General features: G+C 33.8%; 3 protein-coding genes and 1 long non-coding RNA gene across 7 annotated transcripts; all 4 read right to left on the bottom strand.

The window, feature by feature from the left end:
* Positions 1–12,406: 12,406 nt before the first annotated feature.
* Positions 12,407–15,852, bottom strand: LOC131653151 (RHOMBOID-like protein 3). Of its 3 annotated transcripts, XM_058923229.1 has the most exons (6): positions 15,355–15,852; positions 14,564–14,727; positions 14,232–14,395; positions 13,353–13,548; positions 12,960–13,014; positions 12,407–12,698 (listed from the first exon to the last, which is right to left on the bottom strand). In XM_058923229.1, exons 1-6 carry the CDS (start codon positions 15,636–15,638, stop codon positions 12,584–12,586), a joined length of 978 nt encoding a protein of 325 aa, XP_058779212.1. In that variant the 5' UTR covers positions 15,639–15,852; the 3' UTR covers positions 12,407–12,583. The 3 variants fall into 3 exon arrangements, 2 of the variants coding, with proteins under 2 accessions (XP_058779212.1, XP_058779213.1); XR_009298968.1 differs by lacking the exon at positions 12,960–13,014 and having other exon boundaries at positions 13,092–13,548; positions 15,355–15,849; XM_058923230.1 differs by lacking the exon at positions 12,960–13,014 and having other exon boundaries at positions 12,597–12,698; positions 13,303–13,548; positions 15,355–15,850.
* A 13,000-nt stretch (positions 15,853–28,852) lies between these two features.
* LOC131650779 (uncharacterized) lies at positions 28,853–29,296 on the bottom strand. The gene has a single exon (XM_058920488.1). It carries the CDS (start codon positions 29,294–29,296, stop codon positions 28,853–28,855), a length of 444 nt encoding a protein of 147 aa, XP_058776471.1.
* A 1,534-nt stretch (positions 29,297–30,830) lies between these two features.
* LOC131653150 (uncharacterized) lies at positions 30,831–32,723 on the bottom strand. Of its 2 annotated transcripts, none has more exons than XM_058923227.1 (2): positions 31,707–32,723; positions 30,831–31,501 (listed from the first exon to the last, which is right to left on the bottom strand). In XM_058923227.1, the coding sequence occupies exon 1, from the start codon at positions 32,721–32,723 to the stop codon at positions 31,848–31,850; it is 876 nt and encodes a 291-aa protein (XP_058779210.1). In that variant the 3' UTR covers positions 30,831–31,501; positions 31,707–31,847. The 2 variants fall into 2 exon arrangements, with proteins under 2 accessions (XP_058779210.1, XP_058779211.1); XM_058923228.1 differs by having other exon boundaries at positions 30,831–31,419.
* A 33,840-nt stretch (positions 32,724–66,563) lies between these two features.
* On the bottom strand, positions 66,564–68,663 carry LOC131647580 (uncharacterized). The gene is made up of 3 exons (XR_009297870.1): positions 68,608–68,663; positions 68,350–68,494; positions 66,564–66,736 (listed from the first exon to the last, which is right to left on the bottom strand). It is a non-coding gene; the product is annotated as an uncharacterized LOC131647580 (long non-coding RNA).
* Positions 68,664–72,089: the final 3,426 nt, after the last annotated feature.

The raw sequence follows: 72,089 nt of genomic DNA, 5'->3' as shown, positions 1-72,089 counted from the left end.
ACCACGAGCGACGTGAGGCAGAAGCGAACTTCCTTCAGACCTCCGCTCAGCGGAACACTAGCAACCTCGGACAAAAGATAACTAGGTTGGGACCTCCGCTCAGCGGACCCCCTCCGCTTAGCGGACCTGCGATTTCACAAATTCTCAGGTCTGCGACAGACCTGCAATTTCACACCTTCAAGCCCCAAAATCGACTCTAAACACCAGTTACAGTCATACAATCACAAACTACATCATTATACATCATCATACATCGAAATAACACATTATTAATCCAACAATTCATACAATTTCATCAATTATAACATCCCTAACCTAACATACAATCCAATTGACTCAAACGACATCCCTAATCAATACTATCATCTAAGAATACGATAATAGATGCTAACCGGAGAGTCCCCCCTTACCTTAGCCAAGAGTTCTTGATTGGTCTCTCCCTCTTCTGTTCCTCTTTACGTTCTTCGTGTTCCAAACCTTCAGCTCTTCTTTCACGTTCTACTCTTTCTTCCCAATTTCCTATTATTTTATGAAAAATAATATTTTAATTTAGTAAAGGGCTTTACTACACAACACCCCCTTGCTTACTAACTCCTTCCATGGCCCAATGCTATAAACCATCCTTCTCCACTTATTTTCATAAAACTCATAATAACTCCAATTATTAATTCAACTTCTGAATTAAATTAAAATTAAAATTATTACAGGTGTTACAGATAACACAGTATCCAGTCACTGATTTTCTAGTATCTGGACACCTTGCCCAGTCAGAATCAGCAAAGCCACAAAGCTTCAATGGGCTGGATGCAGAAAAGAAGATGCCTTTTGCTGGGACTGCCTTTAAGTATCTAAGAATTCTGGTGGCAGCTTGGTAGTGAGGCAGAAGAGGTTTGGAAACAAACTGGCTCAAGTGTTGCACTGCATAAGAAATGCCTGGCCTGGAGTTAGTCAAATAAATCAACCTACCAATGAGCCTTCTATAAGAAGAAGGATCTTCTAAAGGTTGGCCATCACTAGTAGTGAGTTTGAGATTTGGATCAAAGGGAACAGAAGAAGGCTTGGAAGCCAAGTAACCAGTATCTTCTAAGAGTTCAAGTGTGTACTTTCTCTGGTTAAGAAAGATACCAGATTGTGATCTAGCAATATCAAAGCCAAGAAAAAATCTTAAATGTCCAAGATCTTTAATCTTGAACTGCTTATCCAGGATGTGTTTGACACTATGGATTTGATGAAGGGAATTTCCTGCTAAGACAATGTCATCAACATACAATAGTAGGGCAGTAAAATTATGTTGATCAGATTTGACATACAAAGAATGATCAGCCTGAGACTGAGTATATCCAAGAAAATCAGAAAGGAAGAGAGTTTGTTGTACCACTGCCTACTAGCTTGTTTAAGGCCATAGAGGGATTTATGAAGCTTACAAACTTTAGAAGGATCAGAATGTTGCAGACCTGGTGGCATGACCATGTATACTTCCTCATGTAATTATCCATGGAGGAAGGCATTGTTAACATCCAATTGTTCAAGATGCCAGCCTTTAATTGCTGCAAGAGAGAGCAGGACCCTAACTGTAGTAATTTTATCTACAGGGGAAAAAGTGTAAAAATAGTCTATACCTTCCATCTGAGTATAGCCTTTTGCCACCAAGCGTGCCTTATATCTTTCCTCAGAACCATCAGCCCTATATTTCACTTTATACACCCATCTACAACCAATTGGAGACTTACCTGCAGGTAAATCAACAATAGCCCATGGCATGCTTCCAACAGTCATGTTTGATGGCTTGTTGGTAAGTTTTTGGTTCAATGTTAGAAGAAATAGCAAAGTAAAAATGTTTATATGAAGGAGAGAAATTATCATATGAAATTACAGATGAAAGAGGATATGAGACATGAGATGTAGAGGAATGCAATGTAGATGCAGTATCAATATTATAACAATGATAGTCTGCAAGGTAGCTAGGAGGGTTAGAGGCACGAGAGGATTGTCTTAGAGGCGTATTAGTACTGTTATTTAATGGTGCAGTAACCAATGATTCAGAAGAAAGCTCAAGTAAAGGACTGGAATCATGTGAAGGACTATTAGATAAAGGAGAAGATTGAGTATTAGGAGAAAGAGAAGGTACAGAAGGAGGACTTAAAGTACCTTCAGATTGAAGGATGGGAGCAGGACTCTAAGCATTGATGGGGACAAGACTAGCTACAACAGAGGAGGGGTGAAGTTGAATTTGTCCTTGAGGACCCGAATTCATGGAAATAGGTGAGTCTAAAGAGCTAGTGTTGTCACTAAGAGAACATGAAAAGTCAGTAGAGGTGGGTGAGAAGGAAGATCTATAGGATCATCAAGAGGAGGATAGTAGTTAGGTGTGACTGTGGGATTAGGAGTGTCAGTCTTAGGGTGGAAGGGAGAAGAAGTTTCATAGAATATAACATTTCTTGAAACAAATAGAGTATGACTTCGCAAGTCATAGAGAATGTAGCCTTTAGTGCCATCCTTAAATCCAAGAAATATAGACTTTCGGGCTCTAGGTTGAAACTTAGTTCTATGTGACTGCAGGGTAGTGGCAAAACTAAGGCAACCAAAGACTTTTAAATGAATTAAAGAGGGAGGTTAAAGGTAAAGTAACTCATAAGGGCTTTTGTTTTTAAGAAGAGGGGTAGGCAACCTATTGATGAGATGGATAGCATGTTGAATACAGAAATTCCACATGGTAAGAGGAATAGAGGATTGAAAATACAAGGTTCTAGCTATGTTCAAAATGTGCTGGTGTTTCCTCTCTACCACCCCATTCTGCTCGGGTGTTTCAACACAAGACCTATGATGTAAAATGCCTTTAGATAAAAGGAAATTAGACAAAGCAAGGAATTCACTACCATTATCAGATCTTAAACATTTCAAAGAAGTATTGAACTGATTCTCAATATAAGCTACAAACTGTATTAAACTGTTTTTAGCTTGATCCTTAGTTTTAAGAAAAATCACCCAAGTATACCTTGAATAATCATCAACTAATGTGAGAAAATATTTGTGTCCAAGAATTGATAAAGTAGAAAAAGGGCCCCAAATGTCAGCATGTAAAATCTGAGGCAGTATATTGAGTAACACTATTTGGGAATGGTAATTTCTTTTGTTTGCCAAGATGACAAGAATCACAAGGAACATTAATATTTTTGTAAGGAATAAAAGGAAAAAGTTTTGATACATTTTGTAAACCTATATCAGATATGTGTCCAAGTCTAAGATGCCAAAGATTGGAAGGAGACTGACTTACTGAACGACGGGCAGAAGGATCCTTTGAAGAGTCAAGAACATACAATCCCCTTTGAAGACTAGCTATACCAATCATTTTCTTGGAATGATTCTGCAGAATTTCACATGTATTAGTATTAAAATGCACATGAAAGTTATTGCTACACACCAGTTTGGCAATGGAAATTAAATTGACATGAAAGCTAGGTATGTATAAGACATTGTGCAATACTAAGGATGATGACAATTCTACACTACCATAAATAGTAGCAGTGATTTGAGATCCATTTGGCAGACATGGACAAGAATGATATTTTTATGAGAGATGAATGATGCTATATTAAAACAAATATGATCAGTGGCACCTATATCTAGGATCCACAAGAGAGAATTCTTACCATTGTTGTTGGAAGAATGGGAGTTTAAAACATTTTAGTCTGCCTAGCAAAAGGAATAATTATTTTTTGGTTTCAGGTGATTTGGGACAAACATTTAATTCTCTTTTCACTCTTGAGCACTATGGAGAGTAAAGCACAAATTTTTCTATTTTTTTTTAGATATGTCTTATGCTAATAGGTATAAGTACAATGATTTGGTTTACGGTGGGATACATGGGACCGATTCTTTGAAACGAGTGACATAATCTAATAATTGAAATATTTTATCAGTGGAATAATTTCTCAAATTTTTGTAATTTGACCAGACAACCAACAGAACCAATTATAGAGTATTAATAGGCTGCAAGTATACGGCAATTGTTAGAGTAGTAAAAATTATCGAACCTTATAGACTAATTGTGGATTACCGAATTCTATCCTATCGATATAAAGCTAGAGCAATCGAGTGGTGGAAAAGAGACAAACTTAAGTGAAAAGTACTTAAGTCAAAATAGTTTATTTAAAATTTTTTTTTTTTGAAAAACAACTTAAATTAAATAACTTGAGATTGAATCAACACAAATAGGATTTAGGGTCACAATTATTTACTCTAACATTTATGTATGTTCGATTTACTTCTACTACAAGAAATCTTGCTCGGATTATATTAAAATTGGTTTTATAGACAACAGCTACTTTCGCCAGCTTGTTGTTCTATTTTTGATGAATAATTCGTCAACTTTCGCTTATTCATTTTATTAATCGAAAACTCATTAATATTGCGCAGCTATTAAGATGAAACATTTCCCAACTTCGTTCGAGCACTTTCGCGTCATCGAACTTAATTGTTTAAAAATCTGTTGTCTGGTGTTGATACAAGACCTTTCAGATCATTATCAATACCTGAGAACTCTTTTACTTTCATAACAAGAGTTGGTAGAAATCTCAGGTTTTAAAATAAACTTTCTTTGAATTCTTGTAATTGATTAAAACAACCATACAGAGAGTTATGAGTTAGGTCTCATGATCCTTAATCCCTAAAGAACTACTCACTCATGGTGAGAGACAAAGAAATCAATTGGATTATAGCAATTGCATACATGATTGATTCAACTGTAAAGAAAACAATATTAAAAATAAGAACCTGACAAAATGAAATACTTGAATATATGAAAACTTCATATGGAAATACTTGCAGAGATAAAATGTACGATAAAATAGAAAATACAATAATACCAAAAATATCCTGGACTTCAAGCCTAATCAGATCCTTTTTCTTACAAAATGTTCAGATTAAATAGAAAATACAATAGACCAAATACATCCTGGACTTCAAGCCTAATCAAATCAGATCCTGAAATGCCAAAAGTTCTAAAACAACTGAAAATCACGACAAAAAAGAAAACAGTTGAAGTTTGGTGCGCCTGCCTGTTACGGTCCATAACAACTACTATGGGTGGCCGTAACAGGCCTCTGGAAATTGGCCTGGAAGCTTTGAACAAGGGGCATGCTGACATCATGTTGTTCCAGCCCGCAATGGCCATTGCGGGTGGCCGTAACAGCTCCCTGACTTTTGTATGAGAATTTTCGATCTTTCGCACTTTTTCTGTGTTTCTTCCAATTTTTGCCCTTTTATAGTCCGGAATGCTTATTAAGGCCTGAAAACAACAAAAGCAAAATACCAAAGAATAAAGCATAGCAAAATGAAGGAAAAGCGAATAAAAGCGATGAAATAGCAAAGCAAACAACAGATAAAAACGATATAAAACCACTTATCAAATTCCCCCAAGCTTAGATTATTGTTTGTCCTCAAGCAACAAAGCTTGCAAAGCACGTATTTGGATCAAGAAAACCAACAAATAAAAAGAGCTCATGAAAGATAAAGCATGCCGGTACTCATACGTGAGTTTTTGCTCAATATGGTTGAGAGTTAGTTCTTCCGATATTCATATGACGCCAAGAGTTTTTGTGAGAACACTAACCTCAATGACTACGGGCCTAAGCTTCCCTTTTTGGATACCACTCTAACTATGTTTTATACTTACGTCTCATCTTCAATTTTCCTCCTTTTTCATTCGGACAATCAATTTAAAGCAATGAGAATTATGATAATCCAATGTGCTTATATCTTAAATCATCAGACTTTAAAGTTTAAGCATATTAGATTATATTGGGATATTAGAGTTATGTTTGTTGCTGTTTTAGTTAAGCATGTAATTAACAAAGTTTAGGACATCCTCAATACAAATATTAGTGTATTAGAAGACTTCTTTATTTCCGGCCCATCAAATTCAATCGATATATGTGATTAACTTTTCTATGATTGTTTTTATCTTTCATTTCTATCGATGTAGTGCATGTTTGAATACACGTTTGCATAGTTAGACGTATGTTTTGAAGAGTTTCCACCGTAAAAAAAGAGAAGCTACAAAGTGTATCTTCTAGCCAGACGCACGTTTGTGGCTTAGACGCAAATTTTTACCGCGTATCCAAACATACTAGTAGATAGCATGATATGATTAAAAAAAAACATATTATGATAAAAAAAAATTAACGACTTGTCCTAAAACATGTAATTAGTAGAGGAAAAAATTGTAATATTATATGATATTTAAAAATCTTAAATAAAAAATAACGTTTTCAAAAAATAAAAATTAAAGTAAAATAACTAATCTATTGAAATTTTAACGTAATTAAAATTATTATAAAAATTTCAAAAATTTGAATGAAGTAACTTATAGGAATAGACTTTATGAAAGTTTGGTGTACCAATAATTTTAGAAAATTTCTTTAGCCACCTTCCTATGGGGGTCACCCCAGCGAAAATCCCAAAATACCCCTGCTTCGGAAATGAACTTCCGAAGCGCTTTTTTTTAAAAAAGATTTCCACAATTCGGAAGTGCATCTCCGAAAACACCTCATGGGGGGTGTCTTCGGAGATGAACTTCCGAAAACACCTCATGGGGATGAATTCGGAAATGAACTTCCGAATTATGCATAAACTGTGTTTTTTTTTATGTTTTTTCTTAAACTGTCTCGCATTTTAATTAAACGCAAACGCCAAATAAAAATAAGCAACAGATAAAATGAAAATACTAAGATGATAAATCCAATCCAAAAACACTGTGCGAAAGATGCAATCCGAAATCAAAATAAAACAAAACAAAACACGTCAAACAAAACAAAAACACGTTATTCTGCCCGACGAGCGTTACAAAATACACATCAAACAAAACAAAAACACGTTATTCTGCCCGACGAGCGAACTCCTCCGAATGAAGATAATTATACCAATCCTCATCCCACTCAGTCTCAGAACCATCAGCGTTGATCATGACTCTCACGCCTGAAGACTGAGCCTGCACGTTCGAGCCATGGACCCCCAGGGGACGAGAAGCAGAACCAGTCAAAACCTTCTTCTTCTCCTTCACCTCCTTCACTCCGCGAGAGCACGAGGTTGAAGAACCCTTTCTTCCCTTAGCGCCACTCATTCCTGCGTAAAAATGAAGAAAGAAAGGTCCATGAGACCTCCTTTTATAAAAGAAGAAAGGGGACAAAAACGCTTGGGAAACAGACAAGTCATTAAAGAACAAGGACGTTGGAAACCAGCGACACGCCGTCAAAGAAGTTAGAACGCATGCACACAAACTTCAAAGAAACAGACACAATAAACAAAGGCGTTAAAAATAAAGTACTTGCAAATTAAAACGGACATTCCCTACCCTCTCTAGCCGACGCAGTCTGGGTCTCCCTACCCTGTCTGATGCGTGCTGGTTGGTTGTCTGACATGTTCCTGTAAACAATTGAAATCGATTAATATGCGAGACAAAATTAAAAACTAAAAAATTTGAACTTCTGATACAATTCGGAAGTTCATTCCCGAAAACTGGGATGGAGGTGTTTTCGGAAATGAACTTCCGAAACATCCCTGCGATGGAGTTTTCTGCAACTTCCATGGCAGACCCCAAAATCAAACATAAAACCAATTCAAAAAGCTTCTAAACAACCTAAATACTACTAACAACCAGTCCATATATCATTTATGCAATTGAAACCCTAAATAACATGCATCTGAATAATGAATCTAACAAATTTAAAACTTACAAATTGAGTGATTTGTGGGCTTTTGAATGTTGTATAGCAATGTGATTGGAGCCTTGATGCAGCCTTGGAAGTTTGTTTGCACAAATTTTCGCCTTTGCTTGTTTTTGATTTGAGTTAGGGTAAATGAATGGGGGAGGGGGAGTGTTTTGATAAATCTGCATAACGCGCAGCATTTCGGAAATGAACTTCCGAAATACTGTTTTCGAAATGAACTTCCGAAATAAGACAATTTTTTCAAGAAAAAAGGCGTTTTCGGAGATGCATCTCCGAAAACACCTTTTTCTTGCATTTTCGGAAATGCATTTCCGAAGTCAGGGGTAGTATGGGGTTTTCACCAGAGGTGGACTAGAAGGTAGGGAGGTTGGCAAAGAAATTTTCTAATTTTAACCATTAAATTAAATAATTTTTCATCTCATCTTCCTCCATATCATCTTCTTCCTTCTAACAACATCCAACCTTCACTCATTATCATCACTATAAAACCTTTCCCACAATCCTCATACCTTTCATCTCAAACTGAAAATTTTCATTCAACACTCTGCTCCAAATTCACCATCATCCCCTTCATTCTACAAATTTGAGGAGAAACACAAAATAGAAAACCACTTCACCCTAATAAAAAAAACTATTTTTAAGTCCTTTATTTATTTATAATAACACATAATAATCAGAAGAAAAGAAATAACATAATCTAACATTCATATTTGCAAAATTAACTAAATGTTTTCCGTTGAGTACAACAGATGTAAGAGATGCTAATATTTCCCTCGCATAATCAGTTCTCAAACCCGAATTTAGTTGTGACGATCATTTCCTTTTTATTTTTAAGGTTTTATCGATATTTTCCTTTTCCTTTTGTAATAAAAGAACTTCGGTGGTGACTCAGTTGTATTTCGAGCGTTCGTGCACTTGGGTATTTTTTGCGCCTCGACAGTTGGCGACTCTGCTGGGCACATGAATCTAGAGAGTCAAGCCTAGTTTATTTAGCTTTGCGATGAATGTTAGCTTTATTTTTCTTGTGTTTTTATTGTTTTCCTATTATCTCGCATGATTACTATTCTTTATCTATTTTTGTATATATTCATCTGTGGAATTGAGAAATGTTATTTGAGTGAAGCTTTTCATTCGAGTTTTGAGAAAAAACCTCAAGTTTAGGATCGATAGATGCGTAGTATTAATCCCCAAGGTGTACACCTTGTATGGCTAACATGAAGACTCCACCTAGAGTAGATCTTCTTCGTGAAGTTATTCATAAAACGGCTAGCATGTTGCATGTCAAAATTCCAATTAAGGTTAGTGACTCTGGAAACTCTTTTAGAACTATTCTTGACCATGGTGGTTGTGTAGTTTTAATCCTCGAGGTGACACTTTGTATAGTTAACATGAAGACCCCGCATAAAGTAGATCTCTTTCGAACATTTTTTCATAAAATGGTTAGCCTGTTGCATGACGAATCTTCAATTGAGATTCGTGACTCTAGGAACCTTTTGTCAAAAACCCTAGAGCTAACCTTGTGAAGGGTTTGGGTAAAAAACTTAGAAACTATCCTATCATAAGGAGCCTCCCTAAATAGTTTAATTAGCTAGAATAATTCGAATAACGCGACATGGAGTGACTATAGTGTCATACCAGCAGCCATGGACCACTCCTTATTCAAATCAGCAAGCCTAGGGCCAAGAATATTAGAATTAGCATCAAAACCAGCATAGGCCTGGAAATAATCTGGAAGGAAGGAATGCTCCCCTTGACCCAATTCCTATGACATACAGTCAACTTCTGCGACAATTGATTCAAAGCTTGCTAGTGGTTCCTAGATGTCATAAGCCGGTACCATAACCATTCCTATCTGGGTATGATTTTGATGTGCAATTTGAATATCATGTCAGATCAGTGGGGCACTCGGCCGAGTACTGCAGAGCTTTCAAAGCTAAAGTATAATAGTTGATCGATAACAAGTACTTAACCTTTAAAGAAGGAAACTTGTTTGTGAACGCTAACCTCTCTCCCTAATGAGTGTAAAGACTTCAGGAAGCATCTCCTCAAAGCCGGTGAATCAGACAGGAAAGCTCATCCTTGAATCTGATGATCATTAGGCCATTTATATCATTTGCATTTGTGATTTATTTGTTTTCCAAGTAGTATTTTCTTTTAACATTATTGTTTCTTAATGGTAATATTTATGAAATAGGCATATTACTCCTTTCGTGTTTACTCATTCTTTTATCGCACAAAAACAAAAACATCAATATCTCTCCATTTCACTTTTCTCTATCAAACTTTTGTTTAAGCAAATATGGGAAGGAGAATGATGAAAAATACCCAAAATTACTGACGGTATATTTTTGAATAAAACTTTGTTGATGATGTAAGATATTGTTTTAATTCCTAAACACCAAGGAGTAAGGAGTTAATCCCTAGTCAACCCTTTTGAGTTTAGAAGTTGGTGTTTCTTTTGATGCAAAAATGAACTCTCACGCTTAACCAGGGACAAGGTAGTTTTTCGGTTAATTTGGCTTTGCATTTAAATTTCAAGAGAATCTTTCCAAACACTTGCTAATAAGAGGTTCAACCACATCTTTTTCCTCAAACATATCATGAAGTGTCGAAGAAGTTGAAAAAAAACAAAAAGTTTTGTTCTTCACCAACCATTAACATGGCAGTTACAACTTTTTCCACAAACCAATCGAATAAATTATTCAAAAATTGCTCTCAAAAATAGAAAAAAGAATTCGTTAAGTCGAGAATTTGAAAAAATGATATAGGAAAAAATAGGGCATCCCGTGAGACTAAAAATTTAAAAAATGGTCCAGACAAAAAATTAGGAATTAAAAAAAAAAAGCGTCACCATAATCCTTAACTAAAACAAAATAACAAGATCATATGCTATCGTATCAAAAACAAAAACCAAAAAATAGGTGATCGTCACTTCAAAAAAAAATCTCATTGGTTTTCTAACCATTACATCTTCACCTTCAAAATTTCTTTGAAAATTGAATACATCTGTCGAATTAACTAAATATAGGGCCACAAATTATCAAGAAGAATGAGTTTATCAAACATGTTTCGAATAGTTAGAGGGATATTATGGTCATAATCGAATTGTCTCAAGATTTGTTGATTGACTAGCTATTTTTTATAGGGTTATGCTAACGAGGACACTCTTTAAGGATACTATATAAAGAAAATATTCTTTATAAAAATTAACATTTCAATTTTCAATGCATTTTCAATATATTGAGTGCATACATTTTTAAAAATATTTACCATTTTAATTACTTAAAGAATGCCTCGAAGACACTAGTTAGCATTTTCCTTTTTTTATATTAAATGAATGAGTCACCCACCATGATATCTAATGAGTCAAAGTCTGACTACATGTTTCAATGTTATAGGAAAAGAGTATGGCATCTCTCAAAGAGAAGATGAAGTTATAAATATGTAACTCAAAAATTAGTTTAAGTTATGGTTTATTCACAAATAAAAAATTTAAAGATCTCTTAACTTATCGAAGACAATGTCACTTCTATTATACTCACCACAAACACAAGGCTTTTTTTTTAACCCCTCTACCTACATACTCACGTTTGAGGATCCCAAACATACAACCAAACATGCACTGAATGGACAAACATAAAGAAGATGTATTGAAATATTCTCTAGTTTTATTTAAAAGAAAAAAAATTTAAATACATTAAATAATTAATGGTAGTAAGTGGCCTCTATACTCCTTTCACTCCCTGGTTGCTACAATTTTTGTGTTAGGTTTTGAAACTCAATTCTCATGGTTGATAGGTGAGGCGGTCTTATTATTTTCCGTCTTTTTCTTGTATTCGGGTTAAGCACCCATTATTTTCCGTCTTTTTCTTGTATTCGGGTTAAGCACCCATTGTGCTTATTATTTTCCGTCTTTTTCTTGTATTCGGGTTAAGCACCCCTTGTGCTTGTGAAATATACCTTTAGCTTATAAATAAAAAATAAAAAAATTCTCATGTATGATTGAGTTTATTTGATTTAATTTTGTAAAATTATTTTTTTTAATTTTTATATTTGATTTAATTTGTAAAATTTAAAATAATAAATTTATTTCGATTATCTAATTTTACAAAAAAAAAATGCTAAACAACTAAAATAAATTTTAGATGTTTTGATTTTTTACTTTTAAAAATTTGAAAGAAAAAAAAACAAAGAAAAATAATATAATTTTTTTGAATAAAAAATTTATAATAATGTGTAACTTTAAAAGGTAGAAAGAAAATGCGTCAATGAAACAAAATTTTCAAGTTTTTTCTTTAAAACAATTCTTAAAATATGATTTGCAAATAAAATATGATTTAAAAACTAAAAAAACAAAACTCTTTCAAATATGCCCTAATTTTTTCTGTCAATTTCACTGATAATTTTTATTTGATTTTATAAGGCAAGACAGAACTAAGAACACTTAAAGCATTAGTTAAAATGTATGAATATATGAATATCATTATTTATCGTTGAATGATAAATGAATATCTGTATTACATGTAATAGATTCAAATGTATATGTGTTGGCTAAAGATTATAAATCGGCAACAACAATGTCGCTATTGTCAAATAATAATGGCGACATTGTTTGTTTTTTTGTTAATGCGAAATAAACAAGTAAATACACAATATTTCATTCTTGTGCAACAAGAAACTCAGCTAGAATATATATTATTGAAATAGAAACTTCATGTACAAATAAATTCCTTTATATATGTATGTTTATATGCCCACATAAATCCAAACACAAACTAATAGCTGATTCTTATAAGGAATTAACCAAAAAAATAATCTGTAAAAGTCATAGCTATACATAAAAGAACAAGAAAAGTTTAACCGTCACTGCATTTCCATTTTGAAGTTGGAACGCATGTTAGGTAGTGACACCAATGGCAGTGATCGTATCCGTTTTCGCCCCGCAATAGCATTAGTAAACCAATGAATAACCTACCATTCAATTCAACAAATGAATACAGAGATTAGATATAAGATATAACGACCACTTTGTGATTACTAGAGAAATGCACGAGTTAATGACAGATTGTAAATTCAGCAAGAAAATTGGTTTTGATATCAGTTAGTAATAGCAATTTAGTACAGCTTGGTTCACAAAGAATCGGTTCGGTTCGGTTCAAAAAGTCACAATTCAGTTTTCTGTAAAGGTAGTTCTTGTTTGGTTACTAATGAGGAATCGAGAAAGGAACTTACCCGGCAATCACTAGAATAAGAGAGAGAATCCATAGAACATATTGGTAAACCTTGTTATTAGGAAGATCCTAAAGTCCCACATTGGCTAGAGATAGAGCTTTCAAAGAATATATATAGAGGGACACTCCTCACCTTACCAACCGGTTTTGTAAGGATGAGTTAGGTCAAACTCTAATATGGTATCAGAGCCTATCGATCGGACCATGGGCCGCCCACCATTAATATCCACGCACCAAGCCCAAAAGAGTGCTGGGCGTGAGGGGGTGTATTAGGAAGATCCTAAAGTCCCACATTGGCTAGAGATAGAGCTTTCAAAGAATATATATAGAGGGACACTCCTCACCTTACCAACCGGTTTTGTAAGGATGAGTTAGGTCAAACTCTAATACTTGTATTTGGACTTGAGACGAGCACCGGGAGGAACATGTCTCTGTGCTAACCACCCAAATTGAGGACGGGGAAGGAAAACAAAACCAAGGAGAAATCCTGTCAAGAATCCCCCAATATGAGCAAAATTGTCGACATGTGGCAACATTCCAATCGCAAGATTGATGACAACAATAAACAAAAGTGTGACCAAAGCAGCTACCTGCAAGGAACATGAAAATGGTGTTAAAAATGAAATTTAGTCTTACTATAGTATATAGGAAAAAACTACGAAGCACAGACACAAACAGGGACACCGGACACGACACCGAAACGTTAACACTGGTAATAATTTGAAAAAAATGAATAAATCGAATGTAATACAAGTTTCCGTGCCGTGTTGGTGTGGCACACCTTTTTTCAGAGATGTCGGTGTTACAGAGAAGAAATAAAATTACTACAAAGATATAAGAGGTCTAATCTACTTGAAAAGTTTAACCAAACTCGTATAGCATAAGCCTTATCATGCAAGTGCTTTTGTAAAAGCTATTTCTAGAGCAAAAGGTAAAATAGTCAAATTGTTTCCATATAAGCTATATCTTAGAGAGCTTGCGAAAATAAGCTTAAAACAGCTTATGGAAATGTCGTAAGACGTTTCTATAAGCTTAAAACAGCTTATGGAAATGTCGTAAGACGTTTCTATAAGCTCTTCCAAACAATCTTACAAGTGTTTATGTCAGTATATAACATCAAATAAGTCAATCCAAACAAATTTGTAATGCAAAAGTGGCAACTTTGAGTATCATACCTCATAAGTGCTTTTCAATTTTCATATTATCGAAATAAAAGCATCCAGAATGCATAAATAGGATATGGAACAAATTATCAATCGTTAACTACACTCACTTTATTGGTATAAATAGTCCAGTTTGTGATAAGTTCTGAAAGCATTGCTCCAAGAAGTCCAAAAAGAGCGCCAGAAGCACCAACGGAGATGTTGTTTCTAATGAATAGAGAAGATAGGATACTCCCACCGAATCCAGATATAAGGTAAATGATTCCTATCCTCACTGCAAATATTTCGATAAAATGTCCAGTCATAACCCTTTATAATGCAGAACTTGAACACATAAACTCGTCAAGTAAATAAGCTTGCAGATAGATATAAAACTGTTAAGTTTAATATTCTTCGTTGAACAAACTGCTTAAATGAATGGATGATAAAAATAGAGACGTACCAAACCCAAATTGTTGTTCAAGGCGAATGCCAATGAAGACTAGACTTAACATGTTTGCTGCCAAATGAATAATTCCAGCATGTAACCATATGCATGTGATAAGTCTCCATCCTTGGTGCTGATTCACAACAGCATCCCACTTAAGAGCTCCCATCTTCGTTAATCTTCAAAAAATCAACCAAAAAAAATTGATAAATAAATCAAATGTTCTTCAAAATCTATAGTACCATCCCGCATAAGAGTTCAGGCAAAGAACTCTAGCTCAAACCAGGACTCTCTAGGATTGGCTTAAAGGGTGTGTAAAATGAGCTACCGTGCAGAGCCTCAAATTTGTCACGGTTAAATTGTGGCAAAATAGGACATCATAATAAGTTAAGTTTGTCAGAGTTAAATCATGACTATATAAGGCCCCTAGTTATTTTGTTACGGTTGAACTATAGTTAATCTACTCAGAACATCCAAAAATTTAAGACGGCCCTAGCTCAAACAATCACAAAATTACTAAGAAAAGAAATATTTAAGGATGTTTGTGCAATTTTGATGCATTAAGGGACTATAACAACAATGTCTCAACAAACTAATGGAAATGTGAAATAATAAACCCATAAATCAGATCAAGCTATAATCAGAAACAAGAAACCCCCAAATCAAATTCACTAAACCAAACAAATTTCCATCTAAAAACCCCTAAACCTAAAATAAATTCAAAATCAAAGCCACTTAGTACATGCAAATCTAATCAAGAGTATCGAAGAAACCAAAAAAAAAAAAAACAGTAATTGAAGTCTTACGTTAAAGAAGAAGGACCAAACAAAGGATTCTCTCTGGTAGGCTGAAAAGAGAATCTACCAAGGAACTTAAAGACACAATCACCTTCAACCGCATGAGGTTTACGAGGACAATCATTAATATACATGGCTAGAATGAAAATAACAAGATTAGCGACAACAAACATAGGAACAAGCCATGATGTCCAGCTAGTTTCTGGATCATAAACACGCGAAGGAGGAGGAGGAGGAACAGAAGAAGAATAGCTCTTGTTTGCCCCTTCTCTCTCTAGATCTCTACCAGCCATTTTCTCTCTCTCTCTCTAGATAGAACCCAGAGAGACAAGTTTCGAAATTTATGGACAAGAATTGGGTTGTGGAGAAGATGGAAGGTGGGTTTGGTGAGAGTGGGTTTCAATAAGAAAAGAAAAAGACAGGATCAGCAAGTAGTGGAAGAAGACATCTTTCAGGTTTGTAGAATGTAACTGTCACCTTAATTGCAAACTTGGAGTAGATGGTAAGTTCCACAAATAATAGAAATACAAATAATAAATAAATTGAATCATGATTCTTATTGTAAAAGTAATGTTAATTATTTTTAGTATAGTCAACAAACTCAATAAAGTGTCTGTATAATAAAAATTATAATATCTTCTTCAATTAAATATAACCTTCCTCTATATATATATATATATATATATATATATATATATATATATATATATATATATATATATATATATATATATATATATATATATATATATATATATATATATATATATATATATATATATATATATATATATATATATATATATATATAACAAGAACAAACTCAACAACTTTTATTCATCAAAGAAAATTCAATACAAGGAGGTATCAAATTAAGGAAACTACGCCTAGACCAAGAATTGGCCGCCTTAGTTAAAGTATGAGCAACCAAATTCGCTTGGCGCTTAATGAACTTTACCTCAAAGTTCGGAAATAAACATAACAAATTCTGAATAGATTTAATGGTAAGGCTAAATTCAGAGGGACCAACATGTTTGGCTTTAAGAGAATTAACTACCAATTGACAATCACTTTCAAAGATAACATGAGAGAAGTGAGATGAGATGGCGTGGTGGATTGCTTCCTTCAAAGCCATAGCTTCAGCTTCATGAACCGAAAAAAGACCCACATCCCAAGAAACATCTGCTCTGATGAACCTCCCAAATGGTCTCTAAAGCACCACCCACTATTAGTGGTACTGCAAACATTATTAAATCCTGCATCTGTTAGAACAAGATTTGTTCTGATCAATATTCTTAGTTTTGATGATAACAAGGATATGAATTTTGTGTGAGATAATGTGGTACTCTAATACATTGCAATTTCCATTTCAGGAAATATATAAAGAGTATGCACAAATCAGCGCTCAGAAGCTTTGTCTCAGAAGGTTCAGCATGCAACATCAGAACATGGTCTGGCAAGACATCAGAAGATGGTCAAGGCAGAATCAGAACATGGGTCTATGAAAGCATCAGAAGAACTTGAGGTCAGAAGCAGAAGCACTGAAGTTCTCATGGTATCACGCTCAGAAGCACTTCAAGGTCAGAAGACAAGAAGATGCTATGCACCAAGCTGTTTGACTCTGATGATATTCAAATATTTTATTCACAAACATCAGATCAGAAGAAAGTACAGGTGGCAGGCTACGCTGACTGACAAAAGGAACGTTGGAAGCTATTAAAGGTAACGTCAGTAGACACAGCGTGAACAAGGCTCGAGGTAGTTGACAAAAGCGTGAAACATTAAATGCAAAACTGTACGGAACACGCAAAGCATTAAATGCGTTCAACGGTCATCTTCTCAAATGCCTATAAATATGAAGTTCTGATGAGAAGCAAGGTGGACGATTTGCTAACAATTAACTTGCTGAAACGCTGCTCAAACTCAAAGCTCAGAAACTTCATCTTCATCAAAGCTCACTACATTGCTGTTGTAATATATTAGTGAGATTAAGCTTAAACGTTAAGAGAAATATCACTGTTGTGATTATAGCTTTTAAGAAGCATTGTAAAACTCTTATTTGATTACATTAAGTTGTAAGGAACTAGAGTGATCAAGTGTTGATCAGGATACTCTAGAAAGTCTTAGCTTGTGTCTAAGCAGTTGTAATTAGAGTGATCACGTGGTGGTCAGGATACTCTAAGAAAGTCTTAGCTTGTGTCTAAGCAGTTGTTCCTGGAGTGATCAGGTTGTGATCAGGAAACTCTGGAAGACTTAGTCGCGGACTAAGTGGAAAACCATTGTAATCTGTTGCGATTAGTGGATTAAATCCTCAGGTGAGGTAAATCACTCCGTGGGGGTGGACTGGAGTAGTTTAGTTAACAACGAACCAGGATAAAAATAACTGTGCAATTTATTTTTATCGTTCAAGTTTTTAAGACTACACTTATTCAAATCCCCCCTTTCTAAGTGTTTTTCTATCCTTCAATTGGCATCAGAGCGCCGGTTCTAAGGTGCAAGCACTTAACCGTGTTTAGAAAAGATTCAGGAAGAGAAAAACGCTTCAGTAAAAGATGGCTGGTGAAATTCCAACAAATTCAACTCCATCTACATCTGGCTCTGCTGAGCAATACAATGGTAACAATGGTTATACTAGACCACCAATATTCGATGGTGAAAACTTTGAATATTGGAAAGACAAACTGGAAAGTTACTTTCTTGGTCTAGATGCTGATCTATGGGATCTTCTGTTGGATGGTTACAAACATCCTGTTAAAGCTACTGGTGTAAGGCTCACGAGAAGCGAAATGAATGATGATCAAAAGAAAGATTTCAAGAATCATCACAAATGCAGGACTGTTTTGCTGAATGCTATCTCTCATGCTGAGTATGAGAAGATATCTAACAGGGAAACGGCCCATGACATATATGAGTCCTTGAAAATGACTCATGAAGGAAATGCTCAAGTCAAGGAGACTAAAGCTCTTGCACTAATCCAGAAGTATGAAGCCTTCAAGATGGAGGATGATGAAGACATTGAAAAGATGTTTTCAAGATTTCAAACTCTGACTGCTGGATTGAGAGTTCTCGACAAAGGCTACACCAAGGCTGATCATGTGAAGAAGATCATCAGAAGTTTGCCCAGAAGATGGGGCCCAATGGTGACTGCATTCAAGATTGCGAAGAATCTGAATGAAGTCTCTTTGGAAGAGCTGATCAGTGCCCTGAGGAGTCATGAGATTGAACTTGACGCTAATGAACCTCAGAAGAAAGGTAAGTCTGTTGCATTAAAATCTAATATTAAAAAATGCACTAACGCTTTTCAGGCTAGAGAAGAAGATCCTGAAGAATCAGAATCTGAAGAAGAAGATGAATTGTCCATGATCTCCAGAAGGGTAAACCAACTCTGGAAGAGCAAACAAAGGAAGTTCAGAAGCTTCAGAAGTTAAAAGAAATTTGAACATGGAGAATCTTCTGGTGACAGAAGATCTGACAAGAAAAAGGTTGTCTGCTATGAGTGCAATGAGCCTGGACATTACAAGAATGAGTGTCCGAAACTTCAGAATGAGAATCCCAAGAAGAAGTTTCATAAGAAGAAAGGTCTTATGGCAACATGGGATGATTCTGAATCAGAATCAGGATCAGACTCTGAAGGAGAGCAGGCAAACTTTGCGCTGATGGCGACAGAAGATGATGGATCAGAATCTACATCAGAATCAGATTCTGAAGAGGTATTTTCTGAACTATCTAGAGAAGAGTTAGTTTCCAGTCTAACAGAGCTTCTTGAATTAAAAGCTCATCTTAGTATCAAATACAAAAAGCTGAAAAAGCAATTTGAATTTGAAACTAAGAAGCTTGAGTTGGAAAATTCTGAATTAAAAGAAAAAGTTTTAAAATTATCCAATAATGTTGGATCTCCTTCTGATTCAGAAAAATCCACTCCCAGTCTGAATCATATTCTGAAAGAATATGATTTAAGTTTCAGGAAGTTCTTATCTAGAAGTATTGGCAGAAGTCAGCTAGCTTCTATGATATATGCTGTGTCTGGAAACAAGAGAGTTGGCATTGGTTATGAGGGTGAAATCCCATACAAGCTTGAATCTGTGGATGATATGAAAATATCATACAAGCCTCTGTATAACCAATTTAAATTTGGCCACTCCCATGATATTAAGCACACATCACATGCACAAAGTTTTCACATAACACACACCAAGAAGCATGTGACACAACCTAAGAAATATCATGGAACTCAGAATAAGAAATATCATGCTGTTCCTCCTGTTAAATATTTTGCTAAACCCAAGTTCAATCAGAACTTGAGGAGAACTAACAAGTAAGGACCCAAGAAGTTGTGGGTACCTAAGGAAAAGATTATTCCTATTGCAGATATCCTTGGCGGAAAAGAGGACAAAAAGCAAAATGTCATGGTACTTGGACTCTGGGTGCTCGCGACACATGACGGGAAGAAGGTCTACATTCCAAGACCTGGTGCTTAAACCAGGTGGAGAAGTCAAGTTTGGAGGAGATCAGAAGGGCAAAATCATTGGCTCTGGAACCATAAGTCTTGGTAACTCTCCTTCCATAACTAATGTACTTCTTGTTGAAGGATTAACGCATAACTTATTGTCCATAAGTCAATTAAGTGACAATGGTTATGATATAATCTTCAATCAAAAGTCTTGCAAGGCTGTAAGTCAGAAGGATGGCTCAATCCTATTTACAGGCAAGAGGAAGAACAACATTTATAAGATTGATCTTTCTGATCTTGAGAAGCAGAAGGTGACTTGTCTTATGTCTGTTTCTGAAGAGCAATGGGTCTGGCACAGAAGATTAGGTCATGCTAAGTTTGAGAAAGATTTCTCAGATTAACAAACTAAATCTGGTCAGAGGACTCCCAAATCTGAAATACAAATCAGATGCTCTTTGTGAAGCATGTCAGAAGGGCAAGTTCTCCAGACCTGCATTCAAGTCTAAGAATGTTGTTTCTACCTCAAGGCCGTTAGAACTCTTGCACATTGATCTGTTTGGCCCAGTCAAAACAGCATCTGTCAGAGGGAAGAAGTATGGATTAGTCATCGTTGATGATTATAGCCGCTGGACATGGGTAAAGTTCTTGAAACACAAGGATGAGTCTCATTCAGTGTTCCTTGAATTCTGCACTCAGATTCAATCTGAGAAAGAGTGCAAGATCATAAAGGTCAGAAGTGATCATGGTGGTGAATTTGAGAACAGATTCTTTGAAGAGTTCTTCAAAGAAAATGGTATTGCCCATGATTTCTCTTGTCCTAGAACTCCACAGCAAAATGGAGTTGTAGAGCGAAAGAATAGGACTCTACAAGAAATGGCCAGAACCATGATCAATGAAACCAATATGGCTAAGCATTTCTGGGCAGAAGCAATAAACACTGCGTGTTATATTCAGAATAGAATCTCTATCAGACCTATTCTAAATAAGACTCCTTATGAATTGTGGAAGAATAGAAAGCCCAACATTTCATATTTCCATCCTTTTGGATGTGTATTTTTATTCTGAATACTAAAGATCATCTTGGTAAGTTTGATTCTAAAGCACAAAAGTGTTTCCTTCTTGGATATTCTGAACGCTCTAAAGGCTACAGAGTATACAATACTGAAACATTGATTGTAGAAGAATCAATCAATATCAGATTTGATGATAAGCTTGGTCTTGAAAAACCAAAGCAGTTTGAGAATTTTGCAGATTTTGATATTGATATATCAGAAGTTGAAGAACCAAGAAGCAAAGCTGCAGAAGCTGGCAGTCTCAGAAGCAATGGATCAGAAGATCAAGTTGCTGCATCCTTAGAGAATCTGAGAATCTCTGAAGAACCTACAGTCAGAAGATCACCTAGACTTGCTTCAGCTCACTCAGAAGATGTGATCCTTGGGAAGAAAGATGATCCCATCAGAACAAGGGCATTCCTTAAGAACAATGCAGAATGTCAATTAGGTCTTGTTTCTTTGATCGAGCCAACTTCTGTTGATCAAGCTCTAGAAGATCCAGACTGGATAATTGCCATGCAAGAAGAACTAAATCAGTTTACAAGGAATGATGTATGGGACTTGGTTCCTAGACCAAAAGGATTTAACATCATCGGTACTAAGTGGGTTTTCAGAAACAAGCTAAGTGAGAAAGGAGAAGTGGTAAGAAACAAAGCCAGACTGGTTGCTCAAGGTTATAGTCAGCAAGAAGGAATTGACTACACAGAAACCTTTGCACCAGTGGCCAGGTTAGAATCTATTCGTCTATTAATTTCTTTTGCCACTCAACACAACATCGCTCTTTATCAGATGGATGTCAAGAGTGCCTTCTTAAATGGTTACATAGATGAAGAAGTTTATGTCCATCAACCTCCTGGTTTTGAAGACTCCATGTCTCCAAATCATGTTTTTAAATTAAAGAAATCATTATACGGATTGAAACAAGCTCCCAGAGCTTGGTATGAACATTTGAGTTCTTTCCTTCTGGAAAATGGTTTCACTAGAGGAAAAGTGGACACTACTCTCTTTTGTAAAACATTTAAAAAGGATATTTTAATTTGTCAAATATATGTTGATGATATTATCTTTGGAACATCTAATGCTACACTTGGAAATGAGTTTGCTAAGTCTATGCAGGCTGAATTTGAAATGAGCATGATGGGAGAACTCAAGTATTTCCTTGGGATTCAAATTAACCAAACTTCCGATGGAACCTATGTTCATCAAACGAAGTATGTGAAAGAACTTCTGAAGAAGTTTAATCTTTCTGAAAGCAAAGAAGCCAAAACTCCTATGCATCCAACATGTGTACTGGGTAAGGATGAGGTAAGTAAGAAGGTAGATCAGAAGTTGTACAGAGGTATGATTGGATCTCTTCTATATCTAACTGCTTCTAGACCTGACATTCTCTTTAGTGTTTGTTTATGTGCTCGATTCCAACCAGATCCAAGAGAATCTCATTTAACTGCGGTTAAGAGAATTCTAAGGTATCTGAAAGGTACTACTAATGTTGGTTTAGTTTACAGAAGATCTAAAGATTACAACTTAGTAGGATTCTGTGATGCTGACTATGCTGGAGATAGAATAGAAAGAAAGAGCACTTCTGGAAGTTGTCAATTTCTTGGAAGTCATCTGATCTCATGGTACAGCAAGAAGCAAGCTACTATTGCCCTCTCAACAACAGAAGCAGAATATGTTGTTGCTGCTGGTTGTAGCACACAAATGCTCTGGATGAGAAGTCAGCTGGAAGATTACCAGATATATGAGAGTAACATTCCTATTTTCTGTGATAATACTTCTGCTATATGTTTATCTAAGAATCCTATTTTACATTCAAAAGCTAAACATATGGAGATTAAACATCATTTCATAAGGGACTATGTTCAGAAGGGTGTTATATCCTTAAACTTTGTGGATACAGACCATCAATGGGCTGATATCTTTACAAAACCCCTTGCTGAAGATAGGTTTAAGTTCATTCTAAAGAATATCAGTATGGATTTATGCCCAGAATGAGAAGATGAGAAGATCTTATGTATGAGTATCTTCTGAAATGAAATTGGATTTTTTGTTTATAAGAAGTTCTGATTGAAATCAATTAGAAATTGTGATTCAGTTATTACTAACGTTTCATTGTCTAAGTTGATTCAGAATCTCTTTAAAAGCAAAACAGCTGTAACTGGCTATCCAGATGGTAAACACGTGTTCACTATTTCTGGACAAGCGTGCGTGCAGTTGAGGGGACGTCTACTTAGGTAACTGTGCAAATCACGTCTTTTGTCATTATTATCTCTCCTCACGTCACGCAACATTAAATGCTATTCATCATTTCTTTTATTGTCCTTCTTTTCTTTTTTATATTCCTCGAACGATTCCCTCTTCTTTTTCCCTCTATTTATTCCTTCATTTCGTTGCATTTTTTCAATAAGTCTTGGCTCTCTTTCTCTTTCTTTTTCTCTTGTCCAACAAAGTTTTCCTTGGCATAAACCCTAGTTCATTCATCTTCAACCTAGCGTTCTTCATGAATCCTTTCAACTCAATAAGAACAGATGGAAGGGTTAATCAGTTACAGGATGTGAAGCATATCTTGGGATGGCTCTCCAAGTCTCCTTCAAGACAGATCTCTTCTTCAATGCTGTTATCAACATTTATCCAAAGGAAGAAGACCTTCTTGAGTGCCTGGAGCCCGTTTGCAACATTAGCTCTCTGTCTGTGAACTGTCCCTCACTTCCTCTTTGGTCTCTTGGATCTCTCCTACAGTGGAGGTTCTAGTCTGGACAGGCATGAAGAGCTTTCAAGCTTCCATGGCTGAACAAACTGAAGACCAGAGGGTTCTTGAGTTGTTTGCGCAGTCTTTGCGTAGGATAGAGTCTTAGGCTAGGGTTGTAGCTCTTAAGTCTTTGTAGTTTTCTTTCCTTGTTGCATCTGTTTTCCTGCATTCCTCTTTTGTAATCTTTCTTGTTGAAATCAATGAAAAGCTATTTTTTTCTTTCCTTTTGTCTCTTGCTTTACATCTGAATCTTTTATGCTTTTTGATGTTATGACAAAAAGGGGGAGAAAATATATGATAAATGATCTGATTAATATTATCAGTTACCGAGTAAAAAGACCCCACATTTACTAACAGAAGCTGCAAGCTTCATATGTTTCTAAGTTGTGTTGTTGCAGGAATCAAAGATTCAAGACCAACATGAGGAACAACAAGATGAATCAAGTTCTTGGATTCTTGAAGCAAGCTGAGTGCTATGAAGCTTCAGAATCAGAAGCAAGAAGAAATGATCAGAGATAGCTCCTGGATTCTTGAAGCAAGCTGAGTGCTAGGAAACTTCAGAATCAGAAGCAAGAATGATCAGAAATTCTGATAGTAGAACATGATCCAAATCATTGTCTATTTGCTCTAATACATTGTCTATTAGATCTGATATAGTCTATATGGCTTATATGGCTCTGATACATATTTTGTGTTCTGATACACATCTTATGTTCTAACTCATTCATGCTGACTTTTGTCGTTTAGTTTTGTTCTGTAACATTTCAGGATGTAGAGATGCTTTGATGATGCTCTGGTACATTCAACAATGTTCTGATACAATCTAGCATGAAGTGATGAAAGAAGAAATTCAAAGCTCTGAAGCTATCCGAGGGAAGCAGAAATCAGAAGCTGTGAATGTTCTAAAAGATCCAGAAAACTCAAGTTCTGAAGCTGTCCTAAATGGAAGCATGAATCAGAAGCTGTGAATGTTCTGAAGATTAAAGAAATTCAAGTTCTGAAGCTGTCCTAAATGGAAGCAGGAATCAGAAGTTGTGAATGTTCTGAAGATCAAAGAAATTCAAGTTCTGAAGCTGTCCTAAATAGAAGCAGGAATCAGAAGCTGTGAGTGTTCTAGGGATCTAAAGAAATTCAAGTTCTGAAGCTGTCCAATGGAAGCAGAAGTCAGAAGCTATGAATTATCAGAAGCAAGAAGCTTATGTGATCGTCTCTACCGAAATAATCAGGGAAGTCTTTTATCATTAAAGTTCTTCGAGTATTTATTTCAGGGGGAGATTATTCATCTCAGGGGGAGATTGTTAATCTCAGGGGGGAGACATATTCACATGCTTATGCTATAGCTGTGTAATTTGTCTTTAGCCGTCTGCTCTTTCTGATCGCAAATTCATATCATTTATATATGTTTTTTGTCATCATCAAAAAGGGGGAGATTGTTAGAACAAGATTTGTTCTGATCAATATTCTTAGTTTTGATGATAACAAGGATATGAATTTTGTGTGAGATAATGTGGTACTCTAATACATTGCAATTTCCATTTCAGGAAATATATAAAGAGTATGCACAAATCAGCGCTCAGAAGCTTTGTCTCAGAAGGTTCAGCATGCAACATCAGAACATGGTCTGGCAAGACATCAGAAGATGGTCAAGGCAGAATCAGAACATGGGTCTATGAAAGCATCAGAAGAACTTGAGGTCAGAAGCAGAAGCACTGAAGTTCTCATGGTATCACGCTCAGAAGCACTTCAAGGTCAGAAGACAAGAAGATGCTATGCACCAAGCTGTTTGACTCTGATGATATTCAAATATTTTATTCACAAACATCAGATCAGAAGAAAGTACAGGTGGCAGGCTACGCTGACTGACAAAAGGAACGTTGGAAGCTATTAAAGGCAACGTCAGTAGACACAGCGTGAACAAGGCTCGAGGTAGTTGACAAAAGCGTGAAACATTAAATGCAAAGCTGTACGGAACACGCAAAGCATTAAATGCGTTCAACGGTCATCTTCTCAAACGCCTATAAATATGAAGTTCTGATGAGAAGCAAGGTGGACGATTTGCTAACAATTAACTTGCTGAAACGCTGCTCAAACTCAAAGCTCAGAAACTTCATCTTCATCAAAGCTCACTACATTGCTGTTGTAATATATTAGTGAGATTAAGCTTAAACGTTAAGAGAAATATCACTGTTGTGATTATAGCTTTTAAGAAGCATTGTAAAACTCTTATTTGATTACATTAAGTTGTAAGGAACTAGAGTGATCAAGTGTTGATCAGGATACTCTAGAAAGTCTTAGCTTGTGTCTAAGCAGTTGTAATTAGAGTGATCACGTGGTGGTCAGGATACTCTAAGAAAGTCTTAGCTTGTGTCTAAGCAGTTGTTCCTGGAGTGATCAGGAAACTCTGGAAGACTTAGTCGCGGACTAAGTGGAAAAACATTGTAATCTGTTGCGATTAGTGGATTAAATCCTCAGGTGAGGTAAATCACTCCGTGGGGGTGGACTGGAGTAGTTTAGTTAACAACGAACCAGGATAAAAATAACTGTGCAATTTATTTTTATCGTTCAAGTTTTTAAGACTACACTTATTCAAACCCCCCCTTTCTAAGTGTTTTTCTATCCTTCAGCATCAACATTACACTTCACCTGATTAATCATAGGCGGACTCCAAACCACTGAATGATTATTAGAAGCATCCCTTATTTGTTCCTCTCTAGCTAAAAACCAATCATACCAGGTGTGATAAGCTTGTAATCCAATCCTTATAGCATCTTGACGATCATCTTGCCAAACCACATTATTTCGACTACGCCACAGAACCTCAAGCATAACAGAAAATCTACCCGCATCCCTACGATCTTCTCGACTACACACGTCAAAAATGAGAGACTTAGCGTCATGAAAAGAAAGTACTCGATGGTTGAGAAGTAGAAATGCAACCGAAAAAAACATGCCAATCATCTTCATCTTGTAAACCGCACCAAGGACAAAGAGATGGACAAAGCACATGATGTTGTTGCAACTTATAACGAGTTGGAAGGCAGCCCCGACAAATTCTCCATAACAAATGCTTAGCTCGAGAAGGCGCGGAGATGTTCCACAAACTTTTCCAATTACCCCCAATAACATAGTGTGGAGTACTACTTTGCACCCCTCTCCATAGTCGATACCCCGATTTCACACTATAAACACCGTTCTTCTCCTCGTGCCAAACCAACCTATCCTCCACTACATCCTCCACCAACGGCACTCTAAGAATGCTATTCGCCCCCACATGATCAAAGAGAGACTTCACCTTTCCCACATCCCATTGTTTGACATTAGGTTGCAAAAGGTCTTTAACGAAGAGATCATACACTCCTTGAGCTTGTAGACCACTAACCCAACAACTACCTTTCTCACGGAGCCAAGGCTCCCACATAACTTTAATTTTGTCCCCTTCACTTATACTCCATCTACTTCCAAGCTTAAGAATAACCTTAGCTTTCCATAAACTTCGCCACACAAAACTCGGGTTATTACCAATCTTAGAATAAAAAAAGGAAGAGTTAAGAAAGTACCTAGCTTTAAAAATTCTAGCCACAAGCGATTTTGGGTTCGCCATAATATTCCATCCTTGTTTTGCTACCATAGCCTTATTGAAAGCTTTGAAATCCCTGAATCCCATACCTCCTTCACTCTCTTGAATAGTCATCCTATCCCAAGCCAACCACCTTATGCCTTTATTATTCCGACTTCCCCCCCACCAAAACGAGTTAAGCATTTTCTCAATATCATTCACCACCCCATCCAGAATCAAATAGACACTCATAATATAGGAGGGAATGGAATGAAGCACTGATTTAATCATCACCTCTTTCCCCGCTTTAGACAAGTGTCTCCCACTCCAAGAATTAATCCTTTTCCATATACGATCCTTGATGAACGAGAACACCGCCTTCTTGCTTCTACCAATCATGGAAGGTAATCCCAAATATTTCCCTGTCCCTATCACACGTCTCACTCCCATCACATTGGCTAGATCCTCTTGAGCCGGCACACTCAAATTATGACTGAAGAAAACTTCGGACTTAGAAAGGTTGATCACTTGTCCCGACGCTTCAGCATAAGTGTTAAGGATTACCATAAGATTAGACGCCTCCGCGATAGTGGCCCTGTAAAAAAGAAAACAGTCGTCAACAAAAAGCAAGTGGGACACACTGGGTGCCCCCTGCAAATCTGAGCTCTGTGGATATCTCCTCGGGAAACACCTCTCTTAATAAGAGCAGAAAGGCCTTCAGACACAAGGATGAACAAGTAAGGTGACAAAGGGTCTCCTTGTCTCAGCCCTCTTCCTGGAAAGATGGGTCCGACTCTGTCCGAATTAACAAGTACAGAATAATGCACCGAAGTAACACACATCATCAACCAATGAGTCCATCTCTCATCAAATCCCAGCCGAAGCAACATACCTCTAAGAAAACCCCAATCGACTCTGTCATAGGCTTTATAAATATCAATCTTCAAAGCCAGATTAGCCTTGTTACCACTAGTCTTCCTTTTCAAAGCATGAATAATTTCCGTAGCCACCATTGCATTATCGAGAATGGACCTTCCTTCAACAAAAGCCGATTGCTCTTCCGAAACACATTTATCCAAGACCACTTTTAAACGGTTAGCAAGCAGTTTGGCAACAAGTTTGTAGACAACATTGCATAGAGAGATTGGTCGAAGATCCTTCATTTCTTTTGGATTGACACATTTGGGAATGAGACAAATGTTTGTCTCATTAAGCTCTGAAGGAAAATAACCTCTGGACAGCCACAAAGAAGCAGCCTGGAAAATATCATCCCCACATAAGTTCCAGAAATGCTGGTAAAAAGCCGGGTTGAAATCGTCCGGGCCCGGAGACTTATCCGGGTGCATTTGAATCAAGGCCTCATACAGTTCAGCTTTGGTTATCTGGGATAGAAGGCGATAGTTATCCTCTGGTGTTACAATCGGAAGAATGTAAGACAAAACAGGCTCATACTCTCCATGGTTCACCGCAAACAGTTCCTTAAAATAGGTACTTGCAACACGACATAACCCCTCTTGATCTCTAGCCACCGCCCCTGTATCATCAACAAGCATATCTATCTTTTTGAAATTCTTCCTTACTGTTGCCGATTTATGGAAAAATTTTGAGTTCGAATCGCCGTGTCGTAGCCAATGCATTTTGGCTCTTTGCTTCCAGAAGATTTCCTCCCGAATCAGAATTTTGTTGTACTCCTTCTGCGCCTAAAAAAATCTCCCGGCTGCACCCTCATCATTAGCCATTCTTGCAGCTTCCATGGCTGCCATATGTAAAGCAAGATTGTGGCTCTTCTCCTTATAATTTACTTTATTCCAAATAGAAAGCTCTTTTGCACAGTTACTGATACGATGCAGCACCTCCCCATTATCTACAGCATTCCAACTCTGGTTCACAACATCAATTAACTCATCTTCTTTAAGCCATACATTCTCAAACCGAAAGCGATAGCTCTTATGGCTAATACGGTGGGTCGGATCGCATTGAAGCAGGATAGGGCTGTGGTCTGAACAAGAAGCGAGTAAGTTGGTAAGTTTAGCATCCGGAAAGTTGTCCCACCACTCATGCGAGACGAGAGCTCGATCAAGTCGTTCTTCAATAGCATGTGCAGTACCTCTACTTTTTACCCAGGTGAAAGGATGCCCTTCCATTGGAATATCTAATAAATTACAGTCTGTGACAGCCTCACGAAAACCGGCACACAACTAGTTTGGATGTTGATGAATTCCGACTTTATCACGTTGCGAGAGCAAATCGTTAAAATCTCCAATAACACACCAAGGTGCGCTAGACAACTCGCTAAGGTCACGAAGCATATCCCACGCCTCTCGTCTTCGACTTCTCTCCGTATAACCGTAATAACACGTAAGCCGCCAAGTCCCTTTCTCCTCGTCTTCAACTAATAAGTTCACAAAGTTCCTTGAAAAATTCAAAATTCTGCAGTTAGCAGAATCCTTCCACAAAACCGCTAAGCCGCCGCTTCTACCAACGACATCAACCGACAAGCATGAATCAAACTTCAACAACACACGAACACTCTCGAGCTTTTGCTTCTTCGACAAAGTTTCTGAAATAAATAACACATCTAGACGATACTTCTAAGCAAGTTGACGCAGGTTCGGAATTGCGCGCGGGTTGCTCAGTCCCCGGCAATTCCAGCTACGAATTTTCATTGGTCCCGGCAGTCCTGGTTGCCAGGACCTGCCGATAAAAAAGTCTGAGATGCTTCTACGATCACTGATGAACTCAAGGAAATTATTGGCACCTGTTCTCTGCGTCTTTTACGTTCAATTTGGCCATCACCATCGTCGCCTTCGGTATTTGCGTTACCGGCAGATTGCAGGGAAAAGGTCGTAGGAAACTTTACTTGCTGAGTAGTATGGGAGCTGTGTGAAACTTGGTGGTTACTGCTAATATGTTTTGAAGTGGTGGATTTTGGTTTAAATTTGTGGGGTTTGGTGTTTAACGTGGAGTTTTTTTGCATGGGTGGTAAGTTATTATTTTTTGGCTTAGTAGTGTGGTTGGGTTGAGAAAAGACTTTTTGGTACAACAAATGAAAGGGAATAAGAAAATACTGAATTTCAGATAAATATTCATATTTATTCATTGCATTGTTTATATTAGGGGTGTTCATAGTTCATGAACTGCACTGAACCAAACCATATTTATGGTTCGGTAGTTTGTAATAACCACTTCAATAAAAATTAAGTTAATTATTAAAATGATTTCAATTCAATTTAAAACTACTTTAGAACCAGTTTATAGTTATACACTGGTTTATAATCAGTTTTGTAATTTTAAACTATTTTTATATTTTGAACTCTTTTAAAATCAAAATTTTTTATTTTTAAAAAAAATTGAATTTTTTATATTAAAAAAAATCACAAAAAAAAAATTTTAGAAAGAAATTTTTTTTTTTTATTTTCAGAAAAAATAAATTCTGATTTTTTTTTAAATTTAAAAAAAATATTTTCAGAAAAAATAAATTCTGATTTTTTTTTAAATTTAAAAAAAAATATTTTCAGATTTCTCATATGTTAATATCATCGAGGCAAATGGATGATTTTTAAATTGGATCTCACTTGAATTAGTATGGTTTATTTGTTTTATTTAATTTTGTTTAAATACATAAAACAAATAAACCATATTGGGCCTTATGGGCTTTTAATCCAAAACAAAATTAAATAAAACAAATAAAATAGAAATTGCTTAAATATTAAAACTAAAATTGCTTAAATATTAAAATGCTTTTCGACGTTCGATTTCTTCTTTGATACGCACAATCCTCCTACATCATTACACATCTTTTGGATATGTATTGAATTAATATTGTCAATAAAAAATTGAAGACATTAGTTTTCATTATAATATTTTTAACTCTTTTATTAATAGATAGATAAATGAAACTTAAATACTATCATATATGTAGCGGTGTTGGTGTCTTACGTTTTTGATATTATCGGTGTTGGAATGTGTGTCCTGTCGCAGTGTCCGTGTCAAAGTCCGTACTTCATAGTTAATAACAATAATTACCAATTAATAATAATAATGACACCGCGTACCACTAATTTCGAAGAAGGCGACGGAACTGCAATGTCAGTAATAGGATCCGCAGGAGCGGAGATTCTCTCATCAACATTGCTCATATCTGGAGGAGGAGTCCATTCGTCAACAGCAAGAGCGGAGATTCTCTCATCAACATGGCTCATATCTGGAGGAGGAGTCCATTCGTCAACAGCAGGGGCGGAGATTCTCTCATCAACGTGGCTCATATCTGGAGAGGGAGTCCATTCATCAAAACACAGACGGAGCACTTCACGCAAGGGCTTGATGATAGGAAGCTAATCCTACTAAGACTATCAATTTAGGGTTCAACAATAAAAAGAGACATTAAAATAAATTAAGGAAATAGAGATAAAAATAAACTTTGATTTCTTTGATTGATTCCCAATGGTCTCTATGAGACTACATTATATAATACTCTTAATGGATAATAAACTTCAAAGCCCAACAACTATTAAAAGCCCAATAACCATACTAATAATAAAAGTCATAAAATACCCTTCTATCATTGCTGCGGGGTTCACTTGAACCTTGTCCTCAAGGTTCTAAAATTACTCCCGGATTCGCCAATAGAGGCTCTTAAGTAAATCCTCAAAGGCATGAATGCCACTAGTATCAATATCAATAACAGGCGACATTTCACCAGAGATACTGTATACTAGGGAATTCACTTGATGTTCTTTGAATATCTTCATCTGCCAAAATGTTAGCACCAACAATGAAACCAATAGCGAATGGAGCAATTGTTCCAAGACTACCATTCTTTGGATCTATTGCAGTTGCATACACTGTGTAAACCAAACCAAAAGTCATCACAATCTCAAATACAAGTGCATTTGTTGCTCCTACTCCAGAAGATAATGAGAATGCGGACGTTTCCCATCCACCAATGGCAATATTAAGGAGCAAACAAGCAACAACAGAACCAAGCAACTGAGCAATCCAATACAGAAGACCTCTAACAAGTGTAATATGTCCATCAGAGATATTAGCACCAGCAGAAACAGCAACAAAAAGAGCAAAAGCATGTGACAGTGAAGCAGCTACCAACCCAGCTGGTGTTGCAGCACCATTATCCGTAAAATGCCCAAAAGGAAGAGTAGGTTGCGAGTAGGGATGCACAGCAATTCGTTGAGGAAGTGAGGTCCAGTGGCAATACCAGGGCAAAGCATGTTGACTGGGTTGAGCTTGAGGCATAGAAATGTTGTTTGCCCTTAAAGCCTCTGACATGTTCATATTAGGACCACCAATTGATGAAGCCATGTTACTATATTTTGCAAGCATTGATTGTGTAACAAGGAAGGGTGAATATGGGATATCCTCCCATGCTGTTTGAACCGTTGAAGCCAACAATGCATTGGGCAAAGAATTTTTATATGCCATTTGATTCATACCATTCGGGCCAAGAGAAGTCTGAGTAATGTTAGAAAGTGGTTTGCAAGCATCAATGTTCCTGAGAATAACTTCGGCGAGACTAGAAAGGTGTTTGTGACCTCCCATCAACATTAATTGCATTCCATAGGAACCCAACTTTTTGTCAATAAATTTAATAAAATGGACTGCTAATAGTATCACAACTTGACAAAAAGTAGCACAACTATCAAAGAGTAAAAGTAGCACAAGTTGCGTGTACTGTTGGTGGAAAACAATTACCGGAGAGACAATCAATTTTGATGAGTGGAAAGTGATAAGTGTGTCATTGTAGTTGTTCAAGGTAAATACAATCTCTGGGACTGTTGCAAGTGATACAGATAATGGACTGGAAACCAAAATGAATATTAAACGGAATTGTAAAGGAGGAAAACGTTAACACCGAGAACGAAAGTGCTATGACTGAAGCTTCAGAACAGAGCCTTACTTTTGGATGTGTGTGGGAAGTGATTGAAACATACAAATTAATTGGTGACATGTGTTCGGTGACTATGGGTTCAAAATCCCTCACATAGATTATCAATATTTTACATGAACGAGATCTATTCACTGCATAATCAAACGGAAGACAAAAGATCTCAAAAAATATAAAAAAAATCAAATTTTGTGCTTACTCTTAATGGATTAAATGGAAATTGAATTGCACGGGAGGAAAACTCTAAAACTCTTACTGCTTGTGAGCTATCAAAAGAAAATCCAGCCAAGCCAGAAACTGTATCTGAATGTCCTTCAAAAGTGTGTAAACAAGTTTTTCCCTTCCAAATATTTGAAGTAGTGTCACTTGAACCTGTAACAAGCTCTTTTGTGGGTAGCTTTATCACTGCTTGAATCGTTGACTTGTGAGCCTCCCATGTCTCAACGCATTGATCATTCCTCCACTGTTTCAAAGTGCAATCACTGGAAGACGAAACAAGATCTCCATCATCAAACGCAATATCCGTGACCTGATACGGATGACCTTGAAAAGTGACCATCTCAAAATGCATTCTAACAGTCAATTCTTTGTTAACCTCAGAAATGAATCCAACTTTCCCTCCAGGAAAAACAAGCCTTCTTAATGGCCGTCGGCTTTCCACTGGTCGCGGCAATTTATTAGTCGTATCTTTGGAATCTGACGGTTTTGGTGGAATCGCAATGTCGACCTTATTGTGAAACTCGATGTCGTTGAAGGGAGCTTCGATGTTGAGCAGTAATGAAGAATTGAAATATGGTTGTTGGGTTTTGTTAGCAGATCTTGGCGAAGAAAGGTATGGTGAATTTGTTGTTGTGTAGTGGTGTGAAGTTACGAAGAGATCGGTACCAGTAAAATTGAAGGTTGCAAGATGTTGTGTGGGTAGGAAATTATGAATCTGAGATGAATCATGAGAAGGAACATACAATTTCTCTTGAAGATGCATTAGCATTGTTGATTGCTGTGATTTCGACTCTTCTAATTTATCCCAAATTGCAAGCTTGTTGTTCATACCAGAAGCGTGTTCCTCTTCCTGGTGTTCCGCCTGTAAGAGTTGAAGTTTCAGTTGTGACTCTTCTTCTCCATCATGTTTCATCGTCAGATTTACTTGTTGCAACTGTGTTTGGTACATCTTTGGTGACTCTTCTAGGTCATCCTCTTTAGGCTTTAATGATTCATCTTCGGCAACAAAATCTTGGAGAAATTAACTTTTTTTAATTGATTTCACTGATTTCAGATTTAGCTCCACATCTTCTTCCTCTTTGCCATCTTCTATGAAATGATTTTGTTTGTGGTTAACTTCAATAGTAGAAGTTGGTTCGATGAGCAGATCTGGCTCCTCCTCCTCTTCTATTTCCTCATCTAAATCCATGAAAAAATGTCTCCATTTGGGTTTAAAATGCCAAAAAAATATTTCTGTGAAAGTATTCCAAGACATCGATGGATGAGATCGAATCCTCCATAGCCACCATTTAAGAGCACAACCTCTCATTGCCATTGCAACTACCTTCATTTTCTCCTCATCCTCCACAATGTTGTTGACTCTAAAATATTTTTCAATTGAAAATATCCACCATGATGATTCTTCTACTCCATAAAAATTACTCCAGAACCCCATTTAGCAGGAATGAGATCGAAATGAGAGCACCAATTGATAGGAAACTAATCCTACTAAGACTATCAATTTAGGGTTCAACAATAAAAAGAGACATTAAAATAAACTAAGGAAATAGAGATAAAAATAAACTTTGATTTCTTTTATTGATTCCCAATTGTCTCTATGAGACTACATTATATAATACTCTTAATGGATAATAAACTTAAAAGCCCAACAACTATTAAAAGCCCAATAACCATACTAATAATATAAGTCATAAAATACCCTTCTATCACTTGATCTCATCGATTTCATGCGTGAAGGAATCCTCGCCTAAATCAAATTTATATTTCAAGGGCATCGGTAGAAGACTGTGACGATTTAGTCCGGGCAGATCGTTGGACAAATCCTCCACGTAAGCCTCTGTAGAAAACGGCGGCGGGGGCGGCGGAGTTCTACCACCGTTATGTTTCCGTTTGGGATTTAGTTCGGGAAAGTAGGGTTTCTCGCCTAGCATTGTTGTTGTTAGACCATTTACAATCCACATGTTGAAAAATATATTAAGCAGTTGAATGGGTGTAATGGGGTGTTGAATTGGATGTTGAAAATGAGGCGGATTAAATTGTGTCGAATAAATTCAACATGTTGAATAAGAGAAAGTGGGGACCACAAAAAACAGTTTGCAAAATATTATTGGTTGTTGTAAGTTATTATATTTTTATTTTATCATAATCATTTGGGGTCAATTATTTTATAGTAAATTATTCTTTTTAATTTTTTTATTTCTACCAAAATTCATCATTTTTTTCCTCTATAAATAGAGACTAGTTTCATTAGATTTGGACACAGAAAAAAATCCACTTTCTTCTCTCTAATTTTCCTATATTTCGTATTTATTACTTGCAAGAAAAAAATTAATTAAGAATATAAAATTAGAAAAATAAAATTAAAATAAGTTATTAAATTAAAATAAATTATTTAACTCTTAATTATTTTAATTTAATTTCAATTGATAATTGTTATTAATATATAATCACAAAATAAAAACATAAAAGAAAATAATAATATGAAATAAAAGTGGTGGGGTAGGGTGTTGAATTTTATTAAACAAAATCATTGTAGTAAGTAAAAATTGAATGTGTGTTGAATTATTAGGTGTAAGAGAGATGATGATATGGAGTGTAAAAAGTGAAAAAGTAGGGTGTTGAATTTAGAAAATGATAGCCTTAGTTGTTGAGAAATGAGAATGCCACAATGGAGAAATGCACATAAAACATTTTTCTTAAGCTAAGTTTTTAATTTTATTTAATTAAAAATTAATTTTATTTAATTAAAAATTGAAAAATAAAATAGAGGTTAATGTGTAATATAATTTTACACTCTATCCAATGATCCGTCCATGTCATATAAGACCGTTTACAATGGACATGTTGAATAATTATTAAGTATTTGAATGGGTTTAATGGGGCGTTGAATTGGGTGTTGAAAATGAGTTGGATTAAATTGTGTGGAATAAATTCAAACATGTTGAATAAGAGAAAGTGGGGGCCACAAAAAACAGACAAAATATTATCGGTTGTTGTAAACTATTATATTTTTATTTTATTATAATCATTAGGGTCAATTATTTAATAATAAATTATTTTTTTTACTTTTTTATTTTTACCAAAATTCATTATTTTTTCTCTCTATAAACAGATACTAGTTTCATTAGATTTGGACACAGAAAAAAAATCAACTTTCTACTCGCTAATTACTTGCAAGGAAAAAAATTAATTAAGAATATAAAATTAGAAAAATAAAATTAAAATAAGTTATTAAATTAAAATAAATTAAAATAAATTATATAACTCTTAATTATTTTAATTTAATTTCAATTGATAATTGTTATTAATATATAATCACAAAAATAAAAACATAAAAGAAAATAATAATATGAAATAAAAGTGGTGGGGTAGGGTGTTGAATTTTATTAAACAAAATCATTGTAGTAAGTAAAAATTGAATAGGTGTTGAATTATTAGGTGGAAGAGAAAGATGGTGATGTGGAGTGTAAAAAGTGAAAAAGTAGGGTGTTGAATTTAGAAACCATTGTTGATAGCCTAATAAATTTAAAAATAATAGTATGATGTGGTGGGATATTTGCTGGTGATCGGTTAATAGTGTAAAAATATTTTATATAAAACCAGACACTATGAAATATTTTAATATTGACCATTAACATGATTCAGAAAATTTACTACTTCGTTTTGTTGAAGAAGATGGAGATGGTGACTTTGAGGAAGTGAACTTTCACCGTCAGGTTGAAGGTTTTGATGATAAAATATTGGATTTTGAAAATAAACTTGAAGGTGTTGCTAATGAGATGCTTAACTCTAGACATGAGGTTGAAGATGAGCTAAAGATTCAAAACAATGAAGAAACTAAAATAGAGGTTGATGATATGCTACAAATTTACATAGGAGTAGATTTTTAATGGTAGTGTGTGTTTGAATATGAAAGCAATTCTACAATTTAGTTAGTAGTACTACTAGTAATATTTCATCATATTTTGCAATATTCATCTATTTTTATAATCTACGTGCTATGTTATGTTATTAGCATCAAGATAATTTACAAGAAACTACAGTATTTTCTTGTGAACTTACGTAAGTACATCCATCTTCAATTTACATGTACATGACATGCCTATATTAAGCTAATTACTATTAGCACGATTGGTTTGTGTATACCTAGCCAAAATCCATTTACTAATAGTATTAAGCTAATGTATGTGACATACCTTTAAGGTAGACTAGACTCGAGAACAAATAATAAATAAAATAGTTTTGAAAACTTTAAAACATTACAATTTCATAAAAATGCCTTACTACAATATTTATAAAACTCAAATATTACAAAAACAAATACTATTAATTTTGTAAGCATGAAATAATTTCCTCAACTAATTTTCTATCACAAATTAGTTGGGTTGGCAAAATGTCTAATCATCACATTTTTTTCATATGAGGAATTTTGTAATTATTTGATCCCCGAGCTTTCATTATTTCAATCATACATAATTGAAGTGTGAGAAATATTTTGTTTGACTCCACACTAGAGAAAGCATCATAAGAACTTTGCACAACTTGAATAAGTTCATCAACCGTCTTCGTCACATTCTTTTGTTGAAATGCTTGAATGACTGCAAAATATCCTAAATCTATAATATTTAAATCAGGAGAATTAGATGGTTGACATATAAACGGATGTCAAATCCACCTTCAAAAGCCACAGCTAGAAATTCTCCATCGTTTATAGAAACATGATCTTGTTGTGTGTAAATTATTTCCGATGCATGTTCTCATGGTCAATTTTCTTTAATGGTTGGTAAAACTTTGTTTATTAAAAACATTCGACTAACTTCTTTAGTGATAGAAGTAATCGATTTTGTTTCAAGTGTCCATTATGGTCTATTAACACTTGATCTTTTTTGACCCCTAAGATCACACCTCATTTGCATTGAATCTCAAAGGATGTGATTATCATTATCATCCTCATCATCATATAAAATAATTCATGCACCATTTGCTAACCAAATATATACAAAAAGACTGTGCTTGCTTGTTGCTTGTTTCACAAGGTAGGTGACTCATCAAGAAGCTCAAGCAAATTAGGGTTTTGAGGCTCACAAAGAACTCAAACCCTATCATATGCTCTAGTGATTTCCCTCATCAATATCCAACCTCAAGTGTGGTTCAATTCAAAATCAACAATTTCCAATTACATCAGATACACAATTAGGGTTTTGACCTAATTGATTGAGGAAATTCACTTTTCGTCATAATATTGACTTGTGGCTCAAGACATGAGTCAAGGGCCTCAAATTCCTCATCGTAGTCCACTCATATAATTCATTTTGTTAGAAGAGTTTGATTCAATTAGTACTTGAAGAATTGCATTTTAACTGAAAAAAGTCAATTGTTCAAAGATTGGGGTTTTGGTTCAATACATTGATCAACAACTAGTGGCTTGACCTAATGGCTTGAAGCATGATTCAAGGGACTCAAATATAATCTCTTGACCTAATTTTATGGCTCAAAACATGTTCAAGATATCAAGTGATGAATAATTAGATCAATTGATAAAAAGTCAACTGCACAGTCAACCCTTTGACTTTTTGATTTTTTTGGTCAATTTTGGAAAGTCAAAGTCAAAACTTCATGGAAATAAGTTTGAAATATGGAATTGATCAAGAAAAGTCAAGAAAAGGAGTTCGCTTGTAAAAGAAGAAATCTTTCATATTTTTCTAAGTTATAAAGATTTTTCATGTTGAAATACCTAACTTTTCAAGTGCATAACTTCTTCACCAAGCCACCATTTTTTGTGATCCAAAGCTCAAATTGAAGAGCACATTTGATGCTTCAACTTTGTAAGAGGAATGAATAGAATATCTCTCAAGGATTGAAAGATATGAGGTGCCAAAGATAGGGTCACAAAGTTGCAAAACACTTTGTGAGATTTTACAAAATGCTGGTAGAATTTTTATCAGTGTTCATGGCCAATTTCCATTAAGATCCGTTGAGAATTTGAGAAAACTTAAAACATGAAAGTTGTAGAGTATGTTTAGGGCTTTCCAAAATGTATAATAACTCCTCCATGTCATTTTTGAGCAAGGAGAATCGAAGAGATGAAGTTAGGGTCCTAAACTTGGATTATAGGTCCATTTCATGAAGAACCAAGTTCCAACTAGAAGCAAATCTCGAAGATCCTTTCTTTACAGATCCAATAACTTGTAAATCTCCCTATAATATGAAGATTACACACACTTTTGAGCCATTATCCAAGTGTTTTTATCATTAACCAATGAATCATTCCATTTCAAGACTAAAGGCACCATTTCCATTTTCATAAAGAAGCTTTAATCATACAAAGTTAGTCTTGAGCCTCTACTGCAACACACACTTATTTAATTATATATTTTCGGGTTATTTATTGATGGATTTCAGAATGTTTGTGAATTATTGGCGTTTAAGTATTTTAATCGGAATTAATTAATTAATAAGTGAAGGAGAAAGAATAAAGTGATTGTCTGATTGGATTTGTTGTGGTGGTGGACAATAGCATTATTGGGGGTGTGAATATTAGGCCCAAAGAGAATAAGGAAATAATAGTGTTATTTGGTTAAGTGGAATTGTAAGAAAAATAAGAAGTATTAGTAAGGGTGGAGTTCTAACTCTATAATCGGGAATATGATGGATGATATGTGGGGTTTTGGGTTGTTAAAATTTACACTGCGATTGGTATTGTTGTTGTCTATGTTGGTGGTGTTATTGCTTGTGTTATTGTTGCTGTTGTGATGTTTTTTTTTTGGAAATCGATAAGAACCTGGTTCTGTTAATTAAATGTTGTAGCAACACAAAATTGTTCTGCGTCGATTTAGCACCAATTGAAGTTTTTGTATTGTAATACTGGGTTCGATGGAATTAGGATGAAAGGAATTCTAGAGATTAGTAGGAGAAGAAGAAAATGGTGGAAGAAGAAAAGAATTGGGGCGGGGGGCACACCAGTAAGGGGTGGGCGCCCCATAGACCAAGGGAGCGTGGCGGGGCCACCAAGTGAAGGGGTGGGCGCCCCAGAGAGAAATAAGGGATGTGCCACTCAGTTTTATTCCTTTTCTTAAACTTTTTAGCCAATATGAAAAATAGATAGCATAATATAATATATTAATATAATATATTAGTATGAATTGGAAATGAAATATTGTGTAATAGTATAATTGTTTTAGTCTAATACGAAAATATAGATCACAAAAGAGTAACATAGCAGACGGTTGATGAAACTACCGATAACAGACATTAATTAGCCGAAAGGCATAGTAGTAATCAATATAGTGATGTATAATGGAAACCAGAAATTAAATAATGGGCCTTAATGCACTAGCATTAAATGGAAGAAATTGACAATAATAGTGCAGAGTAGAAATTATCAGTAGCCTGTAGCAGAGAGACTAATTGTCAGATAATTGATTAGTAGCAGAATTACCTTGTGACAGTAGGAATGATGACATGTGTAATACGGTGAACTGACTTTTTCGGAATGTTGCGGTAAGTAAGAGTCGCCACCGACTTTTATTTTATCCAAATAATTAGAAAGGCTAAAAGAACAGGAAAAAACCTTTTTGAGAAAAATAGGGTTCGGGGGGTAATTATGCAAAGGGAAGGTGTAAGGCACCCTTTGCATCCATGGTTTTCCATGGGCTCTTAATTGCTTTGCTCTTTTGAAGGAAAAAAGTGTAGAAAAGAAATAAGACTTTAGCTTGTAAATAAGCGTAGCTTTTTGAAGATTTATGAGAAAGAATATGAAAAGATTTTTAGAGCAAGGCAAAGCAATTAGGGGCAATTACCTTATAGTTTAAAAACGTTCTTTTAGCCTTTCAGGGTGAAAGGGTCTATCCATGCCATAAGAGGGCAGAAAGCCTTTCATTTGGAGGTTGAAGGGTCGTCGCAATGTCGTTCGCCATAAGACTGTCCCATGCCATAGAGAGGCAGGTAGTCTAAGGGAAGGACCAGAATAGCCTTTCGTAGGCAGCCAGAGGATACCTCAGCCTTTCGTAGGCAACTTCCGAGGGTCGAGGTCATATTGGTGTATCGAAGGCAGCATCATTAGGGTCGTATGACCTTTGCATAATCGAGGCAACATGTCTGAGGTATCCTCGTATTCGAGGGACTATGGCTATTCTGCAAAAACATAAGGCAACAGGCAACAAGGCAACAAGCAACAGGCAGCAAAGAGGTTACCCCAAAAGTGTGCGTGTGTGCACCAATCACGTGATTTGATTCAGAAATTTATCTTATAATTAGTTATTCTATGTTAATTACAGGCTTGCACTCCCTAGAATTACTAACCACAACAATTAACATTAACAATTAAAATAATAATGGGGAAAGGGAAAATGAAACCAGCGGGGGGAAGGGAAATTGAAACCAGCGGGATAATAATGCTGTAGGTCTAACACAAGTAATAATTAAGATCAGGGTTTAGGGTTACCGACTATTCGAAGCTTTGGCATTTGGCAAACCCTGAAAGGTGGGAAAAATAAGAAGTAATAGTAGGGTGAGTGCATTATCGGTTCAGAGGCAAACATAACTAACCCTAATCAAAAATAAAAGGATAAAAGAAATTAAAATAAATAACTAGACACTTAGCTTTGAATTTGATCTGATATGGTTGACAGTCGGAGGTAGCCTCGAGGTTAACCCTGAAGAATGGCAAAGGCAGAGGCAGAAAATAGATGTGAGTGTATGCGGAGTTCATATTTAAAGGGTAAACTCTAAAATAAAAGGAAACAAAATAGACTTAAAAATTAAATTTAATACTTAGCTTCGGATCTTGATAGGCGCGTAGTCGGAAAGCGTCTAAAAAGTCAACCCTGAAAAGGCACAGAAAAGAAATATTCTTAGTGTAGGGTTAATTCTCGTAAATCCTAATTCGGGCGTAAATTGAGTAAAGTAACACAATCGATTTAATTAATTATTGGTTTCGCAACCTAATTAATTAAATCGAAGAAAGGGAATAAAATCAGGTAAAAACATTTTTTATGATTTTTATGAATAAAAATAAAATAAAATAAATAGGAATTATTAATGATATTTAAATAAAATTATCTAAATTAAAACATATTAAGAAAATAATCAAATTAAATAATGTAAAAGAAAATAAATAATAAATATAATATAAATAAATAAATAAATATTATTATTATATGTATAAAATAAAAGGATTTATGAAAATTATATTTATTAGTAAAAAAAAATAAAACAAATATATATATATAAATAAAAATAAATAAGAGATGTAACTAAAAATAAAAAAAATTGCAAAACACTCAGCTGGATCTAGTGTGGCATGCGCATGATGACCATGGTAGACCTGCATGACCTGAGGCGTTGGATGAAGCATTAACGAGATCTGAGGGCTAATGGAGTGAAGGTGCACGCTAACGCGTGTTTCATGTTGCACGTGATCCATCTGCAAACAAAACCAAAACGCGCGCGAACCCAATTTGAATCAGCCAATCCAGAGACGACACCTCGTCGTCTTCTTCCTCTCGCCTCTACTTTTAACAGCGTTTTTTTACCAAAAGCGTTGTAATACATCTTCTTCATCCCTGCAAAATAACGAATAGGGGAAAACCTATACAAAAATATTTCGCGACATGTCCATTCGAATCGTCCAGATCCCCTGAATTCGAATATGCCACTTGTTTGTCCTAATTTTGGCTTGAACAAAAAGCCCTAAATTAAGCTCATGAACCCTAATATGGTAGATCAGGATTCTCACGTTCAAAACTCACCAAACTTTCCAGAAACATTGATATCAATATAAGAAACATGAATACGCATATAATTTTGATCAATGATGCATGAATGAATGGATTCGAGCCAGAATAGGAATCGACTAAAATTGACTTACAGTGCTTGATTCTTGATGCTTTAAGGCCTAAGAATGATTGAGAAAGATCCCTTGGAGGTCCAGGAGTGAGTTAGGATCGACCAAACACTTTGAAACACCTTGTAACAAAGAATTGAAGTTTGAGGTTTTCTTCAATTTTTTGGCTCGGACCTAGGGTTCTTGCAGCAATTTTTCTGAACCCTTGTACTCTGGATTGATCATATACTTATAGAGGAATGATTAGGGCAACATAATATGAACAAATCTCATTGAATCTTTGATTTGTCAATTGGAAATTTTGATTTGTGAATATTGCTAATTATGGCCAAATTGATCCAATATCCTTTTAATTAGCATGTGCACGAATTTGATTTATTTAGGGGAATATATTGATTAATTCCTTGACCTAAAATTGAAGTAAAAATCAAATCCTTCATTATTTTCATATTTTATATGATTAAATCATGATTTAAATGAATTAAAATCATAAAATAATTAATAAAAATTGTAAAAATAAAAGTCTTTGTTTTTAGCACATGGATGGGCCTATAATGAGGGTAGAACAAAAAGAATGCAAGCCCATTTAGAAATATTTTGAGTTTTAGGCTTTTTTCCTTTTGTACATCCTTAAAAATAGGTGAACTTGTACACCATGCCGTTTCTTCATGTCTCAATATTTTTTCAAGCTTGTGGACTTTTTAGAAACCTTGGAGAGTCCCCTAACCAGTGTCTTTGGTCTCATATCAAAATTATTTTCCATGCCCCTTGAGTGTCCTTTTGAAAAAAAATGTCTTTTGGTTGACTTTTGAAAAGGACCTATAATGTTTTGGTCCATATCTCACAAATGAAGCATTTTTAGATTTGGCATGTGAGAGACAAAGTTGTAGAGAATTCAATTTCCTTCAAAGTGAGCTTTGGATGGGAAATTTTTGATGTTCCATATGAAAGTTATTGCTGGTCAAAGTTCAGTTGACTTTCTTCTGTACAAACCCTAATTTAGAAACTTTTTGATTTGTTGATTTTTGATCTTTCCTTGATGAACCGTGATCAATACTTGATCAAATGGTGAATGATACTTCAATATTAGGATCTTGACAAAAAATTAGGAGTTTTGACTGTACTTTGACCACAGTTGACTTTTAGGTCAACTCAGTCGACTGTTGACTTTCTGAACAATTGAGTGGTCAATCTTTTGAATTGAGACCTGAAATTTGTCATGGAGGTAGTGTGGGGTATCATAGACCATATGAGATGCCTTGGAGCCTTTGGTTCATTGATTTTTCCTTAGAACAACAAAACCCTAATTCTCTGAGCCTTGTTTAATGAGGGTGTCTTTGAGCTTTGTACCTCGATTTGATTTTGAACTAGAGAAATAGTATGGGCGAATTTTGGGGTATGACAACATGTAACAGATTTTGAAGCAGAAACAACTTCTAATAACAGGAACTAGTATTAATAATAAGAATTGACGAAACAGTACCGAATAGGAGTATTAGTGATTTTAATCGATAAATGAATTAACCGGTTTTAATCGAAAATTGTCCGAATAATTACGGAATGCGTGTAGGTTGTTTTGATAGTATTAGTATGTTGAATAATTGTTGGAGGCTTGTAAACTTGCAGGAGATGTGAATTTGGTTGAATTAGCCAATGTTGATTTGTCGTTGAATTAATTGTGTTGCTTTATTGACTTGCGGTTGAGTTAGTGATGTTATTATACTGTGTTGTTATTGTGACGATGTTATGACAAAGATGAAAGAGTTTATAATGATAAACCTGCGGATATGTGATGTTGATAATTTACCTCTATTTATTAGTAAAAACAGTGATATAGGTGTATGCCTCGCGACGAGTTTTGTTGTTGTTGAGTGTAACATCCCGATTTTTATTAGCTATTTATTTAATTGGCTTATTTGGTAATTTATTGATTATTTGTTATATTTTGGTTAATTGGTGTTTTAAATATTATTTGATTCTAATTAATTATTATGTGATATAATTGTTATTTGAATATATGTGTATTTGTGTTATTTAGTTACTAGAGCTATTAATGAGAGGACATGTTATTGGGCCGAATTAGTTAAATAAGGTTGGGTAATACTTGAGTTAAGCCCAAATTAGAGAAAATAGATAGTAAGAGTTAGGTCGTTTCATTTCTCATAACTTTAGCTTTGGAGAATAGAGAGAAGAGAAGAGAAGAGGATTGTAGAATCTTGAAGAGGGTGGATTAAAATCAAGAGGTAAGGGTTAGAATCCAAGTTCTTATAGGTTTATATGATTGGGTAATGTTGTGTATGCTTTCTATTATTCAATTTCATGAATCTAGAAAATTTTAGAGTTTATGTGAAATCAATTGGATTTTGTGATTTGTTCATGTTCAATATGTTATATGGATGACCCATGGTTAGAAACATGTTTAGGAACCTTATATGTGTGCTAAATTGTTGTCAATTGATGTATAAATTGCATGAGTGTTAGTGGTTGTTGTATGAGGTGAATGGGGAAGGAAAATGGTGATTTTTGGATTTTTACACAGCATGAGTCGACCTATACAGAAGCCAGGGTCAACCTGAGCAAACCCGCAAGGGCAGAAATCTCTTTTCTTTCAGCATGCGTCGACCTGAGGAATGTTTGCGCCGACCTATAGAACCAGCATGAGTCGACTCATGGTCGACCTAAGTGAACCCGAGGGGGACAAACTCAGCTATGTGTCAACCTTAGAAAAGCTTGCATCGACATGAGCAGGTCATCCAATTTATGACAGATTTTGTAAAAACCATAACTTTTGATCCGTAACTCCGTTTCATGTGTCGTTCGAAGTGTTAGGAAGCTAATTTGATATTCTATATGATGTGATAGGATTTATTAGTACTTGATGAACTAATTATGGTGTTGTTATGATAAAACCATGTAATTATCTTTATGTGTGTTATGATTTGATAAACAATGAATGAAATTGTGTCTAATATTCATGGATGTACTAAGTGATATGATAACCATGATATATGTGATTGAATTTCTATGTGCTAATTGATGCTTGAGATGTTGGTTTGGAATTCATGTTGTGTATATGTGTGGCAACATTGGGAAGATGTGATTGTGTAATTTAAGAGGTAGAGATCATCTTAAATGCATGAGTCTTGTTTTGCTGCACACTTACACTAGCATGAGTCTTTGAAAGAGGCAATGTCGGGTAATCTCGTGGAGATTATTCGCTTGTCCCAAACCTAACGAGTATGGGGTTTAAAAGCTTAACGAGTATGGGGCTTTTGAGGTGGTTATCTAGTCTGTGGAGAATGACAATCGGCTTGCCGAAAATGATAACGGAGGGATCCACATGCATATCGCATAGAGTCACACTTGAGTCGCACGTGTCGGTGTGAAATATTGTTGTGCGTTATTATGTGATGTGAATTTGTGGATGTGAATTTTATTGATATGCATATATGTGGAATGATGAATCATTTGATGTGATTTGAGGAATGTGTTGTGAATGTGATATATGTGATTGATACATATTTGATGTGGAATGTGAAATATATATATATGGATGATATATGCATATATGTAAATCATTGATATATGATGTTGTGAACTTGATTGTGATTCATAATTGTATTACAATTGTTGGCTTAGTAATTGGATATAACTACTTGAAGCTTGGAACCTTGTTGAGTGAGTTAAACATGTTAAGTTAAAATGAAGTATATAAATGCATGTTTTGAGAAGAGTGGTGAATTGTGAAATGTATTCTTATTATGTTGTGCATTTCCCACATGATATTTATATATAATAACTTGAATTCTCACCCTTTGTTTGAATGTTATCCTTTGTTGGTAACGTGCAAGTTCCGACGAGTAGAGAGTTATCCGAGGATATAGCCGAAGAGCTTTTGTTTATCTTTTGTTAGGTATTGAGTCAATGCTCTGATCATGTAACACGGGGGGTATTTGAACTCATGTTTTGTTTATTTGGATGTTGTCATCTTTTGTATTTGGATTGACTTTGGATATGATGTTTAAAGGCTATGTTGCCTAGATTATTGAGATTTCATTAACATGAATGAGTATGTTACATTGAATTGGTAGATGAATATAATATGGGATGTATTCATTGAAATTGTTGAATTGTATTTCTTCTGTGTGTGTTATGCATAGTTTGGGAAAACATGAAGATTCATTTGGTGTTACGATATGATCTGATGCATGTTGGTGTAATTGTTTTAGGTTTTCATTGTGATGAAAATGACATTTGACACCCTTTTATTTATGTATGCTTACTCTGTGAATAATTCTTTGTTACTTGGGGATTAGAAAAGGGGTGTCACATTGAGTACGTGATGTTGCATTCATCGAGTCATGTACATTTGCATATTTTGTGACGACCTGGATTGGCAAACTATGACGAAGGCTTATGCCTTGTTTGATGCCTCTATTAATTGGCAATTGGCGATGGGGGCTGAAGCCCTGGGTACCACATGCATGTGCATTGTTAGTGTCTCATTCTAAATTGCATGAGTATGAATTATGTGAAGTGCTGTGACTTGAATCCTGAATTGAATTGTTTGCTAAATATAATGATACGAAGTGACTTGTGATGATAATACCGCGATGTGGTAATTTTATATGATCTAATTCCAATATATTATTTATCATAATCTCAATTATATTGGTAGATATTTCACCCCTTCTATTTGAATGTTACCTTATGTTGGTAACGTGCAGGTTAAGAAGATTAGTGTGTTTTCGGAGTGGCTTGGAAGATGTTAATCTTCCACTGTTTACGTCAAGTCAGGTCATGCTCTGATATGTAACACTCGGGAAGGAATGAACGTTTGGTTGTTATGATTGGATGTAAAATGTTTTGATAACATGAATATGAATATTTTCCGCTGTGTATTAAAATGCGAAGTTGATATCTATGAAGTTTATTTGGTTCATTCGAATATAAGTGTTATGTATCAACTTGTTTAAGTTGAGCATGTTTTGATGTTTCAAAGAAAAATGTGACATCCTATTCTTATGTTTTAATTATTATACTTTGATTATTTAATTAATTACCGAGGATAGAAATGAGGTGTTACATCTACAATGTTTGTTCTGCACACAAAAGCATCTCAAACCCAACAAGCAACCATCTAATGTTTAGAATAGCCACCCTAATGTCTTGATTAAAGTTTGCCTAATCTATGGGAATCATAACTTCCACTTTTCTTCACAAAGAAGCAAGCAAACACAATTTGGATTTGGCACAACCAATTGCTCTGATTTTTCCCCCACAAACCACAAATCTTGCCTATAAATATGAGTCCTTGCTTATGAAGTCCAACACACCATAAATCTCCAAGTTATCCCCTCACTCAAAATCTCCAAAATTCCACTTTGCACAAACATGGGAATTTTGAATTCCATTCAAGTTCTTTGCAACCTAAGCATTCAAACACCTTATATACATCACACATAAGTTGTCCAAACCCTCACTTGGCATCTGTAACAGCTCAAACATTATCCTCTATTATCAACTTCAAGCTTTGCAACTTGATTCGAGTAGAGCAATGCAGGCTATCTCAAAGTGATCCAAGCATGCAGTTAACTTTAAGAAAGTCCCATGATGCTATCTAAATCATCAAAACACTTATGGAAGTGCTCTAATCCATCTGTCGATTCCTAGTTATAGAGGTAAACCTCTCAAACTTGAACTCTGTCATTTGTGCATCTTTTTGGAAAAAAACTCTATACCATTTTGTTCAGCATCAGGTGAGGATCAAAAGCCCTTAATTGGTTGTCATTTATGTTTGCTATATGTCATTTAATTTTTTTTTTGAAGTTTTAGGGTTCTTCATGATTTCTGAGAAATTTGTGAGATATTGTTTGAATTAGTTAATGTTTGATACATATCTGGATTCGTCTTGAAAAATAGAACAATTTTTATGTTTACACCTTTTGAATTGGTTGCGTTTTGAGAAAGATACGATTTCCCAAAATTGGTTGTCTTGAGGTTGAAGATGAAGTTCATTTCTGAATTCATGAGTTGTCTTAAAATATAATTAATTGAATGTGTTTTATTTAACGGATGTATCACCTCCCCAGTGGTTAAAACTCTCGCTATAAGGCTCTTTCATGCCCAAGGGTGCGGGTTTGAACCCCACCTTTTGCCATTTTGTGGTTTTTTCTTGATTTTAACTTGTTTTACTATTTTATTTGTTGAATGCGCCTAATGATCAGTCCAAGCGCCTGCCCTGTTGGCTAAGGTTGTAAGCTATTAACATTGAGGGTGTGAGTTCAAACCTTTATTTTTATCACTCTTTCTTTTATAAACTTCACCAATTTATTTAACTCATCAAATTAACTTATTTTCACTTGATTTTTTGCATACTCTTCATTTATGTGGTATATTTTATGAATATATTTTAAAATCCCAAAAAAAAAATATTTAATCACTTTTTAATTAAGTCAAAAGTAGTATTTTTTATGCTTTTGAAAAAGACTTTTTTCCAAATATTTTCAATTGATTCCTTGGCCAAATGAATTGTTTATACTTGTGTGATCCCCCTAGGGTTGAGTTTAGCTTCTTTGGAAGATGATAACATGATCCCAATTAATTTTCACTTAGGGTTTGTTTTTTTTCAAATGAATAAACTTTGCTTATACATTAAAACCCTAATTTGTGATCCATGATCTTTTCTTTTAATTATGATACAACACCTTGTTAATATTAATTTGTTCACCAATACCATGATCCCTTAGTTATAGACTTATGATTTCTTCAATTTTAAAAGTTGATTAGGTTAGTACACACGCTAAAACCCTAATCTCAAGATCTTTTGATCTTTCCCCTTTGTCTTAGGTGCAACATCGTGTTAATATCAACTTGTTACCATGATCTTTCTTTGTTTATCCACTCGTGTACATGTTTGTTAATTTACATCTTTTATACTTTATGCCTTGGTTATGTTATCATCTTTGTACATATATACATTATTTCCTAACCCCATATGCATGAGATATTCATCCCTCATCACATCATATTCATACATACATGATATGATCTTGAGGTATGTCATCCCTTTTACTCATTATCCTTTTATACTTGAGTTTATACATTGGTATCCTTTAACTCAGTTTTGATTGTATCCATGGTATACATAGCATGTCTCACACACCACTTGAGATACTCACCCTTAATGCTCGCTTGAGATTTTTAATTCCTCATTATTGCTAAAAATCCAAAGGAATGGAAATGATATTGACTAAAATTGTCAAGGTACTCACTCTCTTTTCCTCTCTCTTTTACTTTGTGCTTAATATTGTTAAAGCTTAGAACTTTCCTCCTATTTTAAAATGGTGTTGTATTGTTAAAGCTCAACCTCTTTTAAATAAACCTTGATTTTGTATTGTTAAAGCTCAAGCACTACTCTTTTAAATCACCCTTGACTTGTATTGTTAAAGCTTGTCACCTTTTAAAAACTTGTTAAGTATTGTTAAAACTTAACATTTTAAAAACCTATTGAGTATTGTTAAAGTTCAACACCCAAAAAGATTTTGCCACTTGGCTCTTTATTTTCCTTTCAAGGGGAACTACAAATGCTCTCATTTTCCTATTGCACTTAAGGGGTATGTAGGCACAAGATGTGATGTCTTGCCGAGCACACTTTTATTTTCTTTTCTCATCATCCCACTTTATGTCACATTTCACATAAGCAATAATAGTAACAAATATATTTTTAATGAGGTTCATGTAGAGTACTATAGATGCGAGGGGTGCTAATACCTTTCCCTTGCATAACTAACCCCCGAACTTATAACTTTGGTATCTTTTTAAAAGTTTTTATATACAGAAAACTTCTTTGGATTTTATTCGCTCTTTACCCCAATCATTTGGAAATAAATAAAGCGCGGTGGCGACTCTTGCTTTGAGATAAGTCAACTAATGGCTCTATCTTCAATTTTTCACTGCTACACTAACACCAAAAAACATTAACAAATATTAGTAAGTATTCCTGTTTTTTTCTTTAGTGAGACACATTACATCATGCTTAACATATTATTGATACAGTGAGAAAAAAGAAAATATTGACACATCATACATTAAAGTAAAAGAATGATAAAGCATTAACATATTGTTACTCCATTAACACGATCCAATACTTGCATGCAATTGGAAATGAAAAGAATGACACATCATTATGAAAAAGAAATGACACATTATAAAAGCAAAACACAAAACCCAAAAGTCACAGAACGTTACCCTATTTTATGAACCTGTGTTCTTTCTAATTCTCAAATCTCAATATAATTATAATCTCTCCATCTCTCTAAAAAGCCTAAGTGTCGAGTGTCAATTCAATAAAAAAAATTGGAAAAGTATAACTGCCTACTGTAAATGCCAAACAATCAATAAAACAAAAAGCATAAGAGATTAAGGGTGTGTCAACATCAAAGTAGGTATAGGTGCCAACAAATGATTTACTTTGTTTACTAAGTAGTCATATATATATATATATATATATATATATATATATATATATATATATATATATATATATATATATATATATATATATATATATATATATATATATATATATATATATATATATATATATCCGTTATTATTCTAATGGAGAAGAGCAAGATAGGATTTGACTTGTTTATTCAAAATAATTGGATAGAGTTTTGTGTTTTTGCTTTAAGTTATTCGGTACAAGTTATAGAATAAATCGCTTAGCAAATGAAGGTTTTAATGAATGGAAACATATTTATGAAAGGCTTAAAGAACATGAATCAAGCGGTGCACACATGTCTCTCATGAGTAAATGGATTGACTTACAAATTAGGTTTAAGAAAAATATAACAATTGATAAACATCTTCAAGAGCTTATAAGAAATAAAAGAAGGCATTTGAAGGATGTCTTACTTAGGATAGTTTCTGTTACTAGATATCTAGTTGAGCAAAATTTATCATTTCGTGGAAAAAAATGAGAGGATTAAAGTGAAAAACAATGAAAACTTTCTTTCTCTTGTTGAAATGATTGCTAAATGGGATCCTGTCATGCAAAAACATTTTGAACGTATTAAGAATAATGAAATTCATTATCATTATCTTAGTCATAAGATTGAAAATGAATTGATTAACATGTTAGGTAATGAAGTCAAAAGTATAATAGTAAAAAAAAATCCAAGAAGCAAAATATTTTTCTGTGATTTTTTATTGTACTCCTGATGTAAGTCATCAAGAATAAATGACTCTCATTATACGTTGTGTGGGTGTTTCTACAAGTCCAATAATTTGGAAAACTGGACCAGACTGCAATTTCACCTCTAATTTTTCTTTGAAATGTGAAAAACCTGATCTTATGTATATTCTAAACCTGGATAAAATTGGTATTACAAAAAGAAAAATCGAACTTATCACAGTCGAACCAGATACAAATTTAGGAGGTGTCGTTATTTAGTATGGCATGTCACGTGAAAGGGCAAGATTTTCATGCATGCTATTTGACCACCCTAGCCTACCACCATACACATAACCTTTCATGCATGTAGAACAAGGACACGTCACCTTGAATGGCGCATCAATGAAAAAAAGAAAGCATGTGCCACACTAGGTGGCGCCGCAATCTAAATAGCCATGCAGAAGTTACTTTCATTATTCCCTAATGCTTCCTATGAATACCTACCATTTCTTCATAGTATTCATATCATACATACTACTTCTTATATCATCAATAGCCACACAAGAATACTCATAAAAAATTGTCTCTCTTGACCATGTGTGAACTACATATAGGTACTCCCAACAACATTGAGAAATTTATAAGTTATTAAGTTTCTTTAACGATAATTTATTGATTTATAAATTATGATACCTTCATATGTTTCCTAATTAACTTTTTATAGGAACCTAAGAGATTTCGTTGTCAAGTGCACGAATATGTCCCACACGACGAACATATAGAAACGTATATGCAAGTTGTCGGTTTTGGTCATGTAATCAGCATAAAGACTTACCATGTTGATTATAAATGTATTCTCGCATTGTTTGAAAGATGGACATCCAAAACACACACGTTTCATCTTCCATGCAGTGAATGTACCGTCACCCTAGAGGACGTGTACATGTGATTTGATCTACATATCGATGGTAAGGCTGTTAATGGCTGAGTCAACCAAGACAACACCATATGCGAGGAACTTTTGGGTGCCCATTTATTTGAAGAAGGAGCTAGGGGCCAGTGTATTTTAATCAAGAACCTTAAACAACTTTATTCAGGAATTATATTAATAGAAATTTATACACACCAAGAGAAATCACGAAAGCTAGGTGTTATATTATGATATTATTTGGCCACTTTTTATTTCCTGATACAACTGGTAATATGGTAAATATTATGTATTTACCTTTGTTAAGAGATTTTGATAAGATAAATACATATAGTCGGAGTTCACCTGTTTTGGCCCATCTATATAGTTCTTTGTGTAAAAACGCAATGAATGATACTTGTTCGTTTTATTCATGCACTTTTTCCTTAATACATGGGGTTGGTCGAGAATGCCGACACTCACCCCCCCGCAACGAGAAGCCCTTCAGATTCCTCTACGCCACCAAGTTTACAACATTATTCTAATGACTTAATTTATACTATAAACAACGGTAATTAATTCATGTTTACTATTTTCGATATAGGTGGTCCGTTCTAGAGATGAACTACAACAAAACTCCTAGAAATGCTATTGTAGTTTATCGAAATATTCAGGATCATATTGGACCCAATGGGGTATTACAACTAGACACCTTATTTATTTAGTTTAATATTACCATTAGATTAACTTATTTTTCCTCTATAATTTGTATGGAGGTTTTATCTGGGTCTCGACCATGAGATTAACCCTGAGGATGCTGAGGTTTGAACTGCAAAAATAGAAATCATTAGGTTCACTACTCTGGAGATGCACTAGAGTGATCGTGTGAAACTGGAGTTCGGCATGCAACAAGGTATCTTAGATCCTTCTGTGTGTTTTGGACAATGGCATCAATTAAGAGTAGATGGCCAATGGAGATATCAGGATTTGAGACAATTCGCCAGAGAGGAATATCGTCAATGGAGGCACTGATATGAACTGCTCATAAACGAACCAATCTATAATGGTGATGCTAGACCAACTTGCCATTATATGAATTGGTATACATCGATTTTAACAATTTTTTTATGTCTCCATCGATATATTTGATCACTCACGCCAAAGAGCTTCATCATTTATCCAACAATCAACCCTGTAACAACCAACCCTAGAACAATACCAACCCTAACAACATTGTCAACCCACCCAAACCCAACAACCTTACATCATCAAATCCACTCAAACACGATAACAATTCATGCCACAAACACAAACACAAAACCAAGAACATGATCTGGACCGCCACCAACGATATGTTGGCACCTCATCTTACCACAACTTTGATGACCCATATGATACCACCCCATCATACCATAGCACCCAAGCAATGTACATCAAAACATCAAACCACTCAAGCACCCAACATTCACATGTCTTTCCACGTAATATTGTGTAATATCTTTTTCCACGTAATATTATCATAATATATTTTTATTTATATTTATTATTATTTTGTTAAAAAATAAAAAATGGCAAATACACTGATGCGCCAAACAACATGGCATGTCCTAAGTGCATGGACAATGCAGTGTGGCGCCACCTCCTAAAAATGCATGCACCACATAGAATGGCGTCTCCTCTGTGTGACGAATCTTTTTTGTTTGAAAAATGGTTACTTTGGTAATATGTGTGAAAGAGTAGTTATTTAGGGATTTTTTTTGAAAAAATTGATTATTAAAAAATGTTCTAATTTTTAAATACATTTTTTTGTCTATTTATAAATTTTGATTATTTGTTTGTTTTTAACATTGTTTTAAATTTTGTTCATATTAATAAGAAAATTAAATGCAGGAAACAATATATGAAACTAAATTTTTAGACTTAAAGAATTAAGACCGTGTTTATGTATAAATAAAAGGAAGAAAGGTTGACAAAAAATCTAGCTAGCTAAGTGGTAGCAACTACACGTGAATTTTATTTTTAATTAACCAAGTATTTCAAAAAAAATTACATAAATAATTAACATTTCAAAATATTTATAAAAATGGCCATTTTTGAGAATTTCTTTACCCACCTTCTAACCTTCTTAGTCATCTTTGGTGAAATTACCCAAATACCCCTTGTTTCGGAAATACATTTCCGAAAACGTGTTTTTGTTGAAAAAAAAGGTGTTTTCGGAAATGTATCTCCGAAAACGTGTTTTTTTATGAAAAACATTGATTTCGGAAATGCATCTCCGAAATAAAGTTGTTTTCCAGAAAATTGGCGTATTCGGAAGTTCATCTCCGAAAACACCCCCCTTGGAAGAATTCGGAAATGCACTTCCGAAATAAGGTCTGGACAGAAGAAAAATAACAAACAACAATCATTCGCTTTATTTAATCGGATGAAGATTACATCGATCACATTACATAAGATTAAAGTTACATATTATTGAACACGGGTAGGTGAGGATGAGTCAACATTTTGATAACATCGTCCCCCGATCTTTGAATTTTCGCGTCCAACTCGATCGGGCCCTTTGAAGAAAATCGGTCAAAAGCTGTCCACAAAACCGCCAAATCTTCGTTGTTCTTGATCTCAAAAGGTGTGAACTCAACGTCTCCGTCGTTGTTAAGCGATGGCGAGCGGTAACTCGAGCTTGACAACCTTTTGATTTTCCAGATAATGCAATAGCGTGTTAAGCGACGTTATCAACTCCACAAACGGCGTGTCGCGCGAGAAGCGGAATTGGAACGGCATCGAATAGCCAGTGGTGAAGTAGACGAATGCTAGGTGGGGGTAGGTTTGTGTCATTTGTGTTTTCTGGTGTGAAGTGGATGAAGAAGAGTGTGTTGTATTTATAGACTTATTGGAGCAATGATGGCCCAACAAACCTTATCCTGCTCAGAGGTCTTTCAGAAATGAACTTCCGAAAATTGGCTGAAAATAAGTATATTTCGGAAGTTCATTTCCGAATTATGCAGAAACAGATGTGAATTTTGCATTTTGTTGATTGCTTAGTGTTTTGTGTAAAAAATACCAAAAGCATTCAAAATAGACATAAATTAGTGTTTTGTGTAAACAATGATGACATAAAACATACTTATATTATATATGTATTGAATCGGTCCGATTTTATATGATAAACGATAATACATACAAAAATGGTCCTTACAAACAAAAAACGGTCCGGTACAAACTAAAATAAACCGTACCAATCGGTGGCTCCTAAATCTAAAATAGGTATGTTCTTCGACCGCTCTCTATTTTGCTCGCGCTCTTGACTCATCATCTCTTCAAACTCCGCCATTCTTGAAACGAAAGGATCCGGCCAAGTCTCCGCCTCATTTGAATGATGTGTCGTCCATTGACAAGAAGTAGCCGGTATAGGACATCCCGGTTTCAAAAACACTTGGATGAAGTGCCGCGATCTTAGATACCCGATGCATATGATGTGGCTCGACGCATCCAATGGCGGTCGACTATGAAGTGGAAAGAAAGTCTCACTTAGTTCAATGCATCAACATGTTCAAAGTAGGAAGGAAATTTTTTGTTGATGTGTCTTCTTGTGTATTTTTGGACTTTTTACGTGCACCTTTCGTTTTAACCGGTTGAGATGGCGGTTTCAAGTCGGTGGTCTCCGGAAATGCAATTTTTCGTAATTGTTCTTTTATGTGCATTTTCATCGTGTCATCCGCATTAGCAAACTTCTCCATTATCACTTCCAACTCGTCGGAGATGGTGATTTTGGAGTCATTTTCTTTCAATGGGTCAAAATCATCAAAACGAAGCTTCTTCCAATGGTCGATTACCTCATCCATGCGTATTGGTGAATTCAACTTCTTCTTTTTTAAAAGTATACAAGCACATGGAAGGCTGTATGTCTTTCTAATCGTGCACCCACATAAAGAACTATCCGGCCCCGTCGTCTCCGACATTTTTGCTTCATGAAACAAAAAATTCAAACCCGAACGAGATATGTTGTAAATCAATTGGGAGAATAGAATTTGGCCCTTATACCGGTGTTCCATAACCGTCTTGCTCCGACCGAACGATGTTTGAATTTCATTGTGTTGATTTTGGAGCATTTGGTTCACGGTGTCCCATCCCCGACACAAATCTCCCTTGCTATCACGGTGTCATCATTTCTCACGTTGCAAGTTATGTGATACCGGCAAAGTAACGCGGTAGATGTCGGGAAGACGGTATCAACCGCATTCATCAAAGCATTGTCCCGGTCGGTGACAATGACGTTTGGCATAACCTTTTGATCAACTAACAAAGACTTGCATATTCCCAAAGCCCATGTAAAGTTTTCTTCTTTTTCACACTCCAAAAAAGCAAACCCGACCGAATAAGTCTTGTCCGTCGAGGTCACACCGACTATCTCTAAAAGAGGAAGCCTATATTTGTTTGTCTTGTACGTCGAATCCATGACAAGAACGGTTGGAAATATGTTTAATAATTTGATACTTTCGGGATGAGTCCAAAAAATATCACGCACCGTAACTTTGTCCTCGGACGTTCGGAAGCTTGACACATATTTGTTATCGACTAATAGTTTCAAAAGTTGTTGCATTTCCGACCGAGGGCCCATTTTCAAAACTTTGAGTTTGTGTCGTTCATTGTAAACTTGTTTGATATTTGAAAGGTTATCCGGTTTTTTCCGTTTCAAATCGGCAAGTATGTTGCGAGGCGCCACTTTAGCTATCGATAAATCCGAAATCACAATCTTCTCTTCACGGGACAAACGACACGCCATTGGATGCCCATGTAACTTGGCATCCAAGGCATGATTATGAACTCCACAAATGACGCTTAAACGCCACAAATCATCAACCCTCCGAGTCGCACGCAACTTAAAAGGACACTCGCACTTTCTCGATCCCGTGTCTTTGTGTTTTAGCACCCGGTTTGATTGTACATAACTCCCACCCCGTTCGCAATTCAAAACAACGAAAGCTTTCCGCCTACTATTTCCATTGTAGGACCTTAAAATAACAATTCAAAATCCAAGTTTACTAGCTTCGTTACGAACCCAATCAATCAATTGTTCGCGACTAGCGAAGCTCCGATCATTTGTAAATTGTTGCCGAACATCAACCGCATCGATCATCGATTTAACGTCGATACCCGGATCGTCGTGCACAACGTTGTCAACTTCCGTTTTAGCTACTACGTCGTCGTGCACAATGTTGTCCGGATGCACCATACCTAACATATGCAAAAATTAGCAAAATTGGCCAAAACTGTTTTTTTACTGCCAGGGCTTATTCCGGAAGTACCTTTCCAAATTTTGTTAGGTAACATATTTCGGAAATGAACTTCCGAACCATCGCAGGTTTCAGCAGAAAATTCATCAATCAATGTAGTGAAATATGGGATGAAATGGGAAATGTTTACCTCAAATTGTAGCTTTCTATGCTCCCTTTAACGTGACCAACGGTTGAAACTTGATTTTGAGACGAAAAATGGATGGAGATTGATTGAGTTTTGGAGATGGTTTGGAGAAGTTTTGGAGAGAAATGATGAAATAGTGAAGGAGGGAAAATTGTATATGCAGATATGTTTTCGGAAATGAACTTCCAAAATATTTCCTTTTTTTGAATTTTCATGCATTTCGGAAATGCATCTCCGAAAACACCAAAAAAGTGGTGAATTCGGAAATGCATTTCCGAAACATAAAAAATTCTGGAAAAAAAATTACTTCGGAGATGCATCTGTGAAGCAGGGGCAAAATGGGGATTTCGCTGGGGGTGACCCCCCATAGGGAGGTGATTAAAGAAATTCTCCCATTTTTTCTTATAATTTACACGTTGTCGCCACCCCTATTGGCAAAGACACTGATTTTAGGAACAATTCGCCTCTCCCATTGGAGTCTTCTTTTAATTTTGGAGCAAGTCGCCACTCCTAGTGGCGACAACATTTTTTTTTTTTGCATTTTATTTATTTTAACTTAACTTAAATTATTTTGACTATTGTTAAATTATTTTACTTAATTAACTACATTACTTAGATAAATAATATTAATAAAAAAACTACCATTTTATATTGATAAGAAAACTACAATTTCATTAATCATAATAGAGTCTACAATTATATATTTGGCGGACCTAGTGCGGACGACCCTGGTACGACCCGCACGACGTTGTTAAATTATATTACTTGCTTAACTACATTACTTAGATAAATAATATTAATAAAAAAACTACCATTTTATACTAATAAGAAAACTACAATTTCATTAATCATAATAGGGTCTACAATCACATATTTGGCGGACCTGGTGCAGATGACCCTAGTACGACCCGTACGACGGAGGTCTAATAACTTATCTAGATGGCTCACGAGTTGGTATTGTTCCCCCATTCGTACCCCTATTCCTACGACTCCCCATTTCCGGTTCCTGTTGTGTTTGGGTCTATGGCTCTTAAATGCACTCTTGGTCTACAAAATATGTCAGCCGACCTTGACCTCTTAATTTCCTGCTGTAAGAAACGCGGGTGCCCGCGGCGCCCTCAAAGCTTTGTCTTGGTTGGACAAAATGGCTCCTGGTGGGTGCGGCCTCAAAATGTGATCTATGGTAGTTGGCGGTTGAATCAGGTTGGTTAAAATATAATGTTTGTGGTGGTGTGTTGAAGCTAATTGGTCGTTGGCTGGGGTATTGTGATGTTTGATGAGAGAGTTGGTTGTATGACTGGTATTCGTCATGTATACCTGTGTCGGGGTTAAGTGGTGATCTGGAGGAGCCCGCCAGATTAGTGTCTTCGGTGTGTTGGAAGTGTTGGTGGTGCGGTTGAGTTTGTGGTCGGGGTTGAGTTTGTGGTCGGGGTTGAGTTTGTGGTTGGGGTTGGTAGTGTTGGTATTATTGTGAGGTGGACATGTGTTGGGGTTGTTGATGTTGTTGGTAAATTGGTTGTTGTTGTTGATAAATTGGTTGTTGTTATTGGTAATTCGGTTGTTTTTGTTGTTAGTAATATTGTTGTGGTTGTTGTTGGTAATATTGTTGTTGTTGTTGGAAATATTGTGGTTGTTGTTGTTGGAAATATTGCGGTTTTTGTTGGAATTACGGTTGTTGTGCTCGTGGGTCGTCCAAATAGAAAGGGTCAGACACAATCATTTCAGGATTTGTAGCCGATCTATACCAGTTCACATATTCACTTGTTGGTTTCATTTTGGTTGGCGACACCGGGAATTCCAGGACATAGTGGGCACGCCGTTTCCACATTTTACGGAAGTCCTTAGCGAATGACTTCCAATTTTGTATGTATCACTGGTTGCTGACTTTTTTGAGATTGCCGAATTGGAGTTTGACACGGTCACTGTGGTGCATCTCCACAGTGGTGAAGCGTATGATAGGCGTTTTTGTTGTCCAAACAGCTGCATCATCTTGGTTGGGTTCATGGTCCAGTTCTAAATATGGTCTCCAAATAAACTGCAAAGCAAAAAAAATAATATTAATTAAAGAGGATGCTTTATATTACAAATATAGTTAGAAGATGGATAATTTAGTGGTAATACATCTTGTGGTCGAAGATGATCCAAGAGTTGGCGATAAAAGACGATTTTATTTTTGGGAGTTAAGCTGTAATTCAATCCAGTTGCATTAAACCTAAACAAATAAAAAAGAGAAATCAAATTATTTACAGTTATTTATAGAATAAATACACTAAATGAAATAACGCCATAAACTTACTTTGTCACGTACGGGAAGACGAAGATGTGTGGGTTTTCGGGGGCTAGCCTCGGCATTCTCCACCATCCCAATGATTGGAGAAAGAATGCACATCCATAAAATATAGAGGTTCCATTTTTAGAATTTTGACACAAGGAGCTGTAGAGGTAAGCCAAAACCGCAAAACCCCAGCTATACGTCTCGATGATATCTACATGAAATTTGTGCAACAAGAATCTGCCAAAGAAAACACCCATCGAGTTACAGAATTCGACCGTTATGGCCACACTCTTAGTGTCAAAGAAACAATTAACCACAACCAGGGGCTGCCAAGACAAGAGTATCGGGTCATAATACCATATCGTTGGTGCGACTGCGGCCAATATCAAGCTTATCGTATGCCTTGCTCCCATGTCATTGCAGCCTGTTCACATACTCACTTTGATACATTATCAATGGTATCTCCGATTTACAAGGTATCAACGTTGCTCAGTGTATACGACAATTACTTTCTGGTGGTAACAATGGAGGCATATTGGCCAGTGTATGATGGGAAAATTGTTTGGCACAACGATTTAATGTGGCGGAATAAAAGCGGTCGACCAAAAAGCAAGCGTATTAGAACCGAAATGGACGTCACTGATAAAATGCAAAGGAAGTGTAGTATATGTCGTCAGGTCGGGAATAATAAGAACAGTGTCCCAATCGTGGATCTAGTTCCAAATCATAGTTTTTAGGTTCACTGCTCTTTGTAATTTATTTTACCATTGAAATGAACTTTTTTTTCATTAGTCAGATGAGTTACAACATACATGGCAAACGCCTACTAGACCTAAATAATAACACGAACAAAAATGTCATCTAAAATCAACGATTAAAACAACAACCCAAAGACTAAAACAACAACACAATAAACGATTAAATCTAAGAAATTACAACAGACAAAACAATGTCATCTGATCCATGCATTATTAGAATGGAATCAACGTCGCCTTTCACGTCATCCCATCAATGTTCCTTTTCTCCGGTCTCAGACGAGGTCCTTGTTCTAAGCCTCTGGATCCTTATGATGACTTCACCGAGTTTGTACTCCCCCTCTAAAAAAGACATCAGAGTCCTATTGAGTTGGTCAAAGGAATGGATGTTCCAAAATTTAACTAACATGGGGGATTTGACGGGAGAGAAAACAACATGCCCATCCCTTCAGAGATAAACCAGTTTAAGATCTGGACGCTTGGATGATGTTCACTGACATGACAGTGGCCTTATGTGAGCCATGAGTAAGAATGTGCAGAGAAAATGAGAAAATTGGTGAAGAAATGAGTGAATTTTAATGGAGGAATGGCCTTCTATTTATAGGAAAAAAAACAAAACAATATTGTCGCCACTCCAAGTGGCGACTTCCAAAAATCAAATGAAGTCGCCAATGGAAGTGGCGAATTGCTCCTAAAATCAATGTATTCGCCAATAGGGGTGGCCACAACGTATAAATTATAAGAAAAAATGGTCATTTCTGTAAATATTTTGAAATGTTGGTTATTTATGTAATTTTTTTGAAATACTTGGTTAATTAAAAAAAATTCATGTGTAGTTGCAACATTTAGCTCTTGGGTTTGATTCCTTTTTAAGATAAACTTTTTTAGCGCTTTGAATAATTTAAATTCAACTTTTACAATTGTTAGACAAGAGATAGGGGTTCGAACCCTCGTAATGTTCAATGTTAATTATAGTTATTAAAATAAACAACTATTTTAAAGCGTGTCCAATCTACTTAATATAAATGTAAAGAAGTTATGATGGCAACCCTAGCCACATGTCTTCTTGGTAATAATCCTCGCCACATGTCAATCAATAATAATTCTAAATAAAACCCTAATTATACAAACTCTATATATTAAAATAAATAATAATAATAATATAATACTAAACTAAACCATCATTAATAATAATAATAATAATAATCTACTTAATATAAATGTAAAGAAGTCATGATGGCAACCCTAGCCACATGTCTTCTTGGTAATAATCCTCGCCACATGTCAATTAATAATAATTCTAAATAAAACCCTAATTATACAAACTCTATATATTAAAATAAATAATAATAATAATAATAATAATAATAATAATATAATACTAAACTAAACCATCATTAATAATAATAATAATAGTAATAATAATAATAATATAATATCTAACTAATAAAAATATTAAAATAATAATAAGTAGATAATTGTCATTTGATAATAATTTTAAATACGAATCCTAATTATACAAACTCTATAATAATAAATAACAATATAATACTAAACTAAATCATCAATAATAATAATAATAATAATAATAATAATAATAATAATAATAATTAATATCTAACTAATAAAAATATTAAAATAATAATAATAATAATAATAATACCAATAATATAATATAATAACTAACTTCACAATTAATAATAATAAAAATAATAATAATAATAATAATAAAATAAAATATTCAACTAACACTATTATAACTTATTATCCTAATTCTCATTTTTTATACAAAAACAATTTTTAGTTATCAAATAATGATAATAATAATAATAATAATAATAATAATAATAATAATAATAATAATAATACAAATTGTTTTAATTAACACTATTATATTCAACTAAAATTATTATATCTTATAATCCTAATTCTCTTTTAATTATTTTTTTTTAATTATCCTCTTTTAATTATTCTGTATAATATTAAGATTATATTTTTTTACATAAACTTTGAATTACTTAGTTTTTCTAAAATATTATTTCCACATCTTATTTCCACATATCATTTTGATTTAATTATATAAAATATAAATATATTAAATTATTATAATAAAAAATTTAATTTAATTATAAAACATAAATTTATTAAATTATTATAATAATGTAGTTAAAAATTAATAACTAATCAATAATAGTAATAAGAATAATTTCTCCAAAATATAGGATATTAATTTCCACATATCATTTTAATTTAATTATAAAATATAAATATATTAAATTATTATAATAAAATAGTTAAAAATTAAAACTATTCAAAAATATAAATATAATTAATTCTTCAAAGTAAAGGATATTAATTTCAACAAATCATTTAATTTAATTATAAAATATAAACTTATTATGATTAATTTATGATTTGTTTGTAACATTTTTTAAAATGGAATTTTATAATGTTATATATTTTATGGTTTAATTTGTTTATTTTTGAAATTCAAAATAGATTCAAATAGATTCAATGATTATATTTTATTTATAACTATTTCTTTATACTTAGTATTTATTAAAGATAAAATAAATCTTAAAAAATAATTACAATTTAAAAAAATGTTATTTTATAGCAAAAATTTATTCAAAAATAAAAATAATAATAATAATATTTAATTCTTCAAAATAAATCATATTAGTTTCCACATATTGTTTTGATTTAATTATAAAATATAAATATATTAAATTATTATAATAAAGTAGTTAAAAATTTTAACTATTCAAAAGTATAAATATAATTATTTCTTCAAAGTAAAGGATATTATTACAAGTATTCAAAAAAATAAATTATAATTAATATTATTTGTTTCCTAAATATTTTATGTTTAGATTTATGATTTTTTTGTTACGTTTTTAAAGAAATAATTACACTTTAATAAATTTTATTTTATAGAAAATATTTATTCTATAATAAAGGATATTAATTTCCATGTTTTAATTTAATTATAAAATATCAATATATAAAATTATTATAATGAAGTAGTTAAAAATTATAACTATTCAAACATATAAAGATAATTATTTCTTCAAAGTAAAGGATATTAATTATAACTATTAAAAAATATATACTATAACTAATATTATTTGTTTCCTAAATATTTTATGCTTAGATTTATGATTTTTTTGTTACGTTTTTAAATTAAATTTTACAATGTTATATATTTTATGGTTAAATTTTTTTATTTTTAAAATTAAAAATAGATTCAATGATTATATTTTATTAATAAATATTTTCTCTATACATAATTATTTAATACAAATTTAAAAAAGTCATAAAAAATAATTACACCTTATAGAAAATTATAATTCATAATAATTATTATTCTTATTGCAGTGACTAAACATTAAATAATTAACAATTATTATTATATTTCATAATGGTTATATTATATTATATTATATTATACTAAAAATAATTATTAGAATATTTCGGTTACTATTATAATAATAATTACTCATATTGTAGTTACAAAACGTTATAGTTTTTAATGACTGTTTTTAATTACTAAAATTATGGTTACACTTTCTAATCAGATTTATTATCCTATTTATAGGTAAAATCTCACACATATATATATATATATATATATATATATATATATATATATATATATAGGAGCATATCAAGTGAGAGCATTTTATAATGAGAGATGAGAGGAATAAATATTAACCATTGGATTCATCAAGAGAGAGAAGGTAATAGCCACATTAATGCATTAATCTTCTCTCTCTTGATGAATCCAATGGTTAATATTTATTCCTCTCATCTCTCATTATAAAATGCTCTCACTTGATATGCTCCCATATATATATATATATATATATATATATATATATATATATATATAAATACATAATTTGTTGTATGGATTTTGTAGAGTTATTGTATACAATTTGATTTGATTGTAGGTCTTCATATTTGGCTGGCCTCCTAACATCTCATATATGATATGTATATACTTTTTAATTTTATATTAGTCTTCTTATATGCTACATATTTTTTGATTTTGTATTGTTACTAATTTGTATCAAGAAGTGTCCAGCTAATCTTTTACTTTTGCTCTCTAAAGTATTAGGGGGGTAACACCTCTAATGTTATTTGTGTTTAATTTTCTCTTTGAGCAAGTATCTATGAATGTTAATTATATTGATTTTCACTATAACTTATAATTTGTAAAATTTTACAAAAAGTTATTATTATTACTATTATTATTATTATTATTATTATTATTATTATTATTATTATTATTATTATTATTATTATTAATATTATTATTATATTATTGGTTGACGTGTTATTTGGAGCCGCCTCTCACGCCACACCTCTATATGTTTTTCTCTCATAGTTTTTTTCTCTCATTCTTATCACTTTATTTTTAGTTAGTTTATCTCCCTTCACACATCCATATAAAATGAGATGATGAATTATATTAATTTTTCTTATTAACAACATTATTATTATTATTATTATTATTATTATTATTATGTTTTAAAAGAAAATATCAATCAATTTATTTACAATAATTAAATATCACACATCTGAATTAAAGGTCACATTCTTTTTATTTTATATTATTGATTTATTTAATAATCATTCTTATCGTTTTGGTTTCCACAATGACAAAAAACTATTTTTAAAATTCCCTTTAACCTTTCTATTTCAATAAAATTAATGATCATATATTTTTATTATTATAACACCTTTTGAACACATAGCTATACATTAGTTGTTGATTTTGCAACAAATATAAAAAAAATTAAAAAATACATATCTTAATATGTATTTTGTAACACCCCATACATAATTGACTAGTATATTATGCATGAAACGTTAAATATTGATATTGAGTACATACAAAAGCCGAAGATAAAAGATGATCCATATAAAATACAACATGAGATTCTAATAAGAATTACAAAACATGTATCTTCAATGGATCTGCACAGCAGAAAATGAGATCTAACGAGGTCTCCGAGCCATCACCACTTCCAAATCTTCAGTCTAAACCTGCTACTGACCAAACGCTACTAAACTGCACCTGAAAAAAATATAAGTTGATTGGGGTGAGATTACTAAATCTCAGTGAGTCCCCCTATCATACGGGTTCACTCGGTCCTACAAGGTACATGCAATCAAACGGATCCGCCGTGGATCCGGGGTTTACCTCACGGCCAGGTACAAATACACAACAAGGACAATATCACCATTAGAAGTCCCGTGGCTAACCAATGAGATATCATTAAACACACAAACAACACACAAGTATGATGTTGCTAGTACAACCATGTCACCATGATTGTACCAGCCCACCGGTGAGGACCTAATGATATTGCCTATGTGGCATCACTAGGGGTGAATAAACAAGTGATCTTACCGACGTGGTATCACCATCTCACCGTACCAACATCCGATGTTTTCCTGCTAGAGGAAATGCCTTTTTCAGTACATGATGAGTATACACCAGATCATTCCCATCAAGCACTAGCATTTCCTTGGTAACACGATGAGTATACACCAGATCATTCCCATCGAGTACCCACATATCTCATACCGATCAATGAGTATACACCAGATCATTCCCATTGAGAGCGGTGAATATGCCCAGCTATCCCTTCCCACCAATGAGTATACACCAGATCATTCCCATTGGCGGCCATCCACGGAGTATACACCAGATCATTCCCGCGTGGAGGGGGACATAAAGATGACGACATACGCAATGAGTATACACCAGATCATTCCCATTGCGTACTCGTTAATGCACAAAATCACAACATACATGATGAGTATAAACCAGATCATTCCCATCAAGTATGCATATAATCATATCCGAAAGTTCGACCAGAACAAACATAAATCAAGTGATCATTGTCACACAAATCATCAAGCCATAATAGCATTTATCATCATAAAGCATTCAAATTTGTCCTACATATTCATACCACTAGTATACAAGTGATAATATAATGCGTATCATGTTCTACAACATGGTTTCACAAGTCTCGAAGGACAACAGAGGTATTCAGCTCCCTCTACAAGACTGAATTACTCTTGGGGTAAATTTCACAAAATTCCGTTTACCACATTCGTCTGAATGGGTGTCAGATATATCGAAAAATAATATTTAGGCACCAAGGCTAATTTTCCTAGATAGTACACTTCATTAGCTTTCCAACGATATAAAGTTTGCGCAATTTCGATACCCGAGCCGAAAGTTACGAATTTCTGAAGTTTGCTGATTTTTGCACTTTTGCCCAGGGTAACCGGTTACCCAGAATCCAGTAACCGGTTACTGGCATGAAAAATGCCCAGAAACGCAAATTTACACAGAGTAATCGGTTACCCAAATACCAGTAACCGATTACCCTGAAGCAGAATCAATTTTCTGCATTTTTAAGGGTTCTAAACCAGTCCCAATTGCTCTAAATTGGTTCCCTGCATCACTAACATAATCCCAACGAATTTATAACAGGTACATATTCAGAACCACCAACATGCAAAGGCTTATAGCAAAAGAACACATTATGTACTAATTAATCAAGCATGCAACAACAATCATCCAATCACTGACACATTCAGGCATGTCTCACTAACCCATTCAACATGTAATTAATCCCCATTCCTACCCAAGTCCTATCTAATGGAACTCACCTTGCATCAATGGAGCTTTGGATGATGAACATGCTGCAATTGAGCTCCTAACTTGACCAAAACTTCAACCCCAAACTCATCAAACCCGTAGCCCTTTCTTCTTCACATTCAGCATGCATGTCCCAACTTCAAACTCGTTTTTCTCCTTCAAAACAGAAGCTATAAATGCGAACCGTAGGTGCAAATCAAAGAGAAATTCGTTAGCTTTCCAATGGGACCAGAATCGTTACGATCGGAGTTACGAGTTGAGAGATATACCTGATTTAGTGGGGGCTGCACCATTGTTGCGAAAATGCACTTGCTTCATGAGTTCTTCTCTTGCTCTTAAGTTGTTCTTTCTTTCTTTCTCCACAAATTCTGATTTGCAAGCCAAACAAGTCCTTAAGTCCATGCAATAGAGTTAAATGTCTCTTGTGCCCCTCAACTAAGCCAAAATTACCACTTTGCCACTTAGTTCCATTCTAACCAATCCTCTTTGTTTCTAACCACTCCACTAATTCTTCTAATAATCATTCTTAGATTAATAGGGAATAAGACCAATGATCTCTCTCTAATTACCATTTACTCATTTAAATGATAATTATCGGTGTCAAAAGATCGGGATATTACATATTTTACAAAATTAAGATTAAAAAATAAAAGGACTTACAAATAAATGGTTTAAAATATGTTTATGATAGTTTTTTTTCTTTTCTTTTATCATTATTTTCTTTTTTGGGTATGGTAATTTTTTACCATTAATAATCGAAGGTTGGCGACTATTAGCCGAATTACTGGAAATTTAAGGTCAATTCTAATTATTATTTTATTATTATATGAAGGTTTGATCTTATATGATAACGTTAGTATGATTATTTTTTTTAACTATCTAAAAATTATTCCATTTTAATTTATTTGGACTTGACATTGATAATTTTAGGTATTTGTTAGGTTCCTTAAATTATACAAGTATACATTAATACATTAATATACATTTATATGTATTATGAATTTCATGATTAATTAAAAATAATATCCACAAATGATAAAATTATTCACGTAAATATGATATATCTTTTAAATTTAAAGAATATAACTAAAATAATAAAATAAAATTATAATATAAAGTAATAAAGATATTTATATTATAAAATATTTTTTATATTAGATATAATTTTAAAATACATTCAATTATAAGATTATATGTAATTATATTTGCAAAAGTATATTTTTTAAAATAATATTTGAGGCAATGATTATAATCAAACCCATGCAACACGCGGGTTTTTATATAATCTATAATATAAGAAAATTGGATGTTGTGCCAAATACCAAAATGCCCCTTTTGCTCTTCTATTGTGCCACATGGATGGTTTCTCTTTCTTTCTTACATTTTCTTCTTTGTTTCTAATTCACAAATAAATATATTTAATAAAATAAATTTTTGTCCCAATCAAATTAATCTTCACATTGTCAATGCATATATCAATTTTTACTATACATTGTCAACTCATTCATCTATACATGTATAATATATTATTAAAATATTTTATTTTAATTTTCTCTTTTTTCATAAATTTCAAATTCAAATAATATTCCTCTACTCCTAATGAATTAACATATGTTCCTATCTTTTATTCTTATTTTCAAATATTATTTTCTTTTTTATATTAATAAGATTTCTCTTTAATTTTTCTCATACTTTTTTCATTCATAATATTTTTTAGCTTCTATTTTTTATTACATTTTGTTAGCTTCTATTATTCAAATATTTTATAACAAAACTATATTTTGTATTAAAAAATCTTATTGATCTAAGTGTTTTTACGGGTACCTGACATTTTTTTATACATTCAATTTTTTTACAGGTATCGGAAAATTTTCTATACATTCAACTATTATTGTTTCATTAGTACCAGACATTTTTTCAATATATCTTCCTCCGCTCCTAATGAATTAATATATCTTCCTATCTTTTATTCTTATTTTCAAATATTATTTTCTTTCTTATATTAATAAGATTTCTTTTTAATTTTTTTAGCTTTTAATCTTTTTATTACATTTTTTTAGCTTCTATTATTCACATATTTTATATTAAAAAATCTTATTGATCTAAATGTTTTTACGGGTACTAGACATTTTTTTTATACATTTAGTTTTTTTTTTACGGGTACCAGACATTTTTCTATACGTTCAATTATTATTTTTTCACGGGTACCAGACATTTTTCTATATATTCAATTATTATTTTTTTACGGGTACCAGACATTTTTCTATATATATTCAATTATTATTTTTTAACGGGTACCAGACATTTTTCTATTAAAAATATATATCTAAAATAAATGCGCGTCCCGTACCAGAACCCGTGCGAACGCACGGGTTTGTTACTAGTTATATAAGAAACTAGCGGGATACCCGTGCGTTCGCACGGGTACTGATACGGTACGCGCATTTGTTTTTAAATTGTAATAAAAGAAATTCAAATTAATTTAACTAATAAATTTTATTGTTTTTAAAAAATAATAAATTAGTGCCTAAATTTTATATATATATATATATATAATTTTTAAATGAACAATTTATTTTTTCAGATATAAACATAATTTTTTGTTTTGTATTATTTAGAAAAATATTGTTTAGTATCTTGATGTTCCCGTTATTATTAACTACTATGAATTGGTGAAAAAACTTTGTATTTATTAACTACATAAATAATAGATAAACACATTCATGTCGTTGATAGGTAGTTCTAATCTAATGTCATATTTAATTTATTAATGATATTGATTGTGATTTATATTTGGTTATACTAAATACGTTGAAAATATTTAAATATTTTTTTTAACAAAGAGTCAAAATACAACTTTATTCTTTTGATTTATAATATGTCAAATTTTTAAAAATTATAAAGTTAATTTGAATTTTTTGTTTTGTTTAGTATTTTATAAGTTGAGAAAAATATCTTTGAATCATTAATTATCCATTGATTATTCATTTAATACTATAATTAAAATATTTTAATGAATAAATCAGTTGAAATAATTATATTTAATATATATTCTTTATTAAGAAATTAAAATCAAAATCATTTTACATATGAATTGATGGACAATAAATTATATTTAATATAAATATATAAAACAATTTTCCAGTTGATTAAAAGTCTTAGCAGTTATATTTTAATTTATTAAAAACATTTTGTTTTAATTTCTAAATTTTATAGTTAATTTGAAAAGGTTTTTATGTTTCATTATTTTTTAGTTGAGAAAAAATCCTTCAAAATTTTATCATCCTTTCACTATTCATTTAATATTATAATTTTAATATTTTTAATTACATAAATCATTGAAAATAATGATATTAAATATATATACATAAATAAAAATTAAAAAATTTAAACCAAAATCAATGGACATAATCCGCATAGCTCATATTTTAAGAAGAAAAAATAAATAAATAACATTCAATGCTAAATATGTAATATAGGAAATAAACAACACAACAAATCTATAAGATGAATGCACATTGGCCAATACACATCATACATATTAATTGTATTATAAATTGACAATACAACTATCAAACAACTTTATCAGTAAACATAAAACACTTAATGTTTCTCAATCAATTTTTTGTATCTTTTTTGACAATTTTTTTCAGAAACACAGTCTAATCCTGCTTCTATATCAAATGTAAAGAAAACCAACCAACAATCTACAAAGTTCTTCACTTTTTGTTCCGATTTTGATGTCATGGCT

Source organism: Vicia villosa, linkage group LG2, assembly GCF_029867415.1.
Source record: "Vicia villosa cultivar HV-30 ecotype Madison, WI linkage group LG2, Vvil1.0, whole genome shotgun sequence".
Taxonomy (NCBI): domain Eukaryota; kingdom Viridiplantae; phylum Streptophyta; class Magnoliopsida; order Fabales; family Fabaceae; genus Vicia; species Vicia villosa.
This window is presented reverse-complemented; position numbering and strand designations above follow the sequence as displayed.

Excerpts from the sequence above, each read along its gene's own strand:
- LOC131653150 (XM_058923227.1), bottom strand. The coding sequence starts at position 32,723 with ATGCAATTAATGTTGATGGGAGGTCACAAACACCTTTCTAGTCTCGCC.
- LOC131650779 (XM_058920488.1), bottom strand. The coding sequence starts at position 29,296 with ATGGAAGGGCATCCTTTCACCTGGGTAAAAAGTAGAGGTACTGCACAT.
- LOC131653151 (XM_058923229.1), bottom strand. The coding sequence starts at position 15,638 with ATGGCTGGTAGAGATCTAGAGAGAGAAGGGGCAAACAAGAGCTATTCT. Across the intron at positions 13,549-14,231 it reads GGACTATTTATACCAATAAA|GTAGCTGCTTTGGTCACACT; the intron begins GTGAGTGTAGTT and ends TGTTCCTTGCAG. Across the intron at positions 12,699-12,959 it reads CTTATTCTAGTGATTGCCGG|GTTATTCATTGGTTTACTAA; the intron begins GTAAGTTCCTTT and ends ATTGAATGGTAG.